Source organism: Microchirus variegatus (assembly GCF_963457635.1).
Source record: "Microchirus variegatus genome assembly, chromosome: 14".
Classification (NCBI taxonomy): domain Eukaryota; kingdom Metazoa; phylum Chordata; class Actinopteri; order Pleuronectiformes; family Soleidae; genus Microchirus; species Microchirus variegatus.
The window spans coordinates 18,405,981-18,478,069 of record NC_139815.1 but is presented as its reverse complement, the minus strand read 5'-3'; the positions used below and the strand labels follow the sequence as shown (position 1 = coordinate 18,478,069).

General features: G+C 41.1%; 1 protein-coding gene across 1 annotated transcript; it reads right to left on the bottom strand.

Moving 5' to 3' along the window:
- Positions 1-17,564: 17,564 nt before the first annotated feature.
- On the bottom strand, positions 17,565-60,438 carry cskl (c-src tyrosine kinase-like; the record flags this gene model as incomplete). Its single annotated transcript, XM_083901090.1, has 13 exons — positions 60,287-60,438; positions 34,955-35,038; positions 30,344-30,457; positions 29,610-29,722; positions 25,883-26,102; positions 22,884-22,977; positions 21,834-21,899; positions 21,652-21,751; positions 21,018-21,108; positions 20,315-20,388; positions 19,641-19,836; positions 18,082-18,168; positions 17,565-17,747 (listed from the first exon to the last, which is right to left on the bottom strand). Exons 2-13 carry the CDS (start codon positions 34,967-34,969, stop codon positions 17,565-17,567), a joined length of 1,353 nt encoding a protein of 450 aa, XP_083757216.1. The 5' UTR covers positions 34,970-35,038; positions 60,287-60,438.
- Between the last annotated feature and the right edge of the window lie 11,651 nt (positions 60,439-72,089).

Here is a 72,089-nt window from a genome sequence, read left to right as displayed (position 1 = left end):
AGTTTGCAGCCAAATGAGTCTGATTCTGGAAGTGGAAAGACAAATCATCCCTGAAATAAATGGGGTGTATGAAGCGAAGTGAACGCGCACAGTGTGTTTCCTCTGCACAGCCGCAAAATGCACACGTGTTACGGAACAATCATCTTTCTATCGTTCTTATTACAAAGACTATATGAGTCTAATAGAACTCTAATAAAACAGCAAAAACCTGTCATGTATTAGTCTGTGTTCATGAATTGTCTCGTGATTCACGTCTCACTATTTGCAGCCTGGAGGCCGGATGTTCCCTAAATCTGCCATAAATGCTTTGTTTCAGCAAACCCAATATACACTTTTAGCATTTTAATTAGAGACATTTTTAGCTGCTTGTTAAGGCGAATATTTGCTAAGCCAATTACACACACAGTCATGTAGAAAAAGGTCAAACTGAGCCACTGGTTTGATTATTTCAAGAACTGCTGACCTATACTGGGATTTTCATGAAAAGCCATCTCTACACTCTTAGAAATAAAAGTGCTAAGTAGAACCATATAAGGTTCTTCGGCTTGTCCTCATAGGAGAACCCTTTTGGAGGGTTCCACCAAGAACCCTTTTAAAACCCTTTATTCAGGAAAGGGGTTTTAAAGGGTTCTCTGGATCAAAATGGTTCTTACTGGAACTAGTGTCTGGATTAGTGTTACTAAGAACCCTTAGCCCTCAGAGTGTAGTTCTGAAAAAGAGAAACTATCCAGTGAGTATGACGGAGTATTAAGGACACACATGAAGGAAAAGACATATTATATCGATCTCTACAGTGGAATATTTCAGAAAAACTCAAAATTTGGAGAATAAAGTTGGAGTATCAGGTGGAGATTCAAGTAGAGAAGCTGCCACTGAATCCAGTCAGTCGCGAATCACGTTACTTCATACTTCTTCTTCCATCTTTCGCTCTCTAATGTTTGTTTTCCTCTGCCGTTTCCTCTTCTAACCCTTCCCTCCACCCTGCCACAGCCTCTACTCTCCCCCTCCCCTCCATCCTTCAAATCCCTACCATCCTCCCTCCCTCCCTCCCTCCCTCCATCTTCCCTGCCTGATTTAGACCTCTTGCCTGAGAGGAACATCAGAGCACAATGGGTTAGTGCTGGATGAGCTTAAATGGAATGAGAAAACCGGAAAAAATTCTCTTTCATGAATAGATGCAAACAATTGGAAGTGAACGGAGGAAGTGAACGGAGGAAGGAGAGGAGGGTGGGATATAGATGACTGGGACAAAAAAAGAAAAAAGGGACTGAGACGAGGGAAGAGGGAAAAAAAATGGCTGCTGGGAGTGTTGGAGATGAGGTGAAGGTCAGGGGAGGGGAGGGGGCAGCGAAGGGTGAGAGAGAGAATGATGAAGCTTTTTTTTTTAATTCCCAGAGCCATTTGAACAACAAATTGTGGTTTGTTTTTTTTCATCATCTGTGGCCTGACAATATACTGTGTATAATCCCATGATTATGTATTTAGAGGTTTTAAAAGGAGGATGCTTAGCTTCCTCCAATAACTTAACTGCACTAAGTATCATGATAAGCTTAAAGGGATGTTTAGGTTTTTAAGTTTAGATAGAAGCAGTCTCCTTCTGGCATATATACTGTATATATATGTGTGTGTGCATATGTATATGCAGTTGATTTTTCTTTGTTCTTTAATGAATCCATACTGCGCAGTGCAATGCTCATTAAAACTCATTACATTGTTAACACGGTGTATATACCTCATATCTCCCAGGATGATGCAGCATGCCATCTTGTTGTGACCACGAGGTCTGCCTGAAGCTGCACACTCCATCTGTTTCCTGAGTTACAGCTTCATTTGTGTCTCTTCTGATGTTCTCTATCGCTCTCACTCACTCACACACACACACACACACACACACACACACACACACACACACACACACACACACTCGCTCACTCATACACACACTCACAGAAATAGTCACAGATGTACACACACGTCTCAAAAACATCTTCTGGCAACGAGCTACAGCCGATGTGATGAGGAATGTCAGTGTTTAGAGGATGCTCATGTTTTCATCTGCTGCTGTAACACACACACACACACGCACGTGCACAGCATTAATAGTGAGGACATGCATAGACATAATAGATTCCCTAACCCCTTACCCTAACCTCAACCATCACAACTAAATGCATAACCCTAACACTAAAGCCAAGTCTCAACTCTCAAAACGCCAATTCAAGAGAAGGTGAGGAGCATCCAAAAATGTCCTCACTCCCTATGGTTTATACATGTGCTATATATGTACCATAGCCCCTTAGCCTCGCTGTAACCATCACAACTAAATACCTCACAGTAAAACCAGGTCGTAACCCTCAAAAAGCTGCGAGGACCAGCCAAAATGTCCTCTTTCCAAAATGTCCTCACTCCCTATGGCTTATACATGTTTTTGTCCTCACCCACACAAGAACAGGTTTTACATTGTTTGTGTGGACACTCAATAACATAATACATTCCATAACCCCTTACCCTAACCGTAACCATCACAACTAAATGCCTAACCCTATCTCTTGCCCTAAAACTGGTTCTTCACCCTCAAAAAGCAAAAATGTCCTCACAAAGATAGGTTTCCTTGACAACTGGTCCCCACAGCCTACACTAAAGACATGCACACACACACGCTGTGGTCACGAGAAGGTTGAGTCACAACAGAGCTCTGCTGGACTCTTACATTTAAATAAACAACGTCTCGGTGTGTTTACAGCAGAAGAAAAGCGACTCCCACAGTCTGACCTGCACTCTGACCCTTCTCTGCCTCGGCCTGCTCCCCTGAATTGGGCGAACGGCGGGATTCAAGGGGAAAAAGAGGCCAGAAAAGAGAGCAGCCTGCCTCTGGATTTTGTTTTTAAACCATGACGAGCGATTGGATGCGCCTCCTGCCTACAGCGTCGCTGTCTGCCACGCTGGCCCACCAACTCCAGCCAAAGCATCTCCACTGACCCCACTGTGTGTGTGTTTGTTTTGCGTTTGCGTGCAGCCTTCTCTGTCTCTATGTCTGTCTGTCCAATCACTGCAGGCCTGCGAGCGCTGATGTTTACAGTAGTCCCAGTGGATACGACTAATCTGAGAGCAGCTGAACTGCAGCGAGCGTGAGGCCTCGTGGAGTCGGGACACATCGGGACGGGGGTGGATGATTCCTGCATGTGCTGACGCGCGTGTTCACACACACACACACAACCAGCGCCGCGTCAGTTCTCTCTTATGTGCACTTGTGAGCTATAAATAGTCGTCCGACATTTGTTGGTTCATGCAAATGACACTGTATGTCAGCTTGTGAAATTAAGATTCGACACCAGTGTGTTCACCACATTTTTACATTCTTTTAATTATAAGCAAGACGATGATTCCTGCTTTTGATTAAAAAAAAAAAAAAAATGCTTTTTGCTTTTGTTACATGATAAATCTTCGGTGAGCTGCAGACACTAAAATACTCAATCCCCGCTCGGTTGCTGCACCTCTCTGTGATTCCTCTCAGCTCGCTGCTGCTGATGACCTCATCTGATCTTAGCCCCTCACACATCACTGCCTCTGAATCCCTGTTATCCTTAGACTCATATCTGTAAACAGGCTGTGTTGTTCCCCCATGTGAGGAGTATGAGTCAGTGTGTGTGTGTGTGTGTGTGTGTGTGTGTGTGTGTGTGTGTGTGTGTGTGTGTGTGTGTGTGTGTGTGTGTGCGGTGGGTGGAGGTGGAGCTAAAAGTCCTCATCCTGTCACTTCCTCTGTTCCTCTGTCTGCTCAGGTTCTGGGACGACGCTTTAGATAAACAACAGATGACGGACACACAGGCGATAATCTATCGGCTGCTCCTGCTCAACAAAGTCTTTCTTCTCCCAAAACCCAATTTGTTAGATCCATCAAACACATTACGAGCTACAGAGCATCACAGAGCAGACCTCATATCAAAAGCATTAGTAGATACCAGCAGCCTTTATGATGTCGGACTTCAAATCTCTGAGTTGTCAGTGACCTGACCCCCTGACCTTTGAGCCAGGTTTCTCCACAGCCACTGACCCAGTGCAGCACAAGCAGCGGTTACATAAGGCAGAGCTGGTAAAAGTCTCTATCCAACCTCAAATGCCCTCTACCCTTCCCAACCGCGACAACATAAGGCCAACTCTGACAAAATCCACTGATAACTGCTCATATGCTCTGCTGAATCAAGGCCTCGCCCCAAAGGCAAATTCATCATCTTCACCCCTGCTGGAGCGCTAACATTCCTCCCTCTCTCTTCCCCTTACTCTCAGACCTTTGTTCACCAAACTCAATTAACTCCGGCGCAATCAGAGCGTCACCGCTGCGCACATTAGGGCTGAAGGTGAAGGTAAAGTAGGCCGTTGACGTCTGAGAGGTCAGGGCCGAACGGTGGAGTCATCAAACTTCCAGAGGCTGGACAGGATCTGGGATTTATGTGACAAGCTGCCCGACGACATTAGCGTCGCCGCAGGGTCGCGGGCCACACACAGGAGATGGCCTCGTTTCCTCGCGACACTGACGGCTGCATATTGACTGCAGCGATGCAAGCGGAAAGGTGTCCATCGCGGTCCGTCCCCCCGCTAATGACTCGACCAGTCACACTGTAACATTATCTCAGGAGACGCATCACAACACGTCAAAAATACTGATATGATACGAATTTGAATTCTTATACAGAGACTGCAGATATTAAGAAAAAAGGGAGGAAGCCCTGGCTTTACAAGAGAAACGATGTTGTGCTTTATCGTTTGTGTTTTAACCTTCCATCGTAAACATGCTCTGGCTGGTTTGTCCATTCAGGCTACTGCAGGGAACACAAAATGGCGCCCCCCCCCGCAAAGCAAAGCCCATGACTGAAGAACATAAAAAATAGACTTATAAGTAGTGCTGGGCACGTTAACGGCATCAACTTCAACTAGTGTTGTGTCGGTCATGAGTGATTTGTTCAAAAGAACGAATCATTTGAGTGAACGAACTGACTGGGATCACTTCATGAACTGATTCGTTCCTTTCCTAGTTCAGTTTAGCTCAGCAGCGATCGTGGCGGCCGGGAGTGGAACTGCCACGTTCTCTAAATCACTTGTGAAGTTGATCACTGACGCCGTCACTAACTCGTGATTAGCGGGGAGGGAGTGACTAGTTAGAAGAACTGTGTCTGCCGTACTGCTGTGATTCATTCGCGATGTCAGTCACTGACTCAGTCATGATTCGTGAACGAACTGACACACAGAGAACTGGTGAATTGTGGACTGAGGACATGAATCTCGTTCGCATTGCGAACGAACTGACACACAGAGAACTGGTGAACTGTGGACTGAGGACATGAATCTCGTTCGCGCTGTCACTCACTCAATGACCCGCGGCGCGAACGTACTGCACTCAGGGAGGAGGTGAGTCACGTAGCAGGGCACTGTGTTCCTGCTAACCACTGAACGATTCGGTGAACGAATCTTTTGAACGAATCATTTTAATGAACTGATTCAAGTGATTCAGTACACTCAAATGAACTGCCGATCCCATCACTAACTTCAACGCATGAAAAAACTAACTTCAAACTCAAAGTGTTCTAACACTTGTACAAAAATACTTATGGTAGTATTGGGCCTTGCTTTGAGGGGCCGCCATTTTTTTGTTAGCATGTTCCCTGCAGCAGCCTGACTGGACAAACCAGCCAGAGCATATTACTATGTAATAAACTATGTAATAAAATTGAATTTTTAAACTATAAGCAAGCCCTTCAAGAACAGTTTCAAGAAAAGTGATTCAGTAATGACGCTAAAAATGTCACAAACAGACAAGCTAACAACCAGCAACATCTTTGGTGAAAGGCAGCAGCAGTGCAGAGGTCACACGCATGAGAAACAGCCAGATTCCTCATTCATTCATTATAGTTTGACATCTTACCTTTTTTTTTTATCATGTACGTTGTGTTTTCTCGTGACTAACATTAGCACTCTCACAGCGTCTCTTGAACACTTCTTCACCACGTCTTTCTCTCACCATTCTTGAGGTGTACAGCTGACCCACCTCCCTTTGTTCTTCTTTTTTTTGTCAGGATACAAACTGTTCTTTCAAAAGGCACAAAGGATGACACAGCGCGACAATAACCTGTAACATGTTCGCCTCAATAAATCGGTGATTCATCTACTGATGCAATGTGACAGTGATATAAGCTTGGTTGTCTGGGGAAATAAAGCTTTTACCTTCATGGGAAGACGTCCTGTGGGACACTGAGGACAACGTGGGAAATAATCTGAAATAGAAAAGTGAATTAAAATGTGCTTAAAAACGTACAAAGTGGGCTAGACTGTGGAGTAATGGCTACAGGGTTTGCTACCTGTGGAGGAAAGTGGTTAAACATCCATCCATCCATTATCTACCGCTTTATCCTCCACCAGAGGGTTGTGGGGGGGGTTGCTGTGCCTATCTCAGCTGACATAGACGGGGTACACCTTGGACAGTTCACCAGTCCATCGCAAGGGCCACATATAGAGACAAACAACCAGTCACTCTCACACCTATGGTCAATTTAGAGTGACCAGTTCACCTAATCCCCATATTGGATGTTTTTGGACTGTGGGAGGAAGCCGGAGAACCCGGAGAAAACCCACGCACACACGGGGAGAACATGCAAACTCCTTGCAGAAAGGCCCTTGTTCCAACTGGGGCTCGAATCCTGGGAACCTGGGTCTTCTTGTGGTAAAACATGAATTAATTAATGAACGACTGATGGCTGATAAAAACATGGAAATACATTTTTAACCCCTTGAAAATCTCCTGAAGTGCTTTTTTACTTTATATTATTATTATTATGTACCATTCTATGTACCAGCGTGTAATCAACACTTTCCAAATGTGAGGCTTTAGAATATCACCGACTAAATGATGCAGCATGTAAAGGGCATCGTCTTTTGTGTGATTATCTCTCAAAGAAGTTTTCACCTTGGCCACAATGTTTGTTGTGTTTGAATCGCTTTCAGCGAGCCGAGATGATTGCTCATTAGAGGCCTGCGTGAGTCATGCACCACGACGCCGCTGCCCACGTCTGTGAGTGTGGAACTGATGAGTAATCCACCTTGGACCGAGGCAGGAGTTCGAGCCCTAAAAGCCAAGTCTCAGTGGAGTGTTGGAACACTTTAAACACACGGCTAAAACAAACAACAGAGAAAAGCAGAGGCAAGCAAGTTAGTCAAAAATCATCGATGTGGTGTTGATTTGATCCTTCATCATCTCAGCGAACCAATACTACTACTACAATATTAATAATATCTAAAGATTTCACTGAATTCTTCCTACATGAACACATTTCAGTGGACGCACAAACTCGCCAGCCCGAGCGAAGGAGTCAGATCTCAGCGGGAGCAAAAACCAATCACGACGTCACACAAAGACACATCTGATGCTCCACAGGAGAAGGTCTAACTTATCGTTCTGTAAAACACAGCTGAGCCGAGGTGACGCTCGACTGCAGTCGAAGACTTAAAAGCTGCAGTGTGTGACGTTTGGCTCCGTTTAGTCTTTGTGAAATATACAACAGCGTGATTTGTTTGCCGCGTGACCTTCGCCTGAAAACGAGCTCTGTCAAGCAAAACTATCAGCGCTGACCGAGGGAGAATTTGTGTGTATACAGCAGCATTGCAGAGGCGACATCCAATAGAGTTTGGACTTCGACAGAGCTGAAACAATTAATCGATTATTAATCCATTATTAAACGAATCATCAACTATTTTTGATAATTGATTCATTGGTTTGGTAATTGGTAAAAACTTTTTTTCATGATTTCTGATTTTCTTTGTTTCTTTGCTCCACATAACAAAGAAATCATTAAAACTGAATCATTATGGACATTCGAGAACATCGTCATTTCCAACACTGATTAAACTTTTTTTTTTTTTTAATAACATTTTCTGACCAAACAATTAATTGGGAAAATAATCGTCATATTAATCGATTATGAAAATGATCGTTAGTTGTCGTCAGCTCTAGACTTTGGTGCGGCAGAGTGAGCATCTTTCAATTTTCCTCGTTTTCAGCGAGAAAAAGGTTGTCTCGTGGTGAGATAAAGTGACATATTCTTTAGATATTGTAGACTAAATAAGGTAGATTTTATGAGGCCTCTGTTAAGTGGCAAAAATCGATTTTACCTCCTGTCGCCGCCGACCACGATGTGTCCAGACTTTTTTATCATCGTCACTTTCACTGGCAGCATTCCAGAGTACAGGCTGTTAACAGAAGATTATCAGATGTGAAACATAATTGCAGTTGATGACGATAATAAATCATTATATTTCTCAAACGAACAGAGACAACCATGTAATTATGCGACATTTACCGCACCTAACACAAACACCCTCTCTCTCACACACACACACACGTGTCCTCATTTTAAAAAAGCTGCCTTTAATCACATTATCACAGTCTCCACACGGAGCATCCTCTGATAACGCAGCACAGACGTGCAACATCAGCATCGCACGCTTTTCCGCACAGTGATTCACTAAACTGACAAAGTGAACGGGGGTCCAGCAGCGAGTGGAGTGTACTTCAACATAAGAGGCAAGAGCAGGACATTGTTCCTCGACAAACAGGCTGTTTTAACACTCACAGTCAATGTGTGTGTGTGTGTGTGGTACAGCCTGCTCTGCTGTGGCTCTGTGATTATACACGTCTGTTCACATGCAAGTTGCCACAATGCATCAACTTAATTAATGTGAATGTGCTCGGAGCAGCCCGGGGTCATTCCTGCCCACGGTAAAGAGGCCGTTACATCACTCACACACGGAGCAGGAAACACAGGAGCACACACACACACACACACACACACACGTCATCTGGAGACGTTTGTCCTGCTTTTATAAACCGCTATCATTTTTTGTGGTCGTTGTACTCGGTGAAAACCGTGAGTCATCCTTGCCCTTTTTTCCCCCATTTTTATTTTTTTTTATTTTTCCTTTCACAGTGAGGTGGTCTGCAACTGCTGAAGTACACACACACACACACACACACTCACGTCTGGCTGCGTTCATTAGCTCCTGTGTTCCTGTGAGCGACCTGGATTACACAGACCTCTCTCTGCACTGAGTGTGTGTGTGTTAATCTCACGTCCACCTCCATCATGAGTGCACAGGGTTGCACAGCTCTGTTCCTATAAGACAAAGAAAAATCAATCAGAGGGACACATTTCTTTAATATCTCTTGAAATAAGAAAACTAGGTAACACTTTAGATTAGGGAACACATATTCAACATTAACTAGGTGCTTACTAACATGCATATAAGTCGCATACTAGCCCTTTATTATTAAAGCATGTATTACACCCTTATGTAGGAAAAATCTCAATTCGTGTTGTAATAGAGGTAGAATAAGGTTATGTAGACTAAGGTGTTAATATGTGCTTAATAATTACTAATAAAGGGCTAGTATGCAACTTTTATATGTTAGTAAGCACCTAGTTAATGGTGAATATGTGTTCCCTAATCTAAAGTGTTAAAAAAAAGAAGAAAATCTATTTGCAATGTTACATAATATACAGTAACGTAGCACCATTGTGACACACAGTCTCCAAGGCATTTCACGAACCTCCGCGTTTACTCGCGGTCGGCTGCGTTTCCCTCACGTGTCGCGGTTTTAGAGCGTGTCCTCAGCGGACACCGACTGAGACGGAGTGTCTGAACCGAAGCTGGGGCTCTTTTGTCGAGACACAAATATCCATTTTCAGTGTCTGAGACCTTCACCTCTTCAGTATCATCATTATGTACAGTGAAGTCTTCAGCGTGCACAATTCCATATGAATACGCACTTCTACATGGAAAAGGCTGACAACACCAACATAAAAATACAAAAAATAGGCCTCCCCCTTACGTCCTCACTTGAGGTGAAGTGTAAAGTTTTGCGCTCTCAAAATAAACGGTATTGAACGACGCCATGCAGCCACGCAGCCCTGCGAGATAATGCAACTCCTACCTCTGCATGACAGCGCTTCAGTGTCAGACTGTCTTTGTTACTCATACAGTGACAGATTTATCAAACCTCACATCATGTGTCAGCTGTCAGAGGAGAGGAGATTCTTATTTACGGCTGTGAGTCTTTGACAAAACGGCCAACATTTGGCAACTAAACCTCCCCCCAGTGAAAGAAAGGTGTGGACCTTTAGCTGCTAAATCATGCACCACATCCACCAGCACAGGGAGCATAATGTGGTTGTTTGAGTTTTGATTTTGGTGAGACGGCTGCATGCAAGAGAGTGAGAGATGTGGCCTCACTCAGTCATCTTCCACCGCTTTATCCTCCACACGAGGGTCACGGGGGGTCCGTCACAGGGCCGCACAGAGACGAACAACCATTCAGCCCCCAAATCTGCATGTTTTTGAACTGTGGGAGGAAACTGGAGAACTCCAGAATGTGGAGGAATGAGAGAATGTCACAGCTGAGAGATAATCCTTAGTGGATTTGTCATTTTTAGCAACACCTACTTCATTAATAATATAAAGTTATGGTAACACTTTAGATTAGGGAACACATATTCACCATTAACTAGGTGCTTACTAACATGCATATACGTAGCATACTAGCCCTTTATTAGACAATATTAACCCTATAACGCCAAATGTATCACATGTGATGCATACATTTTTGAGCCCCCTCCTTGACAAATCTGATGTATAAAATTATGGGAAACCCGACAGAGATGCAAGCACTGCGTAGGCCACTTTGCCCGTGTGTACTGTGAGAAATGCAAAGTACATATTTGTCTGAAAAACTGTTTTCGAGCCTGTCATCACTCAAAATAAAAAGGTTGTGAACCGAAAAATGAGTAAAAATAACTGAAATGTTATGTCTTCCAGACTTCCACCAATGCCAGTTCAATTGTTGCATTGTTTTCGTTGGATTTGTTGGATTGGTTTGTGTATTTTTTGTGCAGGAAAAAAAAGAATCGTGACCCGCTGTATCAAATATGATACGCATTAAAACTCCTATATGGAAATCGATATTTGAATTTTTTATTTTTTTTTGTTCAGAAGCACAAATAAAGACTTTTCTGTCAATTATTTAATGGTTTGGGCTTTAAAAGGTTAAGCATGTATTAACACCTTATGTAGGAAAAATCTTAATTCATGTCATAATAGAGGTAGAATAAGGTTACGTAGAATAAGGTGCTTAATGATTATTAATAAAGGGCTAGTATGCAACTTATATATAATATTATATAAGTTGCATTATATATATATATATATATTATATTAATAAGAACCTAGTTAATGATGAATATGTGTTCCCTAAAGTGTCACCAAAGTTATAAAATGTACATTCGTCTATGTTCGTCTCCCGTTTTGTCACAGTCTGCGTTTGAGGACAACGTAAAGCAGGAACGTTACAACAAAGTAAGGCAGTGGTATCATCACGGTGGCTCCCAGGGGCCGCAGGGCCCTTCACCGTCTCCTTATCCCAATGTATGTTGGCACAGTTTGCCCGCCCCGCTGGCAACAAGCAGGCTGGAGCCCAAAGCAGGGGGGGAGGTGAAATGTCAAAGAGGAAAATGCAAATTCATGCTGACAAGCGGCGCAGAAAACATGTTCTGTGCAACTCGGGGGAACCTTGATATTTCACAAAGTCAAGTGAACATGTCAGCCGACGCTGCCGGGCAACTTTGGGGTTATTTAAAGACGGGGGGGGGGGGGTTCAGGAAACGGAACAGGCCGCTGTTACGTCAGCGTGTTTTACGTGCAAAGGCTCACCTTTGTTGTTGTGTTTGTTATCCTCTCTCCTTTCGCCCAGGCTTCCTCTGTCTGTGAGCCAACACCGACACTCAGAGTGAGACATAATGAGGATGAGCCTGTGGAAGAGACACCTTAGTGTCCGACAACCTGAGCTGTGACTGAAATAATCCAATACTAAAAAGTATATTCTATTAAAATATAGGTCTAAGAGTTAGTGTTTATAGATATACGTGTGTGTACATGAACACTCATACACACCTAATAATACGCTTCAAGGTCTGACGTGTTGTGCATTCAGATGGTTTTCTGCATACATTTGTTGTAACGTGGTTATTTCTTTCTTTCTTTTCTTATACTTTATTTGTGGCTATATATGAACATAACTGAAATGAAAAGTAGGGACAAATAAGAAAAGCATAGCTTCAGCACACAATACAAATATCCGCACATTGGAATAGAACTACAAAAGTCAAATTTCTCCATTGCCTGGACAGAGTTTATAATGTTTGTTCAGAGTGTCGGGGTACGAGGATTCCTCTGAAGCACGCATTTAATCATCGCTTTCTTACTTGAAAGCATACACAATCTTTTACTGAGACCTTCAGGGAGTGCTCCAAGATATAAACCGTTAAAGGAAAAGTCAAATATAACAGTAAGTAAGTAACATGTGGTTATTTGAGTTATTGTTGCCTCTAGAGCTGCAACTAACGATTATTTTCATAATTGTTTGGCCCATAAAATGTTAAAAAGAATCAGTTTGGTTTGTCAAACCTGGAAATGACCATATTCTCGAATGTCTTGTTTTGTCCACAAACCAAAATGATTCAGTTCTTTAGTCTACAATATCTTAAGAATATGTCACTTTATCTCACCACGAGACCTTTTCTCGCTGAAAACGAGGAAAATTGAAAGATGCTCACTCTGCCGCACCAAAGTCTAGAGCTGACGACAACTAACTATCATTTTCATAATCGATAAATATGACGATTTTTTTCTCAATTAATTGTTTGGTCCATATGTCAGAAAATGTACAAAAAAAAAAGTTTGATCAGTGCTGGAAATGACGATGTTCTCGAATGTCCATAATGATTCAGTTTGAATGATTTCTTTGTTATGTGGAGCAAAGAAACAAAGAAAATATTCACATTTAAGAAGCTGAAACGATCAGAAATATTGTTTAAATCATGAAAAAAACTTAAATTCATTATAAAATAGCTGATGATTCATTTAGTAATGGATTAATCGTTTCAGCTATCATTTAGAATCTGTCCAAAAGGACATTTTGGTTTAAAGAATGTTCTGTAATACTCAGATCAGCCAACAAACTATAACAATATCTTTCTTCCTCTTTCTGATGCTCAGTTTGAACTCCCTGACCATGTGTGACTCAATATTTGTGTTAGAAATAATTTGTGTACGTCATAAAATGGCTGTGCGAGTGCGTGTCACACCAACCTCACACTGATATCCTGATGATGTGTTGTGTGATGTCAGAGGTCGTGCTGCTGCTACCGTCTTCAAGCCTGCTCCTCCGCTGCCATCTGACACACACATATGTATATATATATATATATATAAAACAACAACACACACACTGGTGCCGTCTGAGTCATACACAGTTTCACTGCAGCACTTAATGTTCAAGAAGAACAACAACTTCCACATTCGCTGCTCAGATTAAATCAGAGTAAACGGAGCATTGCAATGAAATACAGTCCATAATGCTACTTAAGGTCAACGGGGGACTGATTTCCCACAGACCACTTGAAGACAAGGGCCTGAACACAACAAGGACCAAAAAAAGAATGCTTCTGAAGTCTGGCAAGGCTAAGAGGGATGTTATCCTGTGGAGAGGCTAGGTTGATTATTCCTCTAAATAGAAGCTAATTGCAAGAGGAAACAGCATATCTGTGGGCCGCTCAGGGACGAGTGTCGAGCGAACAGGCGTGTGATGCGCCCACGTGACGCCGTCCGTCACCAGACGACGTGCAGGGCCCGGACGTGGCCGCGTGCGTCCACGTTGGCCTAATAATGTCACCGTTGTTGTTCTTCGTCTCGTGTCTGCAAAAGGGCTGAAAATGGAGAACACCCACCCTCCCACCCACACTCACTCAGCGACAGAGTGTACAAACAAGGCTCTTTGTGTGTCAGTAATTCAGGGGTGTCAAGAGTTCCTCCGCCGCAGTCTGCTGCCTTTCCGTCAAGCCTGTTTTAACGCACATTTTCAGTCTCGAGCACGGGGGAAAAACCTGAATGGAAACACAGGGGGGTTTAGTGGGTGTATCCGTACAAGGTAAATGGGATTAAAGTGTCAAGGGAAACGGATTCAGCAGCAGGCCGCACATTTAGAAATCACGTGAAAAATCACACAGCAGCCTCCGCATGCCACTGCAATGGCAGAACACGCCGGCTAGAGGAGGTTTGTGTGGACTGATGAGGAAAACCACATCATCCCTTCAACAATACAACCACTTCACTTATTATGTACCGAGGTGCTTAAAGCAGAGTGTGCAGCTGCATGGGTACAACATCATGATCCTGACGGGCCAGAATCACGTAACCCAGCAACGGCACACGAAGCCAACGCAATTTATTTTCTCTCTACGAAAGATAAAAACCGTGATGGCGTCAAAAACTCGGGGCGGGCTAATTAGCTGCTGTCAAATTGTGCCGCACAGATCCATAACTCATCAAAAGCTGATTAACGCGTCAATCCTCCACGTGCCTGCTAAGACTGTCGAGCTGTGCACGGTTGTCAGGATTATTTAAGTGTGAAGAAGAAGAGCCCAGTGCCTTAACTGTCTTCTGTCACCATGGGCCTCCACCGCGCGGTTATCGCTGTTGCCTCACAGCAAGAAGGTTGCTGGTTCGTATCCCCAGGTCTGGGCCTTTCTGTGTGCAGTTTTGCAAGTTCTCCTCCTGGTTTCCTGTCCGAAAAACATGCAGAGGTTAATTTAACACTCAAAATTGCTCACGTAGACCTGTGAGTGGACGATTGATCGTCTCTGTATGTTTAAGGCCTTTGATGGACTCACCGCCTGTCCAGTGACCTGCTGTGCTGCAGCTGCAGCTGTTACAATGAGGGAAAGGAATATAACGATGTGCAGGCGGAGGAGAGAATCACAAGCGTCTGCAACTACAAACCCAACAAGAAACTGAAAGGATTTCACCTTTGACCTCTGCTTTGGAACTAGACTCTGTCCAAATGTTTGATATCTTGACTCTTCACTCCTCTGAACTCAGACTGAGCACTGACATCCTGGTCTGTTCCCCACCAACACCAAATGAGCTGTTCTTTTTGCCAGTGAACCAAAGAGACACACACACACACACAGGGTGGTGGGGGTTCTGCATCAGGCCGGTCTCGTGCAGCCTTAGCGGGATGGCAAAGCAGAGATAGCGTGATCGGTCCTGACAGCAGCGCAGTCTTAGCCATGAGCACAAACTGCCTCGATTATGTAACCAGGCCCACTGCTTCTCTGTCACTGCCATTACAATTCACAGAGAATCTCATGAAATCATGCCCTAAAACAACTGTTTGCTGCAGAGAGGACAGAGAGAGGACACGGGGTTTTTGGTCAAAAGGATGCGAGTTGAATGAGTTAAAGAGGAAGCAGGTAAACAAAAACCACATCTGATTATCCCTGAGTCGCTGCACTAAAGGGCAAGTGGTGGAAACGAAGCAAAGATGGCGCAGTGAACCTAACTGCTCCAAACTTCTCTGAATGACAGAGCAGCGTCAGCGCTTCACACCTACGAGGCTCCGCCGACACTTCGCCATCTGTTCATGGCACCTCTGCTCTCGGGAAGACGATCACAGCGGGATTATTTATAGTTTCCGAGAGGAGATCGTGGCTGCGAGACAGACACAGGGACACACCTGTTAGAAGCATCGGATCACCGTTTGTCTTGTGATTCTCGTCACAGGACGCTGATGGGGTGTTAATTAGCTACATCGAATAACTATTTTCAGAGTGTGTGTGTGTGTGTGTGTAGAGTAGATGCATTTCACAAGGACATCAGCAAACCTTAATGACAAAGTGATATCAAGAATTTTTGCAGACCTCACATTTACCTTAAAAAACACCATTCATTTAATATTTAAAGGTGCCATATGTAAGAATGTGGCCAAAAACAGTTACTACATTCAAATTCAAAATACCGAGGTCTTTAAGGTTTCGTTTTCTGGCAACCCGTGGCTGAGACTCTACCGACTGCAATGATTGGTAGATGGCGGTAGGTGGCGCCACATGCCAAAACATGATTTCAAAACATAAACATGATTTGCAGTCTGCAAAATATTTTTTTTAATGCAAATATTTTGGCTGTACTGTTGTTGTTGGTGAGTTCAGTTTGTTATATGAACATTATTCCTGAGTCTCTGTGACATATTAGGAGGATTTTATGGCCAGTTGCTTTAGATTTATTACATAATGCACCTTTAATTATAAATACTATAGAAGCCAAATACTCAGTGCCAGTGAATATATATCATGTTAAACCTTGACACTCTACCATAACCACCACGCCGTTCAGATGGAATGATTTATTCATAATCATGATAGCATAATAAAACAATTAACATTGAAAGCACTGACAGTTGAACCCAAGGCCTCTCACACACAGCATGCACCACCCTGACCCCAGCATTCACAGAGACACTGAACAGTCCTGTCACCAGGACACTTCCTGGCTCCTGAAAGTCCACTTTTTTTTTTTTTTTAAGTCTCTGCCGCAGTCAGTATTTTCCTGGTTCTTTTTTTTTTTAAATTTTTTTTAAATCCTTTAAATATATTTCGATATAAAAAAACAAGCCCACGTATGATGAATTGACCATGTTTGTGAACTGCCTTCCCCTCCCCATCCACTGCTCTTCAGGGCTGTCAAACACGATACTGGCCCATAATAACCTTTCTCTCTCTTCCTGGTCCCTCTCTTTTTTGGGGGATATTTAAAAAAAAAAAAAAATACAAACAGTCTGGTGGGGACATATTGGAGGTAGGGGAGACGGTACTAAAAATGTATTTGATAACCTCCCTGCAAAAAAAAAGTAAGCATTAAAAAAAGATGTTCTTTAAAAAAAAGGAATTAAAAAGCAAAACACAACAGTCCAATTGAAAGAAGTGCTGGAGGGACATCTGGAGGTCTGTAGACTGGAGGCACTTTGGCACAGAGCGAAGGCCCCACACCTGACACCACGCCCAGGGAAGGGAGAGATGAAACAAAGGATGGAATGATGGCGTCGGGCTGAAACACATGCAGAGTCACATGGTGACACAGAAAACTAGGAATGAAGGAGGTGTGAGGGGGGGGGGGGGGGGGGGAAGAAAGAGCACCTGACCAAACATGGAGGGAAAAGGCCAGCCTCCCCTCCAGTTAATGCCATGATCAGGAGAGGAGGAGGGAGGAGGGAAGGGAAACATAAGAAATCTTTCAGGTAGAAGAAGAAGAGAAACTTGGACCATGAGAAGAAGAGATAGAGAATGTGTGAATGAGAGAGAGAGAGAGAGAGAGAGAGAGAGCGAGCAGCAGAAGGAATAGAGGGAAGGAAGATCAGTGGCCCATCAAGAGAAGAGGAAACTGTCTGGCAAAAGCTATACAACACAAACAGGGAAACAGTCCTTGTAAGGAAGCAGAGAGAAGGCTTGTGGACATCTGTAGTCGGGGAAGGGGGAGCACAGTATGGCAGTCCCACAGCTCAACAGGCTTGGCAGGCAGGAGGAAGGTGCCGTGGTCCCTCTTCTTCTTCTCCTCCTCCTCCTACCTTACAGCTGCGTTGGGCTCCCCCTATGCCCCCCTCGCCTCCCATCCCCTCCCCTCCCCACGCCTCCTCTTCACAGGTAGAGCTCCTTGGCTCTGATATGCTGCAGCTTCTCCCTCAGCATGCGGAAGGAGGGCCGCACCGCGGCGTCCAGGGTCCAGCACTGCTTCATCAGGTCGTAGACCACGGGCGGGCAGCCGTCCGGGGCGTCCATCTTGTAGCCCTTCTCTACGCGCGGCACGACCTCTTTCAGCGGCTGAGGCACAGAAACAAGAGCAGAATTCACACCACTTTTGACTCGACTGCACACAACATCTCTCAGTTAAAAGGTTATTATTCACAACATAGGTTAACGGAAATGTAAGGAGTGGTGAAGCATGTAGAAATAATCTCATAATTCATGTTCTCCCATATTTAAAAGGGCACGGATCTAATTATTTTGACGTCAACTCTGACATACAACACTACACACCATTCATTCCTCTTGCACAAATAATGAATACAAAAACGGTCCCAGCAATAAAGTCTGCCATCTGCTGGTACATCTCCAACCTCAGGGATCCACACAGACCTGGTGTAAAGGTACTTACAATTCTAGGGTAAGGCACGCGCCCAAACGAGTAGATTTCCCAAAGTAGGATCCCATAACTCCAGACGTCCGACTTTGTGGAAAAGCGCTGAAAAAAAAGGAGGAGCCAAAATTCACACAGTGATCAGCAGGTGTGGAGAGAGCAGCTGGCTTCACTGTGCCTCCTCTGCCCATTAAAACTAGGACACTTTTAGTCCGTTTGGTGCTAAATCACAAGTTCAGGTGACAAAATCAGTTCCTCTTGAACGAGCTGGAAGCTGCCAAGTATGAGAGGTTTGGGGAGAGCTGCTTTCATTTACCAGGGTTTTTCGTACTGAAGAATTTTCCTCTTCGGCACAGTCAAAATCTGTCGTATGAGTCAGTGTGCTGATCATTGTACATTAATGCATCATAGAAATTTGATCTAAGGCTTATAAATAACATCTCAGTATTTTTAGGCTATTTTTTAGAATATTTATGCGTGTTGGAAACAATGAAAATGCCTGCTCTAAACTTTGCTCTAACACAAATAATTAGACTTAAAATGAAAGACATGTTACTGAGATTGTGACCTTATAAATAGAAGTTGGTATTGATATTACATAGCATTATTGATATTGCATATTAATATATATATACATATATATATACTATATAATTTATAATAGTGTATTTCACAAATGTATTCAATATAATAAATATGATGATCATCAATGAAACAGCTTTTACAACCAGGAAAATTCATAACATACCTACAACATATCACATGTCTCGTTTGCTGTTCATTTATTTGGTTTTACAAACCGATTTCATACATTTATTTTTGTCACATCGCTGTTTCAGTCAGTTTTGGGTCATTTAATAGGACCAAAAACACTGAATTCCAGTGAATTCCCTGCTGATTTATGTCATCAAGAAAGGCTGATTTTGTCCTACATCTTACAATTTTGGGGTGTTATTGAACATAAATGATCATATTTAATTACATTAATCTTAAAGGTCCCATATTATATCCTATTCTCCAAGTTAAACAAAACTTAAGGGACAGGAAATGACATCAGCCACAGAGGCTACTGGGAGCTAACAGCAGTTAGCATTTGGAAAAGTGATCATTTGCAGGCTCTAGCAGGCACATTGCTGTCATAACATGTATCCACTGGACAGATAAATCCTCTGAGGCTGAACGTTTGTGTAGAACTCTGTGCTGCACTGTGGAGCCAAGAATATAACTTTTCGTTGACTTCCGGTTTTCGGATACCGTTGCCCTCGCCAGCACTCTCACGTGTTTTACGGACAAAGCGGAGCTCCGCGAGACAACAATTCCAGGAATTTAGTGTCTTGTGACGTCCCAATGAGTGCGGAAGTCAACATTGCATGTTTTACCTCCTGTACTTAGACTGAGGAGGACCACAAAAACATGAGTGAGTCATCTTTTTTTCTCACTTTGCCGACTGATAGGACCTCCAGAGTCCCAAATATAAGGATTTAAATGATTAAAAAGTTTTACCAAAAGACTTGATTTTTTGGTAAGTAAAGACTATAAAGGAAAAACACTTAAGCCCGGGTCTGTTACCCACTCACCTTCTCTCTTAATGCTTCAGGTGAGGTCCATTTGACGGGCAGCTTGGCAGCATCCTGTATGGAGGACGCCTCCTTGGTGAGGCCGAAGTCGCTGACTTTGGCGATGTTGTCGTCGGACACCAGCACGTTTCGAGCTGCCAGGTCTCTGTGGACAAAGTTGTTGGCCTCCAGGTACTCCATGGCTTCACACACGTCACTGACGGGAGAAAGACCGAGAAAACTGCACCGTCAGAATCTGATAACTCTGGTTTTAATTAAAAAAAAGATTTAGCTTGTTTTGTGTTTATCCCGTTACAATCTATCAATCATGTCTGGGGTTATGAGGATCATAGTGGAAATTAGTAATACTAAGAATAGTAATTCTTCCCAGTGAATTCCTGCCTACACAGAAATAGCTGCACTCAGTTAAACTTATGCAGAGTTACATCATGCGCTACATAACCGTTAAAACACTTTCAGGCACTTGACTTGCAGATAAAGCAGCTATTTACTGAGGCAAACACGCTCCACTGTGGTTACTTGTGTAAATAAATGGTTCTTTTATGTTTCCAGCGCAGAAATACATTAAAAGGCCCTTCAGCTAAAGAGCAGCCGCTTCGCTCCAGACCCCAAAGCTGTGCTGATCAAACATCTGCTTCTTGTACAGTGCTTGAACAGAGATGAAGAGAACTCACAGGGAGAACTTGAGTAAACAGTCTCCGCCGAGCACGGTCCGTCCTCGAGAGCGCAGGTAGTCCACGAGGCTGCCCTGTGACACAGTTACAGAACATTAATGCAATCAATCTTTCAATAAGTGAAACAAACGGACTTTATTGTCCTGACAGAGACATTTTTCTTGGACCAAAGATCTACAAGAGATGCAGAATAACACCCAGCACAACAGAGACATAAAGGACATAAATTACACAGGAATCATAATTAAGGCTGAACAATTTTGAATAAATATCTAATTGCAATTATTTTGGAAGCAAATGCGATATGATTCACGATGTCCGAGGGAATTGTGATTTTTACATCACAATTCTAATTTTCATTAAAAGAAACATATTTAAAAGGATTAATGTGTGATATTTGTGCAGCTCTGTGAGAAACGAAGAATAAGATGTGTAATAATAATTCATCTGAAATGACATTTTGACACACATTTTGGCTTGAACAAATATTGCGTCTCCTGCGATTTGAAAATTGCAGTAAACTGTATTGCGATTTCGACTAATTGTTCAGCCCTAATCACAATCCCTAAAACTCTGAATGTGCTGATGTAATACTGTATTAAAAACAACTTTTGAGGCAACTACATGTAGAATAGTGTGGTTTTGTCATTTAAATTAAACGTTGGAACTTAAGAAAATGGCTCACGAGAAAACAGTGACTGACCTTGGCCATGTACTCTGTGACGATGTAGAGACTGCCCCTCTCCTCAACAATTACCCCTAACAACTGCACCAGGTTGTTGTGCCTCAGTTGCCTGCACAGACAAAGGAAAATAGAGGCAGGGAAATACAGGATTAACATATAAGATGTCATTAAGAAAGCAGATGATATACACAGTTTGGGGTCACATAGTCCTTAATGTCCTTATTTTTGACACATTTTTTCAATGACTATAACATTAAATGAATCAGAAATACACTCTATACATTGTTAATGTGGTAAACGACTATTCTAGCTGCAAACGTCTGTTTTTTAATGGAATATGTACATAGGTGTATAGAGGCTCATTTCCAGCAACCATCTCTCCAGTGTTCTAATGGTACATTGTGTTTGCTAATCACGTTAGAAGACTATTGGATGATTAGAAAACCCTTGAAAACCCTTGTGCAATGATGTTAGCACAGCTGAAATCATCATATCTAATCTTGTCAATGTCGTGACTATATTTTCTATTCATTTTGCAACTCTTTTGATGAATATACATGTGAATTTTAATGGAAAACACAACAAAAATTGTATAGGTGACCCCAACATTTTGAACGGCAGCGTGAAGGACAGAGACAGAGCAGGATCTTACGTCATGACAGAGGCCTCAGCGATGAAAGCCTGCGCAGTGGCATCGTTTTTGATACACTTGACCGCCACCTTGGTCCCTCTGTAGTCTCCAACCATCACGTCTGCAGAGGACAGAGAGAGAGGTCTCAGGGTTATTATGTTTCCGATGTGTGGAAATCAAATAATGAAAACTGGATTCCTCACCTCCAAACTCCCCTTTGCCAATGGTCTGGATCAATTTAAGCTCCTTTCTGTTCAAGGCCCAGCCGCCTGCCAAGAGACACCAGAGATCATTAGTTCACAGCCACAGAGTGAAAATATTCTGGTTGACTCTTGTTCCATAATTCTTAACATATTTGAGTACAAACTAAAGGGAATAGCACGTATATAAAGTAGAGATAGACCGATATGTTTTTTTCAGGGCCGATACCGATTATTAGTAGTCAATGAGGCCGATAACCGATATTTGAAGCAGATATTAATTTGCAGTAAAAGTGAAAATATTGGCGTCAAAAACACCAACACTTAACTTTAATAAACATATGCTTAAAAGTTAAACAGCTTTTCAAATTTGCAACATGTTAAAGGTTTGTTTTTTTATCTTAGACAATAGACACTTTGTTTTAAGAAGCTCCCAGGCTCAGCAGCACGTCTTATAAAGTTAAATGAAAACATAAACAAATAAATAGCTCCCTTAAGTTTTCTACAGTAAATTATAAAGTTATTACAATAAAGTTTTGAAAAATTTCAATATAACTGAAATGTTATTTTTATCTTTCACTTAACTTTGTTTTAAATTCAAACAAAAGCAAAAGGTGCAGGGAGTTCTTTTATAAAGTTAACTGAAATTTTAAATATACAAATAAATAAATTGAGCTCTTATCGGCCATCAGATTAAACAAAAAAATGTGCCAAATGACGCCTCATTTGGGAGAAAGACGATGGGGAGTAGCAGAGGACTTTGTTTGACCTTGAGCTGCTGAAGCTCAGCAGGTGTCCCCCCTCGCAGACAAAGAAAGATGAATTACCCGCCGCTCATTTACACCATTAGGACTGCACTGACGGTAGAAAGCCTCTTAGGAGAAGCAGTATGCAATCTGTACTCTTGTGTTTATACACATATCTATAATCCTTTTCATGTCTTCGAGGTCAGCGTGACTGCCGTTTATACGCGGAGACGCAAACGCATCCCTGTGCGCCTCAGTGCCGGTCTCCCTGTAGAGCAGTGTAACGAGCTATGTGTGCTTCTCTTACTCCTGGAGAACTCGTCCTGCGCCGCCACTGTTCCCTCCATCAGTTTGGGTTTGATCAGCCTGGTACAGAGTCCGTCAGGGTCTTTGGTGTAATGCTGCAGACGAAACAGAGAGAGAATTCAATGCAGACATTTCAGTCAGCACTGATATTCACATTTAGATTCCTAAATTCTGCTTTCAGTCGTTCTTTTTGATGTATAAACAAAGCTATGGCTAATGTTTCCAGCAGCTGTCGACAAAAAAAACACAGGAGTGGGGATAAAAGGAAGCGTCTGACGGTACTGAAAGCTGATGAGAGAGAGGGGGTCCCTCTGTTTAATATGTAGTGTTTTCTTCCAACAAAGAGATAAAGCACGACAGGTTTGGCAACAAGAGAATCCGACTTCATTTCCATACTAAAGCTGGATTAAACAGGAGGAGGAGAACGACTGTGTTTCACTGTCAGCTACTGACAAATGGGTATATTTTTCATTTTAAAAAGAAAACATGTTGCTGTTGAAACTAAATGCTAAGGACTCTCTCTGTGAATCATAAATATGTGAAACCTGAACCTCAAATGTTGCAGGGATTTTGATCAATTTCCCAGTAAAATGACCTTGAACAGTCACTGAAATATAGATCAATGCAAACCAAGCTCTGTAGTGACACGTTCACACATATGAGACTGGACAAATGGACAGTATTCAGGTCATCCTTGATTTAAAGAACAACACCTCTGGAGTAAATTCCCCTCATGAGAGGTTTAAACCCACTGTGGGAACCAGTGTGTGGGTGTGGGAGAGGTCAAGATTCCAAACAAGTCCTAATCAATATCTTCTCAGCATTATAAAACCAGATTAATCATCAACAATAATACTTTTATAGTAATATATTTTTAAAAATACAAAAAAGGAAAAAAACAAAATGCGCTTAATTTTGAAAGAAAGACAAATAAAGGTGAAATCAAGTGTTTAGGACAGTAGGTCACACCAAACCTTTGTCCTTTCTCATGCTGTACAACTGCAGCACAGAGTGTAAGTTACTATTACAGCCACCAGGGGGCAGCATGGTGCAGGAATGATCAGCTCGTTTTATGTAATTCAGCACAGAGGATGATAAATGAAGGAACACACTGAAAAATTACAAATACACCGTTTTTGAAGCATGCTTCCGTGATGTAGCTATAAACATACGTTATTACTACACCATATATTGGATCTTTTTTTTTAGCAATAAAAACATTTAAATTTGACAATTGTGTTGGATAAATTAACATACAGTATACCCGGTATAATTAACAGGAAGGTGCAACGTCTAAGTCGACACACAAAAAACAGGCATCGTAGATGAAGACACATTCCCATTACCCATCATTATTCGTAAATACCACATGGAGCCATCTTTGTTTCGCTTCGCTGCATACATGTCATGTACAGGAAGTAAGCCTGGGTCTGTCCGCATATATTAATACACATTACTATTGTGTACATTTGTGCAGATTGTGTGTCGTGCTGTGTGTGTGTGTGTGTCTATATGAAGTCTGCTGCAGGAGCAAGAACAAAAAAAACCCCACAAGAATGTGAGGAATCTTCTCATAGGTCATTATGGAGAGAGAGAGGGAGAGAGAGAGAGAGAGAGAGAGAGAGAGAGAGAGAGAGAGAGAGAGAGAGAGAGAGAGAGAGGGAGAGGACACAGGGGAATGCAGAGGAGAGAGGGAAAGGGCGAATGAACACAACAACATGTCAGGTATCCATGAAGGAAGACAAAGAGAGAGGGAGTAGAAGGGTAGGAGGTGGAGAAAAAGGAAGTGGAGGCAGACCCATGCCTATGAGAGAGAGAGAGAGATTGTGGGTGGCTGAAGATAAGAATGCACCGGGGATGTGGACGGTCTCAGTGCCAGTTGGCACATTCCTGCCGTCCAACTTCCATCGGCCCACAAGGCACAGAGATGAGGTCCAGTTAAAATAGGGGGTGATCTCGCTCTGTTTGAGAGGACAACATCCCCCCCCCCCCCGCGCCCCCGCCTGTCATACCCCCAAACACCACCCCATCGTTCTTCATCATCCCTCTGCTATCTTGTCTCCTCTCTTCCCCTCTCCTCACTGTGTGAACCAGCGTTCAGATAACAAGCAAGGGAGCGAGAGGATCACAGAGGTTGTTGAAAACTGACTCTTTTTTTTAAGAAGAAAAACGCCCTGGGACACTGGATGCTGCAGCACAAACAGGCCACAATAAAATTACACTCAATACAGAAATCCATCCCAAAAAACAATAACTGTAACATTAATGCTCATGAAAAAAAGGACAATTAGCAACAACATTGGATATATATATATATATATAAAAGACTGCAAAGTCTATTAAGCTTATAACAGTGGCAAACTCTCTATGGTGCACATCACCTTATCCTGTTAACTGTGACACGCTTCAGTAACCTGGTGATGGATAAATGGGTAAAGGTCAAGAATGAACAAGTGGACATGATAACCACTTGATGACAATGGCATTGAAGATGGGCACAGACTGCACATTTTTTTCTTTAGAGAAATGTCAACACAGCCTTTTACAGCCGTTTCCAATTCAATGTTTAAATTATTAATGAATTCACTGATTATTCTATTTTACGTTCACAGTTTATTCAACAAAAATATAAGACCAGTGAAAAAAAGAAACATTAACGTTTTCAAACCAGCGTGAGGCTCATGTGGAGGATAAACCGGTAGAAGCCAGTCACACACATATTCAGTTTACTATAAAAACAGAAACGTTGCTTTTCTCGTGATCTAAGCCCTATATTGTCGTTTCTTTTGTTTGTTTTAGGAGAGGATACTTCAGCTACAGCAGCCTGGAAATGTTGCCCAACATCTAACTTACAACTTCTCTCTGTGGTTCAGTTAAACATGGTGATTAACTGGCACTAAACAAATCACACATTTATCTAGTTTGGGCAGCCTCATTGAAAGCCACAAGTCATTATGGGTGCATCAGTATTGTATTGTAAAGAGCTCAACTGTCCCTCACCTCCACCAGCTGCATGAGGTTCTCAAAGTACTCCTCCTCGTCGATGGTCAGCTTGCCGTTGTGGTAGATGATTCTGTAGTGCTCCACCTTCCCGTCGCAGCTGACGCACAGGGTGTAGTCGCCGGGATAGTTGGTGCTCTCCCTCACCAAATACAAGCCCGTCTCCGGAGGATAGAGGAGCCGCTCGGCCTGCTCTCGAGTTATCTTCCCATGAAACCAGCTACAGAGGTGGAAGGGACACGGGACAGAGCGTGAGAAACAGGTGAAGAGATTTGGAAGATTTTTGAGAAACAGCTCCGACTTCATCGCGACAAACCATTGAGCTATGAGGAGGTTGAACAAGTGCATTCCACTTGGAAAAAAATTATTATTATATCTTACTGGAGATTTGGCAACCCTACATGACATATATAGACACCATACCAGATTTGATATATTGTTCTTAGGACCTTTCTTAGACAGACAGACACAGGTTCAAGTTGCAATGGAACAGGAGCGTGTAAAGCAGGGGCCTCAAACTCAAAATGACCAAGGGGCCAGTGAACTTGGAGTCGAGTGGGCCGTCAAGTGAAAGAATTCCAAAAGTTTGGGAAAAAAATGAATACTTTAGTGATTTGAAAATCAAATAATATCTTGATAATCCATCACAAAGTTGCATTTAAAAAACATTTAGGAGGATATTGCCCAACATTTCAAAGTGTTTTTTAATATATATACAGTAGTTCACAAAAAATGTATGATGCATAATGAATATGAAAATAACAAAAACAGACGGGAAGAAAAACAATATAATATAAATATTATAAAAATAATAATAACGTAGACTTGTAGAATTGAATGAAAACACCCGACAAGCTTCTCTATAATTAAATGTTGAATAGAGCTGCAACTAACCATTATTTTCTTGATGGATTCATCTGTCGATGAAAACCAAAATGTTTCTGTTTTAATGATTTATCCAAAGTACATGTGCTGCTTCAAAACAACAGTGGAGCAGAAGTAGAGCAGGGCCTTAGAGGAGTCACCGAGAGAGTACCTGAACCCAAACAACAGGAAACACCACACACACACACACGGAAACTGACACACGGACACAGCAATAACAGGAAAATGCAAAACCTGCTCATACAAGGAGGTGTCGGTGGGACAAAGACATCTACTGACCGGGGTCCAACCAATGAGTTCGATTGCGCGAGAGATCAGCTGGATTCAACTGAGAACAAATAAAGCTCCTGCATCCTGCTTTAGAAGCTAGCTGAGTAACACTCACACTCACCATATGGCCCGGTGGACCTATCCATATACTAATGGATGGATTATACCCTCATCCATGGTGCACGCAGATCTCTTCTGTGTATAGTGGGAGACACATGTATCACTTTATTATTATTGCTTCTTGTAGTCCAAAAAAAGCTTTTGAGTTTACCCTCCAAAATCCAGCCAAACAGTGACCCCAGGCTCTAACACTCTGCCATCCAAACTGTGCAGCAGCCCACAGGGTCTCTCTATCCATCTTGGCCGGTGCATAGTGTGGTAATCAACAGCTTTAATTGATTTAGCTAATTTTTTCTCTGTGGTAGCCTCCGTCAAGCCGTCCTCTCCCGAGAACTCCTCCCCCCTGCTCGCGGTGCATGGGCCTCCTCAGACAGCGAGGCCCTTGTGGCAGAGCAGCTTAATATGGATTGAGTTGATTAGATCAGTGCAGGCAGCTTCTGCGATGGACAGCAGCTCCTTAACTCCCACTAATCTGGGAGCAGGCGCCAAAGCGTGGATACATATATTCCCCTCAGTGGACACACTGGCCGTTCAGTCCATAGAAATCAACTTAAAGGTTTGATTAGTGACATCACGCTGAGAATGGTCAAAAATGTAGTAAACAACACGGTGCAGACGACAGGGACAGAGGAAGTAGGGCAGCAGGGTTTGGTGCCGTGATCTGGTGAAGATGACTGCCACATGGGGGCAGCAGAGAGAGGTGGTTGCTGTGGCAATGAGGGAGGTGAGGTTTTTATCAAGGCCTCCCAAACTATCAGAGAGTCAGAGTGAGCACGGGGACAGGAGACCACAACTAGAGAGGGAGAGATCTTTTCTGAGACATCTGTTAATAGTTCATTTTAAAACCAACACATCCCTGTGGCTTTATATCTGATGCCTCGAGAGAATTAGAGTATATATATATTCTGTATTTTCATTTGTAAGAAACACTTGACAATATAGTCATTCGTCATTATTATCTGCTGGTGTCAGCCAGCGTGGTACGAACAAGGGAGTCAAAGCGTTGATAGCAGGTGATGAAGATGAAGTGAGGAATGCGTGTTCACTACTGGTGTGTAATAAGGATGGGTTAAAGGCAGAGGTCAAATTCACTATCGCTAATTGGTATGTGTGCAAAAAAAATGAATTCTAAAGAGGGTCAGTCGTGCATCAAGACTGATGCACTTGTGATTATTGATACGAGCAATGAGCAACATATTTCCTCAGTGAAGCCAGATAACACTTCAGAAAATGTCCTGTACCGTTAGATAGAAAGCAGATCATTTATACATTTCACAATATTATCAATCATTGGCAGTGAAAACACCAAAGCTCCACTCCATTCATCTAATAATAGTTGAAGCATGTCATATTTCTGTAGAACTGTAACCATCCTCTTCTTACAGTCTGTGAAGCTTCTCATTCATCCAGGTCAAAGTCATACTCAGATATTAACCGTAGGCAACTCGACCAAGTCCAGATGCGCACTAACTAACTACTGAAGATCTCCTTACTCCACATTTCCCGACGTTGAAAACTTTCTACTAATCTGTAAAGTTTAAACACAGGAGCCGCCAGCATGCTCTCAGCTTTCCTGTCTCCTTTCATTTGCATATTATTAGCCTCTCATTACAATTTCCTCCTTTTGAAAGAGAAGCAGTTTCCAAAAAAAAAACCTGATTCAAATGTAGCGCACAGCTGGCCCTAGCCTCTGGCAGCCACACACCATCAAGACGAGGCACAGTTAAAAAACCAAAAGACCAAAGAGATGGAATTCCCCCTCTTCTGATGCTTTGTCCGACTTTTGGAATCAACACCATGTTTTCCTCTTGCTGCGGGGAACAGAAGTGAACGGCGCTACAGCGACTTGTTTACAAGCACAGCCGCATAAACATATCTGTAGATATTAGTTTTAATTACTGCTGATTACGGTCACAAAAACACTCCATCAGCACCAGGTTTTAGTCTGAATTTAATCTCAGACTGCTTCTCTTATGACTTAGGTCTGGGACACACTGGATGCATGTGCAGTACATGACGAACATAAGTCTCGCACACAGGGAGTGTGTGTGTGTGTGTGTGTCTCTGCTGCTATGTTTTACATTGGGTGTGCCTCTGAAAATTAAATATAAATATAAAATAAATATAATGTACTTTAAAATACTCCACTTAACGCCAGGACTCTTCAGTGTGAAGCAGTGCATCTGGTGGTCCTGCAAATATTTCACAATAAGGATCCGAAATGTTTGAGAGCATTTACTTTGAAAGGAGTACAGAATCTGTTGTGCTTGACAAATTCGACAGATAGACTGTGAAACTAGATTTCTGTAAACTGCGCAGGTGCCTTAATATAAAGACTACACACACCTCCTGCATGGCCAAGGCCTTATATTGTAGTATATAGAATGTTTACATGGCCAGATTATTCATCATCCTATGTATAAAGACACACATTGATTCCTCTTGTACTTACGGCATAAGACTAAGTTTCCCTCCAGACTTGACTCCTTCCCTTTTCTGGACATAGTTAGCTGGGATAGTGCCCTCTCTGCCCACTGCGTTCCTCGCTCTGTACCAGTTGGGATCCTGCAAAAAGTCAAAGACACAACCTTAACACTGAGGCGTTCCGTCATCTCTACATGAATCATCTATTATTAAAAGGTGAGAAGAATTCCTGCCCATCATGACACCGAGTTGGTAGCATTATGTGAAGGGCTTTAGACAAAGGAATACAACAAGAGTACAATGAAAACTGCAATACGACGAGTTCAGTCAGATATTTTTGGGAATACGCTGTTGCAAACACTGATGACTGCTGTATTGTCCAAAGCACCACTGGAGCCACAGAGTGCCTCGAGCTACCGATGTGTGCTACAGAGCTGTTTATCACATAGCTCTTGTTAGTTTGGTACCTTAATTGTTAGCAGCAAGATACTAAGATTAGGGCCCCAATTTTACTTTGAACTGCTACTAATGCCTCACTGCCTTGGAAAAAAAACGGCATGTTCAACTGAATTATATAGCAACTGAATTTGCTATATATTAACTTTGCATTTCTACAACACAGAAGTTTGTTATTCAGTATTCGATTAGTAGCATGTAATACTTTATTTTAAAAAACATTTCCCATTTCAGTCAGAACTAGTCTAGAGTGTTTATTTGTTATATTTACAACAGTGCACTGCCCTCCTCCACGGGCTTCCTTACCCTGGTGACTCCAATGATGCTCAGAACATCTCCTTTACAGAAGGGCAGGTCCTGTTCGTTGGCAGTCTGGAAGTTGTATTTGGCTACACACTCTGTGCCAGTCGACCACGGTGTCTACATCACACAGAACAAAGAAGACCCACAGCAATTAATCACAGTGACGCAACATGGCTGAGCAAGAAAAGCTAGGAACAGAGCTCAACAGTCTCAATTAGAGGTGGCACAGCACTGATGTTGGATATGGAACCCCTTGATGATGATTATGTTTGTCCTGTAAAATTATAACAAATAAATGAACAAATAACACCGTTTGACTTATAAAATATGTATAAACAATGGTCTAACTACATATATACACATACACATACATACATATACATATATAGATATATAGACATATATATACATATACATACATGCATACATATATATACATACGTACATATACATACATATATATATACATATACACAAACACACACATATATATACATATACACAAACACATATATACATATACACAAACACACACATATATATATATATATATACATATATATACACATGCATCTACATATGCATAATACATATGCATATACATATATATATATACACACATATGCATATATACACATAAATAGTACATATATAAATATATATATATATATGTATTTACATATATACACATATACATATATGTATATATATATATGTGTATATATGTATATACACATATATATATTGTGTATATGTATATATATATGTATATATATATATATATATATATATATATATATATATACATACATACATACATACATACACATACATTCATATATATACATATACACAAATGTATATATATATATATATATATATATATATATATGTACATACATACAAACATATGTGCGTTTGTGTATATGCTCATGCTGCGAGACATGGAACGATTTGAATGCTTTATTTAGTTAAAAATTATGTGAAATTAAGATTAAGATTTGTTTGCAAAATGTGCCAATGGGAAATTTCCCAAACTGACCTGAACACGGATCTTATCAGCCAAAAGTCTGTTTACCGCAACACATTAACCAAATACATTAAACACATTGAGAGCATCAGAAATTTGCCTAACTGAAAATATCCCCACTGTTGCTCTTGAAACTCTACACAGTTACACTTTGTTTGCCATGACTCTGAATACAGTAAAAGTGGCAGCTACATGCCGGGAAAAATGTAAATGGCGAGCAGCGAGAATGACATCTTTCGACCAGCGCAGGCATGTCACTGAAACATGCCCTGACACAAGCATAAGTGGCTTTATCCCTGACAACACTCACATCAGCTGTATGTGTCTGATACAGTCTCAGTCAGTTCTGCGTAATGATTTTGGACCGCTGCTAAAGTCTGAGATTACGTACAGAGAAAACCCTTGCAGCGGCATTGTTATTACTTTCCACTAGTGGTCACATGATGCAAAGAACATCATTGCGCTTGTGAAAATTGGTTTTATTTGATCGAAGCAAAGGTTTTACAGCTCCAGAGGTTTACAGAGGTTTTAAAAAGATCTGTTACTGATGTAAAACGGAGAGTGTGACACACAACGTGTCTGGGGATGGTAACTAAGGACTGAATTGAAATGGATGACGAGTATATGATCATTTTCTTGATTTATTTATACAACCATTTACACTATGGCCCAGTTCATTCTGCATTAACGTGGCCCGCATGATCGACCATACACGACCCTGAAGAAGATTATGCAAAGAGGTGTGTTTAATATGTTTAATATGAATGGAACCAGGGGCATAATGGTCCCAAATATAACATATGTATAAATAATTCATGTCAACATTAAACGCATGACCTGAAAAAGATCAGCGTGACGTCATGTTTACATGCCGCGGCACCAGAGTTCAGGCACCGTTTACCAGTTAGCTCCGTTAGCTCCGTTAGCGTGCCTACAGTCGAACTGGAGCGGACTGTTTATTAAACAGCCACAAATAACCTGTGTATGTGTGCCTCTGTTTTTAAAGTTTATCGTTAAGAGACTCAATTTAACAAATCGGGAGTCGTGCCCGGCACTAGTTTACTATGTTTAATATGAACGGAACCGGGCGGCATAAATGGTCCCAAATATAACAGTATGTATAAATAATTAACCGACGTTAACGGCGTCAACATTAACGCACATTAGCGCATGACGCGTTTCCATGACAACAGACGCGCCACTGGACTCCAGGCACCGTTAGCTACAGCTACAGTCGAACTGGAGCGGTCTGTTTATTGAACGAAAAGAGTAGCACTACAAATAACCAGCGTACCTGTGTACTGAGTATGTGTGTCATTAACGTGCCCAGCACTATAAATGATATATGTTGGGAGCCATGAAGTTGTAGTAGTCTGGTGATGGAAGCAAAGCAGCTGCCATTAGCTGTTGAACCGTTGGTTGAGAGTTGGTAAAACTATCAACAGGTCACAGTGCTGCTCCTCAAAATACTCTGGGTCAAGAGGGCCCAAGGCTGTACAACAACACCCTGAAAGAAAGCTGCTGCACTGCAATGGTTTTAGACTGGGTTACTTGGAGTATGACATTTTAGCCATTATAAACTACTTAAAGCTTTGATTTACAGACGACAAAAACACGATGGGGACTTCAGACCACGAGAAACATATTAGAATAAATCCAATGCTTTCATCACTACCTGTAGACTCAGATCACCCTATTGGATTCAACCGATTCAAAACACTCACCTTAACTAGAGATGGGTTTTTTTTCCGTTCCTTTTTAATGTCAACTGATTGTTGTGCAATAGTGGAAACCATGAGGGCTGATAGACGCATGAAGGCAGAGGGGAGTGGGAGAGAAAGTAATCCCACTCTAACCCTGGATTTCCACTGGACGCGGAACGCCCGCGGAACGGCAGCGGCGCGGTTCTGCTTCGTCCTCTCCCCGGCGTCAATCCCCACCGGGCGCGTTACGGCAGCGGCGCGGAGCCTTGGGAGCCGGCGGTATTCACGGAAGATCGCGTGATAATATCGAACGGACGCGAGTTCGCAGCGATAGACTGTGTGTATAAAGTAAACAACAACAACACAGCTTCTTTTCATTCTCCGACGTGGAAGAACTGTTGATCTGGTGTCATAAATGATTTTATGTTTCTCCACTTCAACAATCAGTCTCTCGTCGTACATTATGACTCTCCGAGACGCTCTGATCAATTGACTGTTTACCTGGCAGCAGCGGTGACGACGTAATGTTGATGTGAAGTTGTGACAGGCGATATTACCTGCGTATTGTGTTTTATTTTGAAAGGGGGGCGGAAATGTTTTACTTTGATTCTGTGTCGCTTTTCCTGTCTGGTGCGATCTGCTTCGTTGAAATTTACGACGTTCAGCAGTGGCAACGGAAATAATAGAACTGATTCCTATCGATAGCGCTGCGGGCGCGGCGAGCCGCTTCTGGGCCGCTGCTGAGACGCGCCGCAGCGCGGCCGGTGGGAATGCTCTCATTGATTAGAATGGAAGCGATTTGCAACGGCGACCGCGCCGCTGCTGTTCCGCGGCCGTTCCGCGGCCGTTCCGCGTCCAGTGGAAATCCAGGGTTAGGCATTAGTTAAATCACTGCGATAACCAGGAAGTGGGAAACATCCAAAACAGACTGCACTTTTGACGGCCGTGTTCGCACGCAGTTATATGTGCATTAACAACACAAAGCTGCAGAGAGGGAAGGTATTCAGCACTTTGTGTTTGTGTCTCATGGGAACCAATAAAATGTTGTGTGGATAGATCAAAATAGGTTACATTTACATTATGATGGGTTTTATAAAAACCTGTTCTTTATTTTAATGGAAATACAGAATTATCATTCACAATCCACTTACTATACTTACTTTTTAAACTTGGTTAATTGCTGTGCCCACGCCAAGTCTTTAAACCAGCAGTTATCCATTTAAAATTAGGGTGTTCCACTTCATTAAGTCTTACATTACTTAAGACCCACTTTTTTTTGCCTTCTTTGGATATTTGGTATGGCTTTACAATTTTAATGTTTTTAAAATGTCTTAATGTAGACAGCAGCTGTGAAAGTGCTGAAGTTGTTTTGTTAAGTTTGAAATCTGAGTGTGACAATAACAAATGAAGCAATGGTGATGAGCAGGTTGGCAGTTCAGCAAAGACAGTGGAACTGTTTACTGGTTTTGTTTTATCAAGCGTTTTCTCTTATTAAGAGAAAGACCGATTTTGTGACTTAACAGTATTTGTCCAGTTTACAAAATAAGAGATAACCCAATGAACTGATACGCAAGTACTAGAACAAATTAATCAACTAGGCTGAAAGGGTTCAGTTAATTCTGTAAGAAGTGAATAGGTGACTTTTCTTAAAACCATCACTGAGACATTCAGGCTGAAAATGATACCATGACATTCTTATAACTGTATAACTTCCATGCTCCAGCTGAAAATTAGATATCGATTGTGTAGGATGTAGAGAAAGTGTTGCCCACTGGTGCACATTCATACATAACTGTATACAGGAGCAGTAAAGGGCTAAAAGTAGTAAAAAAAAAAAAAAAGAAAAGAAAGAAAATGGAATGTAGTTCGTGCAACACTTACGTGGATCCCAGACATGGTGAAGGGAATTAGGGAGCAGGTGTCCTCAGGCAGGCAGCGGTCACTGTTCAGCTTGTAACATCAGAGCTGCAAAAGAAATTAAAAGGTATTAAGTATATTATATATCCCCAGATTCTTGTAATTTCAATTAAAGTAAATGTTCTGTAATATTATGGTTTTATCTCGTATTACAGAATGTAATAAGAATGTGAATGTAGCACTCCACAGCCGACAGTGGTCCACGTCTCTATAAAGTGAATTCTATTTTCGTGTTAAGGAATATGAGTAATATATATATATTCTCAGAAAACAAGCTACAGCAAAGCACAACTGAACAACCAAACCACATCTCCCACACAGAGGCCGACTGACCTTCTAAAATCACCTTTCAGTATTATTGAACCTCTACATGCTACATTTGACAATGCGTGTGTGGGTGTTTTAACTGGTATAAAAACGAGTGAAATAACAAGTTTTTCCTGGTTCTGAATCTAATACAATAGAGCCACTGTCTTTGGTCAGTCAGTTCAAATATATTTAACATGTCTGAACTGCACATAAAACGCTTCCTGGTTCTAATTTTCCCTCTAGGACAGTGCTTCTCAATCCGGATCCTCGGGACCCACTGCCATCCATGTTTTCCATGTTTCCTGAATGGCCTGATAACGGGCCATTAATTTGGCAAAACATGCAGGACATTGTCCTGAGGACTAGGATCGAGAAACACTGCTCTACAAAAACAAAACAAGGTGCTACTAAAAATAAGTCGACCTGCTAACGTTTCACAATGACGAATGTTTGAAATTCTGTAATTGTAAATGAGCAGAAAAGACCTGTGTACGTGTCTGTTGTAAGCCAAGAAACGTGACCTTGACCCAGTGTCATGGCGAAAGAGGGAGTAAGAAAGAGATAGAGAGGGAGAGAGAGGACACATAGACATTTAGATGAGAGGGTGCACATCTGGGTTTCACTTTCCATGTGCGGTCGCTGTGTTTCGTGTGGGTGAAAGACTGTGTGTATAGGATGTACAGGCTGTTGGTGTGTGCCATAGAGGGTGTGTCACTATGTTCAATTGTGTTGTTGTGCAGCAGCTGGAGTTTTACAAACTGTAAGGGTTTTTACACATCTCTTCAAAGGCCTTTTGTTCGATCGCTTAAGAGTTACAATAGGACTGGGAATATATACCTATGCCTATAGTTAGATGTTAATATCAACCACAAATCATGAAACATGACGGACTGCAGACAATTTTCTTTCAGATGAGCCATTAAGTCAGGTCAAGTCCATTGTATTTATATAGCACAACATCACAAACATACCTCGAAGGGCTTTACAGTCTTTACAGCAGATGACACCATTTATCCTTAGACCCTCATATAAGGTAAGGAAAAACCCCACAGAAAACCCTTGTACCAGGGGAAAAAAGGGGAGAAACCTCAGAGCGAGCCACAGAGGAGGGACGTTCAGTGGGTTGTATGTAAATGTTACTATATATAATGATTTGTAATGACTTTTATTTAGCTGCTTTCTATGAGATAATACACTAAACAGGTCAATATTGTAACTATTAAATACTACAAGACAAGAATTTGGCAAACAGCTTCATCATAATTAAGTGCTTCAAATGCCAGATTGTGCTAAAAAAGAAACGTGATGAACCATGTTTAGTTTACTTCACAAAACACTTTATAATACTAATTTTATTGTGCATGGTTATGTGGAACATAAACCCAAGCACTCACAAACTTTTTCTTTGTTACCGTCACCAACTGCTTGCTGAATGAAGGTGGTACTTTGGGTCCTAGAGACTTAGGAGAAAGGCATCCTGCAAACAGTCTCCATTAAAATAAAGTCTCTCTTCTGACCAGCTCAAAGAACAGGAAGCTGAAAAGGGCAGGAAGGTGAATAAGGAGGAGGAAGTAGCTGACACATATTTTTCCAGTGTGTCGTATGAGGATGGGAGGGGCTGTAGTTGAGAGTCCAGTGCAAGCGTAGGTACTCTCTGTAGTCACTGACTCCCTATAGGTCAACTCCAGCCATGCTTAATGGAGTCAGGTCAAAATAAATCCATAAACAATGGGGTAAACGCACCCTGAAAATAATTCAACACTCAATTATCCAAACCTTTTTTTAACCTCCCCCTGTATGTCTGTAGTGTATTCTATTAATAAGAGTCCATAGCCTCTTACTGCGATTCAGTCTTGTTAATGGAAAGTAGCAGGCCATTTTGTGCAGTGAGCAAAAGAAAGCCAATTGTTTCCCACCAGCACTCTCAAAGTAACTTCGTGCACTGTGTAATTTTAGCTCCGTGAAAACGCTGCATCTGTTTCAGAGAGGGCCTGGCTACTGGCTGGCATTCTCTCAGAGAGCATCTATAGCCAAGCTTCGCTGCACTGCCATATCCTGTGTTCAAACAGAAAACACCATAATTGCAGACCATTGCAGATCTGTATGTAAACTGACAGAGCCAAATATATCCGAGGCCAGACTGCTGTGGTGCACATGGAGGGCACCCGCATTTTAGTTTTTTTTTTTTCCCTTTGACACCCTTTAAGTCTAAAACAGAGCAGCCATGATAAGCAAAGCACAAAAAAGTGGATGAACATAAGACGAGAGAGGAGTTCGAGTTATTCTTGCTCGCCAGTGTTGACGAATGCCTGCCAGCTATTCAAGAGCCTCAGCATCACACCGCTCATATCTCTCTCCTTAAGATAGTCAAGTGGTACTTGGTAGGAGGACTATCACCTTTTATGCACTTTGGAAATGCATTTGAACAAAATGCATATCATTCAAACTTTGGTTAAAGCTTCTTCTTAAAAAAAACAAAACAACCCTTACTTATTTAAGACGAGTTATTCTTCAATTCAGATCTTTGTACCAGGCTGTGGAGCAATTACCGTGGCAGTGTGTTTCCCTACATGTTTGTTGGTGAGCGTATATATGCTGATGAATCTGTCCAAACCAACGCCTCTTCAGTTCAGGCTGAAAATGATACCATGTCAATTTTTTTTTTAAAAAAGGCTGTAAACATTTGGGTGTGCTGCTGGAATTACCCATCCAAAGATGTAAGATGACACAGTCGGTCAGTTTTTAAAGGCTTATCACAAGCCAAGATATCACACTCAAGGCGCCAGGATACAACTACACTTTCAGATGCAAGTCCAGACCATTTAAATCCATACTAAGACACCTAAAAACATTGGGTTAGGGTTAGTTTACAGGATGTTGATTTGCTCCTCTGCAGTTGATTTATTAGTTCCAGAAAGTACACCTAAAGAGAAATAATGTGAAACTGAGAGCTGAAGTGTTAATAGAGCTTTTTGTTCACAGCTAATGGCAGAGTTGTGGCTGGAATCAACCAGGAAGTGAATGCTGGCAGCTGCATTATCGTTTTCAAAAAGATCATGTTGTTTATGACAGACCAGACTTAACTAACTAACTAACCAACTTCTTTGTCATCTTCGTGTCTCTTCATAAGGGCACGCGTCAAAGTGCACAATTATTTTGGTACATGCCAGATACCAGACGTGCCACATCCAACAAGTGAAAGTCATGTTTCTATCTGAATGACAGATAGCAGTCGGTGGTGACGGTATCATGGCAACACAACAGCTGTCTTTGATGTAGCACATCCCCACAGTTCAGCACGGCCTTTCCTTTGCTATGCCAAATCAGAGTAAAATTACACCGTTTGTGTCTTATGTGTCATTTTCATCATCACTACAATTCGTCTTTTAACTATAATTTCCAGCAGGCTGCGTTTTTCACATGTTAAACGCTTAATTCTATCAAAAAAATGCAAAAATGTATCACTCAGTCAAGTATATCATGTTGTTTTTGTGTGTTACTGTAAAATGCAATACTGGTAATGACAGCATGGCAAAATCTGCTACGGTGCGGAGCGTGCCATCACCCGCGCCTACGGTGGGTGTGTAGATCTATTAAAATCCCCCCATGCTGTCATTAACCTGAGACAAATACTTGTAAAATTTGAAAATTGTTTCTACAGTACACCATTACCATCCAGTAGGGATAAGTATTCAGTATCGACATATATCTGGTTTAAGGGTACTATCAGATATGGGCATACATGATCTGCCATTAAGACTAATGACTACAACAACAGTAGACCAATTAGGCTACTACATAATTGACTTCTATGCTGGTGCCCACGACAACTGTTATTTATTTTGCTGCGACATGAGTCACTACAGAAAAGAGTGGGTGCAGTATTGGTTATCGGCTCAAACACTGGCCAAAAAGTCCAATATTGTGCATAATAATTCATACATACATACAATAACACATTTTATTCATAAGCGCCCTTCTAACACTCAAGGCTGCTTTACACATTAAATAAGAAGATATATCAAACACACAAAAAGTTAAGATGAACTAAAAGGTCAACGAAGCAGATGGAGGTGATAAAATAAAAATTGTAACAATACAATTTAAAATGCAGAATACTGAAATAGATGGCTGAAGTGATAATGGGGTGATGGTCATCCAGTATCCTGAACTATGCCATGAGTTTATCACAAAGTGCAGGCTGCTAGACACAAAAAGTATTGTCTGATACATGAGGGCACTAGAATAAACATTTCACATGATGGGGTTAAGCCTTTTCATATTCCCAAATTCTGCTTGAGTAGCAGAGTTCATGCCATCATCCAAGTCTGACAGTTTGACAGAATCGCAGTCCTGTTTGTACTGGACACCACTGAGAGAACTTTTTCACTAGTTGCTCTGCCAGCACCACCATACCCTGCATAAATAAAAGCTTAAAGAGTTTAGCTGAGGCTGCTGTTGTCACATTTTTAACTACTTTCACAAAGTTTTATAAAACAGTCTCTGGTCTGAGGCTGACCCAAGGACACACACACATTCCAGTGCTACTTTCACACTGTCGAACAACTTCACTTTTTGGCAGACAACCTAACCCAGATGTTTGTTTGTTTACAACATTCCCAATCAATGTCCCAACGTCAAAATTCCAAGGATGGTTAGTCAAGTGTTTTGTCTGTTGCTCAGAGAGCACTATTTACACTGCCCTCAGAATGCAGATTTGAACTTATCTCATTATACTGAAACCCAACTAGCAGTCAGGACAGAGTTTGTATTGTGGCGTGTGCTGTCAACACAACCAAATAAGAGAAAATATGGAAATATGACCGACAGGGTATGCAAATCCAAACAGAGAAACAGGCTCCGAGAAGTGAAAAGCACAGGAACCGTCAACAGAAACAATCTAATTATGACCATATGTATGACCATATGTATGTATGTATATCACATGTATCATGTAGTTTTCAACACCAAAAAAGTGAAGTTGTATGTGTTCTAGTCTGTGTTCATGTTTGACATTCTGCACCATTTGCATTCTACTCCTGTCACAGTTTCACATTTAAATTGCAGACACTAAGCGAAGGCTGAAGGTGAGCTGCAGTTACAACAAAGAGCGCAGGTTGTAACAGAACACACCAAGGCTTGTGCAGTCTGTCGATCAAAGCCACTATCTGTGATTGAGGAGAAAACTGCCAATTCAGGATCTTTGTTAGACCGATGATGGATGACGACTGTTAATCAGGTGCCCTTGGTCCTTCCTTCGAAACCACACGTGTGATCCATTTTCTCTGTTACTCAATCTGACGAAAATCCCTGCTGCTCCTTTCTCTGTATTTCTGTTCTCTGATCTCGCCAGCATACGTCTGTGGCTAATATTCCAGCTCAGTTGCAGCTGCCAGAAATCATTGTCTGCCGTTCAAATTGTGTGTGTAAGATTGTATCCACTGGGTCTGTGAACCACCAGTGACCCTGGCTCCTTTCAGGGGCCATTACATACTTGGGCTGCAGGTCTATTTTTGTTGACCAGCCTTGAGAATGTATAACATATACATCATAAATACCTGCAATTATTGAAAACTTATTTAAAGCTGCAGTAGGCAGAACTGTTAGAAAACAGCTGATTGTTGAGTTAATTAGAAAAACACAGAGAATATCTCCATCTTTGAAACTCTCTGCTATTGTTTTATTGGCTTGAGTGTCTGACACTATTAGACTCTTTCCTTTTTAGGTTTGTTTCTGATTCTTAAGTAGCGGTCATTCCAACAAGAGAGACCTGTATGCAGAGAAGTTGCGGTGAGTTTTCTCTGAAATGCCAGTCAAAGCTTCTCTGTAAACAGAGCTCACTGGAGAAGCAGAAGTGTCATTCTGTCCGACTATGAGAGAATATGGAAATACAGGCTTTGCAAAAAGAACAAGAATATTGTTTCTTGTAATTAAGCTACTTCTTTAAGGTTCAACTACGCACTAAAGCCAATATAATCATACAACACGCATTGAGGCATGCAGGCATGGTCAAGGCGACCTTTTTGTTCAAACTGAGCGAGGGGAAGATTAAGGGCCAATTCCAATTCCTATCTTAACCTTCAAGCTCAATCCTTAATCGTAACTGGCCCTCAAAACCAACAATTTTGTCACTTAGAAATGGGACACCCCTTAAATGCAGATACGTCTTCAGACTGTGGGGGCAGAAGAACACGAAAGCTGCGTCCAGTCTGTCAACTCCAAAAAAGAAGAAGAAGAACACATTTACATCACGATTATTTATTACAATCCATTTGTAATAAATAAAAAAAGTTATTAGGTTGTCGGTTAGTTATAAGATGATACTCGTACAAATACCACAACCACGGACATATTCAGCTGACAGTTACCACACACCACGGCTTAGTGAAAAGTAAACCATAGCAAACGATCGCTTGTCTGCACCGGCTGGCAAAAGATCGTAAAATAAAAATAAATGTTACGCAACAATGACGTAAGTAATCCATAATATGGGCCTAAACTAAGATAATACAATGGTTTTCATAAGTTTATATCTCTATTAACAAAGAAAATACTTAATTTGTAGCGTACTCTTTTCGCTGCTTTCGGCACCATCTTTGTTATGTCAAAACACGCAATGCATTCTGGGTAGCCCTTGCTCCCAAGGGTGGTCTTGGAAAATATCAACATTGAGGGCAATACAGCCCTTAAACTTGCCCCTCAACTTAATTTTTCTGAGAATTGGGACAGCACTTTGAGCAGATTGAGGGTTAAGATTGAGGGTCAAGCAAGGAATTGGAATTCACCCTTATAGTGAGTTTGAACGTGGCATGATTGTTCTGAGAATGCTCCGAAAAAGAGAAAATATCCAGTCATCAGCTGTTCTCTTGGTAAAAAAAAATGCCTCGAGGAAAAGTATGGTAATAGGCACTCTGTATAACAAAGATAACAACAAGCAGATGGGCTACTGCAGAAGAAGGCCTTTACTTCACTTTATACAGGACACATAATTCCTGAAGAACTGTAATGCACACAATGCAGCAGGGATTTGCTGGATATAGAGAAAAATGAAGAGTGGCCACAAGAAGACACTGCACACCGTTTGTGGTGTGCACACACCTCAAACCAAACACAACACGAGACCAGTAAGTGAGCTTAAATCAATGCAAAGTCAGAGAGCCAAGATGGCAACTCAGTATCCTCAGACATTTAATATGCGTCAGTGTCCTCGTGTCCTTTTCATCTGGATGTGCTGTCTTCTACCACAGCAGGTAGCCGCCATTGGGCCTACATGCTTCAGTGATCACATGACTCTGACGGTGCTCAGAGCAGAGAACAGAGAAGGCACAATGACCACACAACGCTGTTTTCTTAACTACACACAGAGGGGAAATACAGTGGAAATCAAATAATTATATTAAACTAAACATCATGGATCCCACATCTGGGAAATCCACTTGCTATAGCAGCAAAAGAGTCAGAATTATAGATATGATATGGAAAAATACAAAATTGGAATGCAATTAGGAAAAAGTATTAGAAATATTAAGATATTTGTTTATAATACTGTACATACACCTTTCACTACAGTGGGGTGGGGGGGTTAAGTTATATTTAATTTAAATTATCATCATTCTTAAAATGAATCAGTGCAGTTTTTATATTGTATTAAATGTTTCAGGTGCAGTTTTTGCTGCTATACAAGAAAGAGGAGTAGGGCAATTTCTAACAGGTTCAGGTTGCAGTTCAAATCAATGCTGACAACAATCTTTGAGCACATGCTGTGGCGGTGGTATTAAAGCCAGCAGATGTAATATCAAAGATTGGAGGTTAGATCCTTTGCATTGATATCCATTCTTGGGATTACACCGAGGAGAAGTTGGAGGAAGAAAATAAAGTATTTCAAGTAATCCGGTAGGAGCATGAGCATGGAGGCAACACTGACATCTACGGCAGAGCAGAAACAGAAGAGCTCTGCAAAGGCATGGTAAATATAAAAGGAGATGATGATGGTGGCGTTAAGTTAGTAAACAGATGGCAGAGGCAGAGCCACAGCTGTAAAGACTGGGTAAGCCACAGTCTCTGTCACATTTAACAATTCTAGCCACCTTCACCTTTTTTTTTTTTTTTTTTTTTTAAGCTGTGGTGCCGACTTCTCTCGTCACCTCAGCAACAACAGCGAGCCAGATGGAGGCACTCTTCTGGGCTGAGGTTTTTAGCCGTCTTTTAAAACATTTATTACCCTAAATTGCTGCCCAGCACAGCTATGGGTTCAACCACAGGCACTAGGGGGAACACATTTAAATGCCTTGCTCAACGGTTTCTCACTGTTGATCTTTGAGGGAGGAGGGAAATCCCCCCCCCCCCAAAAAAAAACCATTAACCACATAGCTCAGGTTTGAAGTAACAACCCTGAATAACCAAGGGACTTGACAGGCTTTACATGAACTAAATAAGTTATTGTCCTGCTGCTTTTTTACGAAAACAATAATAAGAGAAAGTGACCAGGTAGGAACACTGACAAACAAGTGTAAATTAACATTAACCCGTCGTATGTCAACCATTAAGAAAAAAACATACCATGGCAGTCATTGCATATATTTATATCCGGGTGAATGATAAATAGAGCAGCGTGATACACCTTCACAGTCAGAGAGAGAGAGACACACAGGCAGACAGATGGGTGGGTAGACATCCTCTATGACGTAACGAGTGACAGACTTGGGCTCGCCGCTGATGACAGATTACAAAAGCATGGAGACAGGAAGTTGAAGGGGAAAAAAAAAAGAAAGGAAGAGGGATAGAGAAGAGAACCACCTCCACCTCTCCAGCTCTGGGAGGCTGCTGGAATGGAGAAAGCAGGGGGAGAGGAAGTGTAGTGGTGAAGGCTTATTGTTTGAGCTCTGTGTGCTGCAGTTCCAGTTTCAGTGCACACTCATCCAGCCCTGGCTATTTATATACTCTCGATATCTATGCAGGCGGAGGCAGGCTGCAGTCATCTTCATCACTGCATATATTATGGAGACTCTGCATTAAATAGCGTCCCTGCTTGTACTACTTTTCTTGCACTTGTTTCCCTGTTTTTATTTGTGTGTGCTTTATCTTGAGTGACAAGATAAAGCACACACAAGAGCAAGTGTAGGACTGCACACAGTGCATTTCTATTTAAAGAAACAATTCAAGCATATCAAGTATCAACCAAAATGACCATAATGGAAATAACATATTGTTCTGCAATGTTTGTGCTACTAAAATATGTAACAATAAAGGGAGTAGGTTAGGAATAATAGTGGCCACCCATAACCCCAGCTATGTTTATCTACTCATGTACGCGATGTCGCAAGAATCTAACTGAACTAGAGCTGAGAATTAATCGATTATTAATTGAATACTAAATCAATAGTCAACTATTTTGATAATCGATTAATCAGTTTGAAGCTTTTTCCATTATTAAAACAAGATTTCTGATCGTTTTAGCTTCTTAAATGTGAATATTTTCTTTGTTTCTTTGCTCCACATAACAAAGAAAACATTAAAACGGAATAATTTTGGTTTGTGGACAAAACAAGACATTCAAGAACATCGTCATTTCCAGGTTTGACAAACCCTGATCAACGTTTCTTTCTTTTTTTTCTTTTTTACATTTTCTGACATTTTATGGACCAAACGAATCGAGAAAATAATCGACAGATCGACAAAAACTAGAAGCACTCAGCGAGCGCAGACCTCCGCCAAGACAGCTCAGCTAACCACAAAACAGCGATAAAAATACCAATAGCGATACCGATCTCGCCCCAAAATTTAATCACTTGTTCCTGGTCCCATAACTTTTTGAGTCATGTTGCTAACAGACAGACAGACAGACAAACTAACTCTGGCAAAAACATATATCTACTGGCGGAGGTCAATAAACGTTAGTTGCAGCTCTAAACCGAAAAAAGCAAACTGTAGATCAGCTAAAAAGAATTTAAAATCCTGAAAAACGCACAAACATTTAGCAATGCCATTTCTTAAATCGCAATATTTAACAGGAGTCTGGTGTATTTAGCCAGTGACCGTGAGCTCAATCACAACCTGTTCAGCCGTATTTCAGTTCGGTGACTGTCAGACAGAGAAGGAAGCAAATGAAAACAAAACAATGTGCGTGATGCCAAACCCAGTAGAGTCAAGTAGAGCCGAGTAATACTAGAACTGTATAATGCCATTTGACTGAGAGATCCCGTGTTCAAGTCCCCAGTATGGGCCAAGCTCCAAAATTGCTGAATCCAATATTAACCGTAATATCTCATGAACTGTTTCTTTTTCAGACAAAGCCACAGGCGATAATACAACTTCAAAGTCCTAAGTAGGACTCATTAGTTTTAAGTTATCAGAAAATGACACTCTCGTGCCATCAAACATGATGGAATACAAGTTTCAACACATGTTGAGAGCATACATGTGTTGAAACTACTGCGTACTGTTGAAGGTTAAGACATGAAAGAAAGAAAAAATGTTCCATGGTACAGTAAGAGCTGTGGTGTGTATATGTGTGTGTTTGGACACTTACACAGATAAGGATCATTTACCCTTCAGCTACTTCAAGTGAGATGAAGAGGAAATCTTGCTGCAGATGAAGGTACAGTATGTGCAAGTGAGTAGGCGGATTTCCTTCTGCTTCTTTTTATGTGCAGTTTTGATTTTTGCTTAAAAAACCTAAATGAAGTAGGATGGAGAGGAGGTATGCATGGACTGGTGAGAAAACCAAATATTACTACGGATGAAAGCAGCAACGAAACACAAGCACAAATCAACAGCTCCTCATTTACGTCACCAGGCTGTGCCTCCTTGTTCACCATCTCCTGAGCGGATTCTAAATTTAAATCTTGCACCACCTACTGCTTGGTTAACTTGGTTAAATAACTCCCAGTATTCAGTTATCAAATTTGAACGGAAATACAGCTCCCAAATTGGTGTTAGGAAGTGTTGGGGTTCCTGTGAGGCTCAGTGCTCGTCTCACAGGACATCTGCCTGACTTGGTGCACACAAAATCCCCTCTTACGAGTTCTTCCACCATAGCATGATGCATGCTGAATTGGCTTCAGACATATTATGCATGAGTCAGAACGGCTGAGGAGAAAAAGCAAAAGCTTTTTGCCGCTGTGGCCACTCCTCCTGTCCCTCCTCTGATGGCAACACATGACAACTCCTCCTTTCAGGCGGGAGGAGGAGGAGGACACAAGGAGGTGAAGGACAAGGATGGAGATACAAAGAATCTCATTAGCGGCAGCCACAGCAGGGTGCTGGTGCAATATGGCAGAGGCATTAATGGTGACTGGAGCTCAAAATCTCTTTAATAAAAGAAGCATTCAGTGGCAGCAGCAGCAGCAGCAGCACTGACACCCAAGGGTAAAGAGAATCAGACTCGGTGGACTAAAAAAGAGGCAGAGATAGAGAGTATTACAGCAACATCCCATTTGAAAAGACTGAAATACTATGTTTTGCTTAAAAATAGAGATTTTTGAGATTACTGGAACAGTGAGTAATCCTGTGTGGCATGTGCAGATTCAGTGGGTGCAGCATAGGGTAGAAAAATGTGGGTAAACTGAGGTGATTTTAATTCCAGCAAATTGCAATTTGTTTTGTGATTTCATTTTTGTCAAGTCAAGCTTCACCTCAATATTTACTGTGCTTCACTATACTCTCCTGCAGGGATTGGAACTTGGAACTTTAAAGATATGATTTGTTTCTAACATTCATGCACTGCTCCTACTGCCATAGAACAGTCTGAGATCTATTACAGCATTAAAAAAAAACATGAGACCCATGGGAGTTATGCTTTTGAAGGAAAATGAGATACAGTGCACTGGTCACGTTTTCACGCTCGACTTTGAGTTTTCCTCCTACTTTCATTCAGACCAAAACTTAAAGTCGCTCCAAAATAAAGTCAGATGAATGCAGCTGCTCTAATATGTGTTATTGCCTTTTTTTCGGTACACTCCAGGCCCAGCTCAATATCTCCTCTGTTACATAACTTTATTTTTTAACTGCAAATTATTCAGTTTGGGTTTTTTTGGTCCAAGAAATATCTTGTTCCAAGAAAGCAATTGAACTTCTACTCAGTCAGAAGAAGAAACTGCAGTGGGATTAATGTCTTCTACCCAAGATGGAGACAATCTGGCATTTTGCTTGGAACTGTTATGAATGAGAGGCTGAAATTAAGAATTCTAATTTCTAATTGAATGTCTGAATGCAAAACGAGCCCAGCGGTGAGCTGACGTCTGTATATACACAGACGTATACAGTATATAGTAATAGGGGTGCAATGGTTCAGAAACTGAAAAGCACCGAAAGCCAATGTGTGCTTCAATGTGTGACATTTTTTCTGGAACTTGTCCAAAAGGTTTTTCAGTATGTTTTTAAAAACCGAACCGTGAATCAAAAACCGAAGTTTGAACCGAATCGCGGGTTCGGTGAACCGTTAACATAAGTAGATAGAGAAAGAGTTGGAAGAGACACACAACTGTTCAACATGCCTGATTTCTTGGTGGAGGCCTGTATCTGCTGGTCCTTAATATTTCCAGCAGTCATCTGTTGGTTCCCAAGCTGAGGATGAATAATAGAGGCTCCACCCAACTATGCCAGCTCTCTGAATTATTAATTCACAACCACAGACTTGCATTAGTGCACAGTGTGGGGCACTCTCCACACACACACACACACCAAGCTTGTGTAAAATGATCCACATGTGCGAGGTCACACTCAGGAAGTGACAAAGTATGTTTCCACAAAGAGATAATAAAAGAAAACAGCAATTTTAAACATGGAGATTCATAGTGTAAGTAGAAGAGTCATTGACAGGAAGTAATATCTCAAACACCTACTAAGTTTTACCAAGTGATGCATTTGAAACTGTATTTCATTCAGTTGAAAAAGCCAGCTCCCTAATTCTCTCTGACAGTTCAGTTTCACATCTCTCAATTCAAATACAGTTCGTCAAAAAACTATTTTGTGCCGCACATCCGGGTCCTGACGGTAAGATGAAACCAATTGAGGGCAGATGGAAAGAACTCTGTTTTATGTCTCTTGACTCGGTGTATTAGCAGTGGATTGGCTGAAGCGAAAGCAGTGGTCTGTGGTGTGTGTGTGTGGTGAGCAATGTTAGGAGAGCTGCACTATTTAGAATAATTTTTCAGAAATTGACCAATGCATCTAGTGCAGCTACAGAATCAACACTGACCACCTTACATTGATTCTACTGTATTCCCCCGGCCCCTACCCAAGATAATTTAATTTAAATTATAATAATTTAATAACAAAACGCATTGTTCCATTCATTTATATCCATGCCTGTGCAGCTCTCTCCCTCACTGTCTCTCACACACAATATAACACACAGACTGACAGCTGATTTGTCACTTCCTGGTTTGGGCATTGATGTGTGGCATAAACATTTAATAATAAGCTACAGGAAAATTGATGATGCACTGATGATGACAGAATGAAAGGTTTATTCGTTTCATATTAGATGCAACATATGTTCTCCTCTGGATTGCTGTGCTGCATCTTTAAAGTCCCAGTGGGTAACTTCTGTCACCAAACCACTGTTACTGTTGCTCCCCCCCCAGACTTATCCCAGGGCTGAGGTAAGGCTCTAGAGCGTTCTTAAAAGAGGGGTCTGGGTTCATAACCTAACTGTCACTACCACACTCACGTTTCAGAGAACTGGGCTAAATTATATTAGCCCAGAACATATATTTCACCGTTCTTATGTTTCAGAGAACCAGGGATAGTTCCTTAAAGTAAAGTTCACTTTGTCTTACTTTACTAACAAACTGTAGTTGTTATGCTTCCGGTTTCCATCCATTCAGTAGTAATGTAAAACGCATCACTGCCTGACCAAACAAAACACTGCTATTTTGAGGAACACAAAGAGAGTTGTGTGCAGCTGATAGGCCTAATCAGCACTGTGTGAAGCCATGTGACAATGGTTTGAATGGAACAAACATTTGTTTATATTTAAACATTACACACTACAGCTTTATATAATAGTGTCTTGTAAACCCAGTTGGGTTGGGCATATGTGTTATGCAGGACATACATTCTTACACTATCATGCCATTGCACCATTTCAGTCAACTGTTAAATATCTGTCACTGAAAATGTCAGTGATAGAGTAATATGAAGTATTTGATTTATCCAGTTAAAGTGAGATCAGAAGGATAAAGAGCCATCTGCTCAATATCTAGCAAACTAATAAATAACCGTTACTATTTCTGACGCAATAGTACAGCCCTAGAGACAATGTTATCTGGGTCATTAGTTTCAAATTAGAGACTAAGTTAAGAAATGGAGCCTAATTAGAAGAAAAAAGAGTGCTGCCCGACATACCACTGATAATATGTCACACAATGGTGCATGGCTCAGTGAGTGAAGGTTGGCTGTGAGCAGGTCTAGATTTGCAACTGTCGGAGGCTCATGTATTTTGAAAATGAAAATGATATCTGCCAAGGTGAGTGAACAAGACGTCATGTGTGTCCACAAATCTTCAGATTTGTTTTCAGAGCCTGAAAGTGTCAACGGTGCTTTTTGTTCACAGATGTGACTAATAAGAACCAATCAGTATTGTGGCCAACAGTCCAAAGGTCTCCCGCCATTCAGACTAAACCACTACCCTGCTGTTTTTAAAGGACTCATACCCTATTTCTACAAGTGAACCTAGTTCCCTGGTGTCCTAATGAACATGTCTGTGACATGCTTTGGTCAAAATACCTTAAAGATGAAGCACCTCAGCAGTTCAATCACCCTGCCAAAACAGCAATGTTTAGAACGGTCGGTTCTGAGTGCCTGTCTCTTTAAATGCAAATGAGACACAGGAAACTACGTCCGCGTCAGTGAGGCGCCAGCAGCTAATAGCAGTTAGCATTTGGAAAAGCCATAATTTGCCGACTCCAGCCGGCACATTGCCGTCATATACAAAATGTATCCACTGGACACGTAAATCCTCTGAGGCTGGAAGCTTGTGTAGAACTCTGTGCTGAACTGTGCAGCCAAGAATATAACACTTTGCCTACCCATAGGGCCTCCAGAGTCGCAAATATAAGGATTAAAATGATTAAAAAGTTGCAAACTAGTATGCATAATATGTCCCCTTTAAACCAAAACAAAGCCAGCTTGATTTCAAAAAGTCTACATTTTAAGCTGCAGGGAAACTCAGGAGTAGCATGGAAGGGAAGGGTAAACAAACGGATGTGCTGCTTCTTATATTAAAAATGTCTATGTATGGATGCAGCAGCCGTAGGTATGGGGGTATATGAATGCCATCCTAAGCCCTTATTACATTCACATGCAAGCACAGCTATGTGGACACAGACAACTGCGAGTCACTGGCTTTGCATCTGCCACGAGGAGAAGCTCAGCCAGGGGACAATTTGCGCTACACACTGCACCTCTCTTTGTGGAAAACAATGCTGCACACGCATCCAACCGACAAGCTGAAAATAGGGTGAAAAGCATACAGTGTGCAAATGAATGTGCAGACTGTGTACAAATACGACTCTGCTCTGTGCTGCTGTGTAGGCCAGAAAAGTTTAGACGGCACCATCCAGAGCTAATTTTCACCTGAGGATGTTGGATGATAAGGTGATGAAAAACTCAAGACACTGAGGCGCACAAGAGTGATCACGGAGGAGAGTTATGACTGATGCTGAGGGAATGTTTGCGGAGACGACAACTGCAAATCCTGACTGTGGAGAGCAGGGCTCAGGGAATTCTACTGTAAACTCACAAAAGCCTTACACACACACACACACACTGTGTGCACAGCATAATGGCCTTCAAGATGAGTATTTGCAAACGGGAATAAGCTGTATGAATATAAATTCATACATTCTATTTTTAATATTGGCTCGCCCAGCATAATGTGCATCAATATAACCTGAGGCTGTGTCATATTATGTTGGATGCTCAACATCTGTATTTACAAGGGATAGACCGATTATTGGCCTTTTAAAAAAAGAAGAAATATGACGGCCGATAAGAGATCAATTGATTGATTAATTTAATTAATTAAATAATTGATTAATGAAACATTTAAAAGTTAAAGTTAAGTGTTGGTGTTTGTATTATTCAAAATGTTGACGCCAATATTTTCACAGCAATGAATATTGGCTCCAAATATTGGTATTGGCCCTGAAAAAAACACATTATCAGGCTCTTCCTGTGCTGTATTACTCGTCCATCAATCTCTTGAGCATGGCAATATTTCTCTTCATTTGGATGCTTTGCTTTCTTCCACAAGACATGCATGTAGGTGTTGATATTGTACGCTTATGAAACACAAACAAAAACGGAGAAGAATGAATATAAAACAGAATGGATTGGAGACAGAGTAGTGACACCTTAAAAAAGACAACTTGCCCTACCACTGAGCTACCATGGCTCAAATCTAACTGCTCACTCCTTACTTCGTACATTTTATATCAGAACATGGCTTTCGATACTTAAGTACAGTAAATGTCATATACTTTAAGACTATTACTTAAGTTATATTATTATTAAAAAAAACAACAAAAAAAAACATGACTTCAACTTCTACCAAAGTCATTTTCAGGTAACATACTCAAGTATTAAGGTACTTTATACAAAACTGGTAAACAGCTGAAATTGCACTTATATTTTCTTATCGTTTCTCTTCATTTGTTTTGTAAAAAAGATACTTCATTAAAGTTATTACGCTATTATTTTACTGGTCCGGCCCAGTTGAGATCAAATTGTGCTGTTTGGATTAAAATGAGTTTGACACCCCTGGTCTAAACTCTATATTTTTGACGCCATTCCAGAGTCCCAGGGTAGCCTTAAGGCTTCAATCACACCTGTAATTAAATGACTTTGCTTAAATCCAAGGAAAACACAAAGTTGTACCAGTAAACACAGCTTTAGTATGACTTAAGTCTTACAATGCAAGTTAAGTTTCTGGCTATTGCCTCAGCTGAATAATGTGGTCTGCGGCCGTTTCATAGTGTGGGTGTGTTTTGTTGTTGTGGGGGGGGGGGGCTGTGAGGGCATGGCCATAAAGAATAGGGCTTTTATTACTACAATAACATCATCGTGACAACATTTAAAACCTCCTTCGCCAAAAACAATACAAAGTCTTCTGGTTACTGGACTCAGCGGAATGGAAGACACTCATCTGGCAGCAGCCGTGAAATTAATCTACAACCTAACATTTACACGGACTCTGGCCCTTACTTGACACAATGAGGTTAAGAGTGAAATAAGTCGGGAGTATTATACCGGGAGGGGTCCTCCTCATACCCTAAATGGTTGGTACGTTCCTGCATTCCCAGGAGACCCAAGTCGGAGTTTTGCTGAAACTTGAGACGGGGCGGCGTGGCTGTATATTGCTCAGTCACTGACCCCACATGTGGTCTACCCCAAATGCTTGGACATCACCAGGAATAGCAGAAAATCAGCGTATGTGTGCGTGACAGAGCGAGAGCCAAGTAATCGTATATGGATCTAAATGAGTGTGAGTGACTGAACATGTGTGTGCGTGTGTGTGTGTGTGTGGTACGGGAACAGAATGAGACGCCTTGTGCCAAAGTCAAAAGTCAAATATGTGACAGGAATAAAAGTGCTTAGCGTGGCAATAACTATAATCACTACAAACACTCAATCGCTGCAATCCCACTTCCTCCATGCTCTATATAAATTGGTGAACCAAAGATTTATAAAAAAGCTTTTTCAAAATTGAAGAAAATCAGGCAGTCTCAAACATTCAGTGCGGCTTTTCACACCTGCCAACTCATTTTTTAATAAAAAAAAGACTTAGTGAGATCAACCTTCACCTAAGCCACCAAAAACTGATATTAAAATTTAAATATGTTTTTACGAGGAGAAACCATGCGTTCATAATTCAAGTCACTTTGCGTTCCGGCACGCTGTGACATCATTAAAAGGAGACCCATTTGTTACACTGTATCTTTGAAGTCAATCTGACGACTCAATTATTCATATGAACTTTACTGGATTTTCCGCTGAACGGCAGATAAAAGAGGAAGCAACAGAATTCATCATCGTCACCGTCACCATCATCACCATCATTATCATCATCATCATCTGCGGTTTAGGCTGGATTCCTTTTAGGAGAGTCAAAAATAATGGGAAGGTGAGTTTTCTCTCTCTTTAAATGGGAATAAAAACCATCAGTGGACTTGATCAGACAGTGGGAGATCGCAAGACAAGCCCTGACTATAGCTGATGTGTGATGAAACTGTTCATTGAACAATACTCTGACATTTTAGTCACGTATGAACACCAGATAATGTTGGGTCGGGGCACTGTCAAGTGTTTGATTGACAGATTAATCGGTTACTATAAATAATCGCTAGTTGCAGCTCTAGCTTGTTGTTCGACTGAGAACAGTACCATCACTTGGTATTGTTCTTAAATCAGGGTCTCTGCAGGTTTCAACAAGTCAAAGTCAAAGACTTTTTAAGACTTTTTTAAAGACCATATTGAATACAATTTAAGACCCATTTCAAATCCATACTGGCAAAAAAGTACAAAAGACATGAAGGAAAATAGGAGCCACAAATCGTTGAACTTGCAATTCGGCTTAGCTGTGGGCTTTCTTTAAGTTTTCTCCGCTGTTATGCTAAGCTGTAACACACCACGGCACTCTACGTGACCTTTAAGACCTTTCAAAATTGTATTTAAGACCTTTTTATGAGATTTTAGGACAATTTAAGACATTTTAAGGCCTTAAATTCAAATTATTGGATTTAAGACTTTTTAAGACCCCGCGGATACCCTGTGAATGTTTCCTATTTCCTAAATATTCTTCAATGTATTTCTATTACAAATGTTTTTATGATGACTCTGAATGACCCCTAATGACAAATTAAGTTGTTTTTCAAAAAAAAAAAAGACTAAATTACATTAAATACCACAAATCAAATCACAAATCATCCGTTTAAAAAAATTCCAATTAGCTGTGTTCCCCTTCTCGTTCAAGCATTAAAAAATGACTGCGGCGTCTGTTAAGACTGTCAAAGTGAGGAGTGAATGCTATCCAACGTCAGCAGATCGCTGTGACTGATTCATCATCGTTAAACATTTTCTCCACAATAAATCATACGAGCAGCAAATAACCACGTTCATGTAAAGAGTGGAAAATCTCTTGAGCTTTTTTTCCACCGAGACACATTGGAGACAAGCGGTTCATCCAGTCAAAATCAAATGGATAAATGGAAGGACCAGAGTGTGGGATATAAATGTGCATCATTGCCATAATGCTTTTCCTCGACTGTGCAGCAAAACAATACGCGGCAGTAAAATGATCTTATTTTGTGAGGTGGGGCACACAGAGGCATTCTTAAATGGATATGTAATGCATTTGACCACAATGTGTGCATTTACACAGGAGGTGGCTGCTGGTGTCAAAGCCATTATCACACCAGCAGTGGGACAGATGCTTCTGAACCACATGATCCAACCCCCCACCCCAAAAAAAAAACTCTTGACGGTTTTGCTAAACTGGACATTTTTGTGACTTGCAGTCACTATTTTGAGACAGCGCTAGCTACACAACCCTTAAACGCAGACTGATTTCATTCATCCAACCTTGTCATTCAAATAAGAATCATGGTGCTGGTTTGCACAGTGGGGATCTCTGGGCATAGAGGCTCAGTGGTTGGTGACGGACAAGCAGGGAACCCTAAGCCAAAGCTGGTGACTTGGCCAATCTGGTTGATTTATGTCTTGGGCCTGAGGAATTCCTCATTATGTCATTTCTAAATTATTGCCTCGGGAAATCTTGATGTGGTTAATACAATATTTCAGCTGCAGATAACATCCGACACAGTAAGCTCTTTAATCGAAAGTATTTATTGAAGCTCCCGTAGAGTGGTTCTATCGCACATATGAGTTATGGAGGTCTATTTACATACATTAACTTGTTTTTCTGGTCAAAAACCTCCTAGTTGCTGCAAACGAGCCGATAGAAATCTCTCCTCACTGAAGCTCTCGTCAGCCACGCTGTTTCAGACTGAAATCTCACCCCCAGAAGGCAGACTGTGTTGTGATTAGCCAGCCAGCGAGGGCTTTCTCAACTGCCTTGCGATTGGCCAATACTTTGAAGTGACGTAATTAGCACGTCAGCTCTCAGAAGCGCAGCTCCCCCCTCTGGAGAGGTGGATGTACTGCTACTCATTATCAAAATTATGTATTTAAAAAATGGCCTCGTCACGACCCAGAGTCAGAAGACACCGTCGCTCGTGAAACACGTCCACAAAGGACGTTCTTCTTCTGCGGTTCAATGTACGCAAACGGATGTGCCCGGACTAGTGCCCGGAGCAGGAGGATCTGTTGTACAGGAGACGGGATCCTTACGTCACGATTTTTAGACCATTTGCAGAGCCCGAGAATAATAAAACCCAGCGTTCTCAGCAGTGAATAAATTGTTTGTTTCAAAACTTTAGGGCTTCATAAAAGAGGTAATGGCGCAGATACACACCAAAAAACAGCTTCAACTGGAACTTCCGGTCTACGGGAGCTTTAAATGTAAAACACATGCTGCCTCACAAGGACAAAAAGATACTCCAAAGGCGGGAAGTTTTTGGACATTGTTGAGGGTGTAGTGCAAGTCCAAGCATGTGTCAGGCCGAGGGTGCTGCTCATTGCCCACGTTGTGCCGTCCGCCTGCAGGCATGGCAATAGAAGCCGCCCATGCCTTCAAGGAGCCGCCTGACAGACCAGTCTCTGAACAGATGGAGAGTACTCGCCGCGCTCGCACTCAAGATGACGACCACAATGCCACTATTCTACTGAGAAGAATGATCCCCATGAGGGAGGGTACGAGGGGATCGTCTCGACCACAGCTCAGCAGGTGCCGCACAAAAAAGAAGATAAATGAGTGACACTTGGCAAAAAAAAATGAAGTGTTCTTAAGTCAAATTAAAAATGTATTGGATTTATGTCTCATTGTGGTGCTGTAAAGTGGTAAGTGAAGCAAGGGGGGAACAGCAGGACATAACATCTGTCAAGTAAATGAATGTAAATTGTAATTGGCAATGAAAATGGTTACCTAAAACATATTTAACAAGAATGTCATAATAGAATGAAAAGAAATTGGTTAAAAAAAAATACTGATTAGCATTTCCTCATGTCAAAGGGCTAAATCTGAGCTCCAGTCCTGTCGTATTGTCCAATCAGGTGGCTATCATGCCATGTCATGCTCACTCTTACTTCTGCAACAATTTTCATAATATATTCATAAATGTTACTTTATTATTTTAAAATACACATGTATGACGTTCAAAAACAACATTTTATAGGTTCAAATGTCAAGTATTGTGTGTGACCCACCCTTACAGTTGAACAATAGCACAACTGGAGCGGAACCTGAATTTTAAAAAAAAACTGTTTGTCCTACAATTCCATGTTGAAAATGATATTAAAAAGTTATTCGAGATAAACCCAGTTATATCATTCCAATCCAAATGCCAATGATCACAGAATTTGAAAGACAAAAATAAAGATAGGACTTTTGCACAGCATTGTATACTGAATGCATCTTAGTTTTAGACCAATAGTTGAATATGTGATTAAAAAGACTAACGGTACAGGAAATGTTTAGATTCTTGACATTATATACAAAACCACTCTGTAAATAAATAATTAGTAGCAATAATCTGATTAGGCGTAGGCCTAGGCTTATCTGGAACTGGAATCATCCAGAGAGACAACCACATCCGGGATATACAAACTACAATGATTACTTTGATCATTTCTCAAGACACAATCAAACTGTTGTGCATCACTAACAAATGTGTGCAATGCAACTATTCTGTCCCGACACATTAGCAAAAAGAGGAAGCTGTGCAGGTGCAGTGCAGATCCGCTGCCTGTTGCACTTTCCATCACTATACCTAAATTACGTGGACCATGGCACCGCTTGCAACTTTGCAAATATTATATTTAGGTGTAAATACTGCTACCAGTGGTGTGTTTTTCCACTATCTTCTGGTGCTGAGGAGCCAACAGCCATGACCATGTGGTCAATAATGTTTAACGCATCTATGCAGAATGCTACAGCCTGCTGCGGAGATTGAGTTGTGCACCATCTGTGATATCCTGGTGCTCATGAGTGTCAGTATACGGTTAAGCTCTTCGCCAAAGTCGCAGTGATAATGCTCCCCACTCGTATTGCACTTGCTGATTAAAGAGACAGAAGGCAGTGGAGAAAAGAGGCGGGGAGGAGGCTGGGGGGGGAAATTAACTGAACGCGGGCATTGTGTCGAGGTCAGCAGGGCCTTGGACCGGCGTCAAATGTGCAATGAGATGGTCCGCGGAGAGACAGAGGAACCATTACTTCCCAGCTGAGCACAGAAGACATGCTCAGAGCTTAGCTTAAGACAGTAACGTGGCTCAGCTCTTAGCAGCTTCAAGGATTGACAGATTGACCCTCGACATAACGCGTCCGCCGCAAAGCGAGCAGACTTAGCAGCGAGGCCTCCGGACGTGTCCGTCACCTCCAGTCCTTGTCAGGCAGCGCCTCGATTAGGCAACTCCAATCCAACCATCAGTCAGTCATTAAGGAGGAGAGCGAGCTATTGACAAACGCAAGATAAGCAAGGGAAAGGACCGACTTCACAGATGGAGAGCCGTACAGTCTCACTACTCAGGGCTGGGGCTGAGTCATGCTGTGTTTATTAGGAGCAAGCTGAAATTAAATATTGTATGCAGTTTTATTATAGATATGATGGGGAAAGAAGATTAAGTGATCCAGTCTCAGCACAGACCCCGAAAAACCATTAAAGGTTGAGACATCCTGGCATGTGGATTCTTCCCCAACATGCTGTAGTCTGGTACACCAGATTCCTGGGGGGATAATAACAACCCCTCACACCACCACGATGCCCACGCCAGCCTTAGCAACAATGGGAAAACCGTGTTGCTACATGAAAGTTAAGGCAGGTTAGGAGGAAAATAACATCCATCTGGAAGCACGGAAACTGTTACAGCTGATATTGGGTGTTATTTATTCTCAGAAATTAATTTATGTCCTCATTGCATTTATAATACAAACTCCAACTGGGTCAGCCTCGGACAGACTGTAGTAATCAGTTATGTCAGATAACAAGCACAGCCACCTAGATAACACAATAACGATAAGATTTTTTCTTTCCTCCTCAAAAAAACAACAACCCATGCCTGAGTCTGAAAGTAATTGGTTGCATCGCTAAGTCAGCTAACAATACACAACAGAGACACAGTACTTGGCTTTGTCAGTCATGCCACAGCTTGCAAAGGTATGTACATTTCAACATTTCAGACAAACATTTACCCTCAAACGAGGACAAAATAAACAAGGACAAAGCTGCAGAGATAAAAGGCTGAGTGATGGTCCGGTTTATGACACACTAACTTCATTTAATATTACCACGATTTACTGTACATGACAAACTTGTGCATTTCATGTACCTAAATCTGCACAGTTTGAGACAATCCAATGGTGCTGCAACAGCTCCAGAACTGTGTGACTTATAGAGCTCTTTGTTATGTCTTAAATCAGTTGTGGAAACGTTGTGATTCAGTTTCAATAAATGCAATTTTATTTTCCTCCTTTGACCAAAAGTGAACGATAAATCTCTTCTGACGATCACCCACAAGTTGCACAAAAGTGAGCCTTCAATAAATAAATCAATAAATGAATGAAAATGTCTTCAAAAACCTAGATTGCAGATTACACTGATAATAAACACAACTTTCAATACGTTAAGGGGCAAATTAACAGCGGACACTTTTAGCTAATACAATATATTACAAATATCTCAGGCACCTCATTTGAAAATTGTCTAACAAATACATCATGATCCAAAAATCCCTGTGACACAAACAGATTATGGTCAACTGATCACATCTTACATGCTGCTATTGTTATGAACTGCAGCATCAACTGTTGTGTAGCACTGTTGTTCTTGCACAGTCACACACACACACAAGTGACTTGCATTCGCCTGAACAATGAAGATCAACGCTAAAGAATGTAATAGCACACACACACATACACACACACACTAATTAAAACCATATCAGTGGTTCAGATAGTGATCACTATTTCCTCAAGGCAAAGGGCTGAACCTGAGCTCCAAGTCCTGTGTGTTACCAGTGCAGCACTGAGGTGTCTGAATCCGCTGGGTCCATTATCGGACAGGGCCATTCTTTTGTCCAACATTCTCAGTACAATTTTTAATAACTATACGTAGCAATGCATCACAAGAGTTTGAGCACAGATTCCTTGTTTATTACTATGTCAATGCGTCTTCTATGCTGGCTGCCCTAGTTTGCACGACATTTGACTGGAATCCAAAACGGCGCATGCTGCATGTGGCACAATGCTGCTGAATTCTGATTCTCCTGTTTTCAATGACCTTTGAAAACAGCTTCATCTCTGGAACCCCTCACTGTCTGTCAGACAAGAGACAGAGAGCACGGTCAGAGCGACAGTTCAGGACGACCACGACAGCCAGGACCAAGGTGTCCGGCTATGGAACCAGAGGAGAGGAGAGGAAGGAAAGAGGAGGAGGAGGAAGAAGAGGAGGAGGAGGTGACTCGCACGTTTAGTGCAGAGCAACATTATAAAGGTAGATACTAGAACGTAAACTATCCACACAAAGGTCGCGTAACTGTCTAGTTAGTGTTCACAAAAACACGCAGAGACTTGACATCAATGCTGTCCGACAATGGACATCCACACCGTACAACTGTATATTAATTAGCGGCTATCGCTAAGGCTCTCGGACAGATTTGAACGAGCATTTCAAGAGAAAAGAATAGCGAGCGATAGAGAGTTCGTTTTAAAACTACACTTTAAATGGTTGAGTTCAATGTAAACAGCTTGCTCGCGCACAAACGGAGCCTCCTCCCTGTTTTGCTAGTATCCAGAAAGCTTCACATGCTAAAAAAAGACAAAAAAAAACACACAACGAAGACAAAACAGCGGCAGCGTTGAGGCGAACTCACCCGAAATATAACCACCGTGCTGTCGAACCAGATATGGGTGAAAACTAGCGGCGAAGGCCCATCAGGGTGACTGCTGCGGTCAGGGGGCATCCAGCTCCTGCAGCGGGGAGATAAGACAATCCCAAACGTGGCTTTGCTTTAACGGCTGTCCGTACTCCGTCTGCATATGTGTGTGTGTGTACGCTTGTGTGTATGTTTCCGTCTGTGTGTGTGTGTGTGTGTGTGGAAAGGCCTGCTGCTGGAGGAAATGGTCTCCGCTCTGTCAGCAAACCACGCATGCGCACTAAGAGCGGAGCGGAGCAGTGGAGACCAGTGTGCGAGCGCGACCGTGTGGCCAACAGGTGGGACTGTCAACTGATGTCTGACTTGTTACTGCAGGAGCAGTAACAGGTTAACATACACACACAACAACACACACCATTGTTGTCAGAAATAAAAAATAATAATTATAAAGTAAGTAAGTAAGTAATAATTTAAACTAATTTTTCTAATATTTTTTTTTATAAGTTGAATAAAACGGTTATTATTATAATAATACTACTAATAATAAACATGTATAGGATACAATACACATTTTGTTCAGTTCTGATGTGCAATCATAATTTTAAAAAGTGCCCAAAAATCAGAAATTCTAATTGGAAACAAACAATCAGTAAAATACTGATACTATATTTACTTGAGTGCTCTTTATTAGAGCTGCAACTCACGATTATTTTCGTAATCTATTAATCATTTGGTCCACCAAATGTCAGAATATGTTTAAAAAAATGTTGATCAGTGTTTGTCAAACCTGTAAATGATGATGTTCTGGAATGCCTCGTTTTGTCCACAAACCAAAATTATTCTGCTTTAATGATTTCTTTGTTATGCTGAGCAAAAAAACGAAGAAAAATTTTCTCATTCAAGAAACTAAAACAATCAGTAACATCAGTAATATTGGTTTGATCATGAAAAATGCTTCAAACTGATTAATTTGATTATCAAAATAGTTGACAATTAATTTAATTATCTATTAATTGTATCAGCTCTACTCTTAATTCATTAAGAGTGTTTTTTTTTCACCAATACCATAACCATGGGTCACATGGTTGCATAGTGGCTAGAACTGTTGCCTCACGGTTTGAATCAAGCTACCCTATGTCAGCTGATGCAGACAATGAGTGAAACATACCATGTTTCTGAATGTGTGGAGGTAGCTTCACAGAGTGAGTCTTGCTGTTAACTCCAGAAAAACATTTAATCATATCTGATTTAAAAATGCATAAACTCCAAAATAAATACCCTCACATGACTGGCATTAACTTCACAGGGATTTTAGCAGCATCAATTTGCACTATTGTCATTTTCATTCATTCATCTTCTAGCACTTATTCTGGTTGCAGGGGGAGGAGGCAGGGCCAATCCTGCAAACGATGATGGACAGGTCGCCATTCCATCATGGTTACAGTGACTGGTTGTCACTGTATGTTATCACTGTGGCATGACCACAGTGATAACATACAGTGACAACCAGTCACATTCATAAATATGTCAGTTTAGAGCAGGGGTGTCAAACTGGAAGATGACCTGGGGAGTCCAGCTGAAAGGGAAAAACCAACTGTTCAGTAGAAGGGTGGGTGATATAAATTTAAAATTATATCCCATCATGATATTGCATGAACGTCTTTTTGATGACATTTCACACAATTTCAAAATAAAAGTGTGATACGGAATGATGTAGATTTCTAAATAAAAACACATTTATGATGCAAAGTGGATCTATAAACACCAAAAACACACATTTCAGTGGCATTTATGGTCTGCCAAGTTTAGAGTCTCTACTTAATGTAAACCTAATCTGCATGTTTTTTGGACTGTGAAGGGGAGCCAGTACCTGAAGGAAATCCACACACACTGAGAAAATAAAAACTCCACACAGGAAGGCCCTTGTTGGAGCAGGGATTTAAACTGGCAACAACACTAAGCATCATGTCACTGTAGCCTCCAACTGTCAAAGTCAATCATGCTCACACACTGTATGAAGGCAGCGGCCAACAGCTAATGATTGAATATTTGCTTTCCAGATGTTGACATAATATTGCAACTTCGTATGATTACAATTTACGTAAATGTAATCAGAGTCGACCATAACAAGTTCAACTGCATTCCCTTGAAATATATTATTTTTCACAGATGATTTAACAAAAAATACCATTAATTACAAAACGTAAGATTTCCTCATACATACAATATCTGCAGTGAAAAAGCCTGTTAGAATGTACAGCCTACAAAACCATAAATCAAATTATTGAATAACTATCCCTGAATTACTCTCCATTACTCTTGACTATTTGAAAATAAATAAACACTGACATGCACGTTAAGGTTTGCTACTATTACTATGCAAAGTATTGTCCATAATTGTCAAATACAGTGAATAAAATGTACAAGAGTCGTAGTTTTTGTTGTAGTTTTTCTGGTTTTTTACTCATTGTCAATGTTGTTGTATTTTTACATTAGCAGCCAGTGTACACAGTAATGTGTGACCAGAGATCCATGTGTGATGAACCACATTAAATAATTTATTGGGCATAAACATCACTTTAGTGTGAATCATGTAAAGCCTATCAAAGCTGCCATTCATAACTAATAAGATGTTTTTTTTACATGCTCTAACTAAAATTGCTGGTCGGAAAAGAAATTCATGACAAGGAATTAACAAATGGAGAAGATACTGTACCTACCTGCAAAAGGTAGAAAGTGTAAAGCTGCCTGTCTAAAAATGAAGTGGTTCTATTTGCTCTTATGAACTTGAAATTGTGCCCATCCGGAGTTTTCACAAAAACAATGCTGACAAGCACAGGTCATGTCCCTGACCGTGGCTGAAAATGATGAGTCAAAATGTTTAATAATGAGTTTTTCTTGCCCATACCAAGCTACAATCTAACCTGGTCCATGATGTCCTCACCTGAACCGACTTTGGATTGTGTGCTGAATATTTCTTATTATCTGCAGTGCTGCGTGAGAACAATTAGATTTCAGTTTTCATACATTGTTCTTGAGGATGTGTTGGAAAAATAAACACATTTATAAATTCTATATAATACTACATCAATGCACATGGAAGTCAGTGTGTGGCACATGTTTGACAGATTTACCCAGAGCTGTGCTTAATTCACGGGGTCAGGACCACACTCCACATGCAAACTAAAGGAGGAAACAGGAAGAGGAGTCTCTGCAGCGCTGACTGGGTCGCAGGGTCAAAGGTCACAGACAGACTCACAGTGGTCAGCGTTTCTGTAAACAGGCGCACAGAGACACAGTCAGAGGCCTTATCAAAATACACCAAAGAACAGGAAACCTTTCCCTTTCAAAAACAGCGAGGGTCGCACGCAACACGGCACAACCCCGATTATTTGAGGCACTTGTTCACCGCTTCAGTGATTTCCTATTCATTGTCTATGTAAACAGCCGTACATTGCATTCTGGTAGTGAGGCGTTGCATTCCGAGATATGTCAAGCTGGCCCGCAGCTCATTTGCATGACGTTGAAGGCCAGGCTATTTTATGCAAATCAGACTTTCGATCTGAACTACTGGCTTTCCAAATAAAACAAAGGGGCAACTGCATGGTTTATTTCATCGAAAATCTATTCAGAAACACAGTTCAGTGAACCATTTTTTTCCACAAAAGGAGCAGGTTGGTCTGGCTTGAAATCTTTACAGGAGAATAAAACCGTGCCTCCAGTCAGGTAAGCCTGTGTAGGAGGCGCCTGTCAATCATCGAGCTATCAATTCTGGGAAAGCAGAGTATATGTACCTTGACACATGATATGCAGCAGTGGAGGCGTCAAGTGAAACGCTTCCTTACTCTGACAGTACGCTTTGCTTGGGTTGGAAAATGTTAGGTTTGCTAAAACAGCTGATCCAAATACATTATGCAAAGACTCCAGCACAGGTGAAAACACTAAAAGGCTCAAACAGAGCACTCATTCTAACATTATTATATATTCATGTTTGCTTGGTGCAAAGGAATGACAAATTTACATCCAAAGGGCGAGTGGTGATTCTAACTTCCTGGTAGACCATCTTAGGGATGCCAGTGTCCCTGTCTTAGTTCACTTAGTTAAAGTGGAAGTCCTTAAGAGACTGTTGCTGCACAGAGAAATGCTGAGGATTGGAGTCCAGGCAGTTGACGAGCAGATCAACTGGGGAACCAGGAAACTCTGAGACACAAGATACACAAACCCATGACACATTTTTTTGGTGAATGTGAGACTGGAGCTGAACCTAAGAGACATTCAAAAACAATCTCCTCTATCTAGCTTAAAGAATCTAGTGTCAAAATATTTCATTTCGACATTGGTCATGTGTGCCCTAACCAAAAACCAGTGAAGCTCATTCCCCAAAATGTTGCTAAACATTCTGTGACTCCACTAGAGGGCAACATTTCTCTGTGATGGTCCTTTCCAACAAGGACAAAGTGAGGTAATTCTCAAACAGGTAATTCAGTCACACTTGGCTCTTTCCATCTGTGTGTCACTGCATCCTCGATAGTGATCAGAATCATCTAAATTCTCCTTGATGGCAAGTTGAACCTTTGATGCAGACCACTTGCACTTGACACTGGTGACCTCACAAGTTACCGACTCCTCCATCTTGACAAATCTGGGCAGGAAGAGGAAGACCCCCACTCACACTTGATGGTTGGCCAAGTGTCTCTCACAGTTGATGCCCTGTACTCCCTGGAGGTGGGGCCCACACAGAAGAACTGCAGTGGGCCTCTGGTGGAAGTTTTTTGGGGGTGAATCCGGGGACACTTGAGAGATGATGAAACAGGCAGGTTGATTAAAAGCCATTTATTACACATATTATTACATATTACATATATGATATATATATCTATATATATAGATATATATATATACTGGATAGACATTCAACTAGCTCACTGAAAACCTTTTTTGGAAAACATTACAAAAACACCAACACATGTTATGCTAGCAATACTGTAAATAGAATGTTTAGTGTTCAGTAGCCCATGATAGTGTTTGATGCTATTTAGACAATTATAATAATAATAATAATAATAATAATTGGGCTACACCCAAACTTATTCAACATGATCATTATAAAAGATGGAGAAGCATTGATAAATAAAAAATAATATAGATAACAAAGCATAAGATGTACTTTTTTTCTCCCGTTTCAGGCCCCCCGATAACACAAACAGTCTTGATTTCAAGTAAAAAAACCAAACACCTGATCACAGAAGTTCCTTGTTTGAACAATAAAATGCCATAAGTTACCCAGCTATATCCATTACACATACAATTTCAAAGACTGAACTGGTTGTTATCCTGCTCTAATTGCAAAGTCTGTTGTCGACACTTAAAATACACCTGTACAAAACAAAAAAAAAACAACACCACATCCCACTGCACGTTTCTTTGTTGTGATAAAGACGTTTCTCAGCTAAAGCTCATAAAGTACAGTCACCGTCTTATGATTGTATCTGTAGGTTTCCCTGACTGTCAGTGAAACTATATTGTGTGTGTGTGTGATCTTTGTATTACAAAGCAAAATTAAACTTGATCTGAACTCACTGTAATTCAAGTGTTAACTTGAGACTCACAAGTATCACAGTGGTAGAAAAAAAAAAAAAAAAAACGGATCTGAGAAAAGAAACCTGTTTGTTATATGAGCCACTTCACCATGGTTCTTTGATCTTAAAATAAGACTTAATTGCCCATGAAGGTGCAAGGGGACAACAATACCAAACAAGTGGAGTCGTCAGTCTGTTAGGATGTTTTCGACCTGCAGTGTGACCGCTTCACGAGTGTGGAGGTGTTTTTCTAAGAAAAATGTACCCTGAGGGGGGTCAAGGTTTACATCACCGAGCACATGTAGAAACATGGCAGTAAATTTTATCGCCATGGAAACTGGAAAACACCACATAAAAACAAATGTATGGACCTGCTCTCATGACAGGCATGTACATTATATATATGTATATATAGATATATATGTCCTCGAAGAAGGATATATATATCTATATCTATATACAGACAGATGTGCAATAGTGACTATGTGCACATTTTTGTGTGTAGTACACTAATGATAAGGCATTTCAGTACACATAAATCAAAAGTAGCATTACAGTTACGCATGTGCAAGAATATTAAGTATTTCACCAGATTTCAAAAGAAATCTGCTGTGGTAGATTAGTATGTATGAGAGGTTTCTAATTGGATATCTGAAAGAATCCAATCCATTTTATTTATATAGCACATTTTAAAAACACATGGTTGCCAAAGTGCTGTACATAGATAAAACATTTAATACACCTTCAGAGCACAAAGTTAAAAACATAAAAAGAACTCTAACAATAATTAAAAAACCAAAACACTAAAAGCCTAAATTAACATGAAAAGACTAAAAGACACCAGAGACCACACAGTTTTTATGCTGGTTTAAAAGGCAAGGAGTAAAATGAGTTTTAAGATGACAGAAGTTGAAAACGCGTGTAAAAGGGATTGAAAGTAGGTAAAAAAATATATCCAAAATCCATTACGGCTGTTGCTTTAATCGCAAAACATTAAATATTTTATGAACGAGACTCAATACAGCGATGTCATCTCATAATGAGAGTGGTTTTGGAAGAAAATATTCCACCGTGTCCCTTTAAGAGCAGCCCTAACATCCATAATCTCCTAAATGAGCTGAATGTTCTCTGTCACTGTGTGTGTGTGTTTACCTGTGTGCAGTCTGACACGCCTTCCAAACTTCTCATTGTACAGCGAAGACTGTAGTTTGTATTGCTGAAATGTCTGCGCTGTGAGCATCACGAGGCTTGGCCTGAAGACCCTGATGAAGGACTGTGTCAAAAATGAATGAGAAATGGCAGTTTTAAAATTTGAGACGTATGTGTTTTTGCCCAAGAATGGGAGGGGTCAGTTTATATTGTGCTCTAAGGAGAAGCTGGGTGGTGAGAGTCGTATATACATTCTGGTAGAAAATAATGCATGATGAGGGAAATTTGTGAACTGGAGAGCAAGCTGAACAACTTCTCTCCACTCTGATTGTTTGTGATGTCATTCACGCTAGGAGTGAAACTTCTACACAAACCCACCAATGTAAAATTTTGGAATTCTTTTACTGTAACTTTTGGAATTTGTACACTGAAGTATGCACAACCAGCGAGTGGCAGAAAATGAGTGTCTGAAGTACGTTTCAATTCATTTGTATGAGAAATGTTATAAATTCTGAACGGACCTCTGAAGTTTGTGGAATTATTAAGAAAAAAATGTGTCTAGGGAATAGGGAAAAAAATGTGCAAAGAAAGTGCTACAAATTATGTTGGGAGTTATTAAATATTCCAATTTGAAAAATACAAGCACTAATGTCCTAATTGAGCTGAACATCTTGAAGTTTGAATGGAGTTCCTAGGTTGAAGTAGAGAACTAGTCAACGGACAGACGATGACTATGAATATGAAGAAGAGGAAAAACAATGTTTGCAGCAGTCCCAAAAATTGTTGGTGAGAGAAGAACGTACAAGCAAGGCCATGGCAGTGTAGTTTAGTGGTTTATGAATATTTGCCAAATGAGGTGTCAATCATTTAAAAAAAAAAAAAAAAACAACACACACACATGCATGGCACATTAAGAGATTCTCATCATCATCATCAATTAACCCTGTGCCATTAACATTCCTCCACAGCTCTCAATGTCATGTCAAGCTCTTTGCCAAAACCAGACAACTGACCTTTGCCTTGTTTGTTGGCAAATGTCATTCAGAAATGCTCTGCATTGCATCACTGATGTCATGACAGAGTGGAAGCCATATTGGATATTGGCAGTCCTTTTCATAATCCTCACTGGTCTTCTTTTTTCAGTGTGTGGTATGTATAGTTGAATAGTTTGAAACCACTCCACACTTTTTAAAAATTAATAAAAATCAAATAATAATAATAATTCCATTGTGTGCAGTGCTTTCACAGACTTCTCTCACTGAGTTCCAAGCACTGGAGGCAGTTTCATGACTGTGAAACTTCTTTAATAACATTATGAATTGTTTAAACATTGGATATTTACATGGAAATTTAGTAAATGCTTTGTAACCTCTCTTATATTTAACCGTAAATCACCCACTGGTTAACTAATTATGCACACAATGAGAAAAAAAAAGTGTCTTATTTGTTGTTCATTTTTGTTGAAGGAACTCATTTAACTTCATCCAAATCATGGCCACAACAGCGAATGAGATATACTAATATCACGTTTAGTGAAGTCTTTTTCTTTTGTTCAGAAAACTATATAAACAAATCTGGTTCATTTGGATTTATTTCAGTATAAAGAGTGTTTAGGAGAAGATCCAGTAAATCAATATATTGATTCCAAATATTAACTAGGACTATTAAGTAGGACTCACAGTCATGACTCTGTGCCCCCACGCAACTCGTCATGTCCAACCATGTGAGAAATTTCATAGAGTTCTGTTTACGTTAAAGCTTTCAAAAAGTGGAATTTTAAAGTAGTTTTCCTGCCATGTTAACGTCAAATTTGTCGCAGCACTGAGGCCATGCCTTTTGATGTAGAGAAAATCCTTTGATAACTGTTAATCATTAACTTGTCTAGAACATATGGACCAAGTTTGCCGCGACTATCTCAAACGTGTTAGGACAGGTTTGTTCAAATGCGTAGACTAGAAATTTTTGTTTTTCCAAAATGTCCGATTTCTGGGTGGGCGGAACAAATGGAAGTCCATGAGAATCACGTAAGATTGAATTGTTTGAGAGCAACAAGTGTACCAAGTTCGGTTCAAAGCGGATCAACTATGTGCGACTTATACACAATAGAAAAAAAAATTCAAATTTTTCATTTCACATTCTCTCGCATCAAAAATTTCTAAAAAATATCTCAAGAAACTTGAACCCTATCCGACAACTTTTGTCTGACCATGACCCAACTTCTGGGGGCGCTATAGAGCCCTGGGGCCATGAATGGGGTTTGTGCCCTATGCCACTATCGCATTTTTCGCCAACCCAACTTTAACGGCCTCAAAAATTCACACGACATCAGAGAAAAATAATAATCTCCACAGGAACAATAGGTTCCTCGCACGCCCTGGCACATTCGTACTCGGGCCACAATTATTAGTTTGGAATTATACCCTATTGGTAATCTTATCTTCATATGCACTATGATGTTTTGGATTTCATCTTCACCTGTGCACCTTAAAAAACAAAAACTGACAAGAAGTAAACCCCAGGAACCTAAGATAAGGGTGAATGCTGGTACAGTTAAACACACTGCCAGGTTCTCAGGGGCTGTCGGTTATGTGGAAGTAACACAGGTCCTCATGTGAGGAACCCATTCCACAGGGAAAAAAATCCTTCCTGATCCTATTCCCATCATGGAAGATTCTCTATTTCCTCTTGTGTTTGTCACCGCTGTCTGCAGCAACAAAAGGAAGATTGGCAGCCTTTACAAAACATTACAAACACGAGTCAGCTCGAGTGAGACGCCCATTCCCCACTGGGGCTGAGTTCACACGCACCACCGCATGCTTTCTGACCAATCTCTCACCCCCAGGCTGTGGGACAGGGCTGCACTGGGGGTGGGCCCCCCACATTGGCTGCCATCTCAGTCAAAACAAACAGCAGGTTAGCGTGACAAAAGAGGGGACAAACATCATATACATATGAGCACCTGCACCTGTATCGCAACGGTCTTTGGTGAGAGACTGGGGGGCATGGTGGTGAGTGGGACAAACAACGGCTTCAAATCTTTTTCTGAAATCAGACAGTTACAGACTCTACACAGGCAAAAAAAACTAACCAACATCATGGACATGTACAGTTCGGTGTGTCATGTATAGATCTGTATGAAGGAGAAACAAGTGAAAACACGACCACTACATGTTGATAAGACATTTGATAGAGTTACAGTCTGTAACATTTGCAATGGTTTATTGGAAGAAATTGAGAATAATAACAATATGTTTGTTTGTATCGGTGTATAATTTTTATATATATGTACTTTTTTAATTTAAAGCACCGCCATGTTTCTACAGCAACCTGAACATACAAACCAGCCAGAGCGTGCTTTTCACGTTTCTGAAGCGGAGGCTTACTTCGCAAACAAAGAACATCGTTCTTTCTGACACACATGGGAAAGGAAAGGGGAAGTGAGTGATAGGTACAATCTACAGTCTCACCATTAGATGTCACTAATTATTACACACTGGACCTTTAAATTGTGTATTGTATGAATTCATTCTTCAATCGTAATGCAATGTTACTTAATTAAATATAATAACGCAGCTCATAGCACTTTGACATCCTGATTGCGAGTTGGTCAAAAAGAGCGAACTTCAGCTATGAGTTGGGAATACTTGAGCTGAAGAAAATGTGTTATTTTTTCCACCCACACACACACACACACACACACCAATTAGTGATAGTGAATGTGGCCTCTGCATTTAACCCATCATTATTACACACCAGTAGTAAACACATCCAAGTCAAGTGCAGGAGCAGTGGGCAGCACTTTTCTGATGGGGGATTGGCTGCCTTGCTCATGGATGCCCCACTCCTCTGGATTTGAACCAGCATCCTTCCAGTTACCAGTCCAATTCCTTCCTTCTTCGACATGGGCCACATTACAATATGACATTTCAGCCAATGTAAAAGTAGATTATGTTTCGAATGTCACCTCATCTTTTGTGGTCCACTTTCTTTGAAGGAAAATGCTTCAATTTGTTTCGATGAGTCACGTCACGCAGAGTAACCTTAACGTGTGTTTCCTTTTTGCGCATTTCTTGAATCACTGTGTGGCATAAATCGGGGTTCAGCCTCCTATCACTGTGTAGAAACCCTTAAGGAGCTTGTGCTAATCTCTGGCTGGTCTATTGCCTGTGGCCCATTATAAAGTTAATGAAAGTCAAGCTTGGGGTACTGTGTGACTCAGGATCTCTTTGATTAATAAAGCTGCTGAGAGGCACTTAAGTCCTTAATGGCCTCCTACAGATCTGGTAGCTGAGAACTTGGTGGCCTCATTGGCGTGCACAAATTCATAGTGACAAACACTTATTAACACACACATGCACACAGACATAAGTTAGCTTGCACACAACTCATCCGAGATCACATTAACAACAACCATGCACGAGATAATTACATGAAAACCCAGAGACTTATGTCGTGCCTGACTGAAATTCTGGCTTATCTTTAGGTTGGCTCCGCGCCCCTCCCACTATTCTTTTATTGACATCACACAAAGGCAGCTTATATGTTTTAGTGGGCAATAGAAATCTGTGCCATGCCAATCCTCACGTGAGCGATAAGCACATCAAAGTTAACTGCCCCCTGTCATGCAAACTGCTGCCTTGAGTGCCGAGCTCAGAGGAAGTAAGAGTTGCATGACTGTGAACTAATTACTTGTCGACCATCCCACCAGGTGCACTTCTTAATAAGTCTTCTGCTGAAGTTGCTGCAACCAAAGCTAACTGTTTTCCTTTCTGCACGCACGCACGCAGGCATGCGTGCACACTATGTCCTCATTCCCTGACACTTACACACACATGCAATGATTCAAGCGCACGCACACAGACACACACCCACTCTCGATGTGGTGTGAAAACAAAACTCAAGAGTCAACTAACTAAGCCGGGTAGCTGTGAGTATGCAGCAGCACTAAAATAAACTGAGCTGGAAGCAATCCTTCAAGCATGACAAGGAAACCAACAGGACTGAAAGCAATACACGCTGGCTGGATGTGGGCCATGTGTGACTAATATGCCAAAATAGAGAGAGTGAGACGA